This window comes from Pan troglodytes, chromosome 22 (genome assembly GCF_028858775.2).
Source record: "Pan troglodytes isolate AG18354 chromosome 22, NHGRI_mPanTro3-v2.0_pri, whole genome shotgun sequence".
NCBI classification, from domain to species: Eukaryota; Metazoa; Chordata; class Mammalia; order Primates; family Hominidae; genus Pan; species Pan troglodytes.
In genome coordinates this window covers 30,946,845-31,018,933 of record NC_072420.2, presented here as the reverse complement: position 1 = coordinate 31,018,933, position 72,089 = coordinate 30,946,845, and the positions used below count along the sequence as shown (strand labels likewise).

Below are 72,089 nucleotides of genomic sequence, written 5' to 3'. Positions count from 1 at the left end.
CCACCGTGCCCGGCCAATTGTACTTTTTTAGTTATATTTACATGTATAATAATTTATTGTTGGTGGTAGTCATTGTTGAGTTATTAAATACTAGATCTTATTCATTCTATCTAACTATATTTTTGTATACATTAACTATTTTCACTTCCCCTGTACCCTACTCTTCCCAGCTTCTGGTAACCATCATTCTACTGTCTATCTCCAGGAGTTCAACTGTTTTAAATTTTAGTTCCCATAAATTAGCAAGAGCATTCAAAGTTTGACTTTCTACACCTGGCATATTTCACTTAATCTAATCACCTCCAGTTCCATCCATGTTGTTGCAAATGACAAAATCTCATTCTTTTTTATGGCTAAATAGTGTTCTACTATTTATATGTACCACATTTTCTTTATCCATTCATCTGTTGATGAACACTCAGGTTGCTTCCAAATCTTGGTTATTATGAATACTACTGCAATAAAAATGGGAGTGCATATATTAGGTTGGTATAAAAGTAATTACAATTTTTGCCATTGAAAGCAATACCTCTTCGATATACTGATTTCCTTTCTTTTGGGTATATACCTAACAATAGGATTGCTGGATCACATGGTAATTATATTTTTGTTTTTTGAGGGACATCCATACTTTTCTCCATCTTGGCTGTACTAATTTACATTCACACCAAGAGTGTATGAGGGTTCCCTTTTCTCCTCATTCTCACCAGCATTTGTTATTGCCTGTCTTTTGTATAAAAGCCAGTTTAACTGGGGTGAGATGATACCTCCTTGTAGTTTTGATGTGCATTTCACCGATTATCAATAATGTTGAGAAACTTTTTATATACTCGTTTGCTATTTGTATGTCTTTTCTTGAGAAATGTCTATTCAGATATTTTGCCCATTTGTTAATTGAATTGTTAAATTATTTTTCTGTTCAGTGATTTGAGATCCTTATGTATTCTGGTTATTAATACCTTGTCAGACGGATAATTCCTTGTCAAGAGAAAGAGGTTTCTTTTTAAATAAATGATAGACATAGACATTTCTATATATACATATGTATGTACTAGTAGATAAATATGCATACAATTGCATATACATGTTTATGTACATATTTGTACACATATATCTTACTTTTTAGTCAAATATATAATCTCACAAGTATATAGGAATAAAGAAAATTGAGTGTTTAATGGAGTAGATACCATTCTGTCAAACAGACTGTAGGTAGTCTTGAAACTTACTTTATATCTATATATAGATATAGATATAGATATATATGTGTACATATATATGTACATATATATGTAGATAAGCCAAGAATAAAAGAGAATATTTTTTAGATGTGTAAAGGAATGAGGAATGATACATTTTGAAACAAAAGAAAAAAGTAATAAAGAACAAATTGAAAGATTTGAAAATACACGATTTTATACTTCTGGAATTAAATACAACTAAAATATGAGACAAATATCTAAATGTGAAGTGCTTATATTCGACATGATAAAGGTATAAAGAGGTTAATATCTTCAGTACATAAAAAGCTCACTCAAATGTATAAAGAATACTGTAACATTTTAACAGATGAATGGATAAATAATATGAATAAACATTTGCTCAAGGGGAAAAGAAAAAAACACTTGGGGAAATTTGTCCTCACAGGTATTCAAATAAATGAAAATGACAACAATTTGGCATTTCATTTTATACCTGTTAGAGAAATGAGAAAATTTTAAACGGATTAATATCATTCTAACTTTCTATTCAGTGCACATTTATTGCTGATAGAATTGCAAATTGACATACACATTTTGGATGAAGGTTTGAGAGAAAGTATTGAAATTCTAAGTGCCTGCCTTATTCTCTGCCCATTTCTAAGGAAATGATTCCTAACAGTTCTCTTTGCATCATTTGCCATGGTTCATAGGCATCTTCCAAATCCTCCCCGATTCCTGACTCACAATCAAAGATCCCAGGGATCAGTGAAAGTATAAAGAGTATTACACAGTGGACATGAAAGAAGCCAACAGCCTCTAACACATCGGTGAAAAACATTTCCCAATTTAGTATTTTATATTAGAGAGTAGCAAACTGACCAAATCAGATTATTTTTATTAGGAAGTACGAATGTTAATGTGATGGCTAATTTTATGTGTCAACTTGCCTAAGCCATAGTACCAGTTATTCGGCCGAATATCAGTCTAAATGTCTCCGTGGAAGAATTTTTTTAGATGAGATTCACATTTATATCAGTAGACTTGGAGTAAAGCAGATTATTCTCCGTAATGTGAGTGGATCTCATCCAATTCGTTGAAAGCCTTGAGACAAAAAGACTGGGGTCCCCTGAAGAAAGAGGGAATTCTTCCTCCAGACTGCTTTTGGACTAGCGCTGCAACATCAACTCTTCCCTGGGTCTCCAGCCTGCCAACCTGTTCTATGTGGATTTTGGACTTGCCAGTCCTCCCAATCATGTAAGACAATTCTTTAATATTCCTTAAAATAAATCTTGACTAATTCATCTAGGATGGATCACCTGAGACCAGGTTAATTATTGCTGTATCCTTCTTGTCTGTGATTCTATATAATTGAACAATCTTGAAAGCATAGGGTCACTGGAGTGGTTGATAGCAGAGATGAAAATAATCTGTGCTCCCAATTCCAATCTATTCTTATTACTAAGGTAGAAATCCATGTAATGATTATTCCCATGATCAGATAATATCAAACCTGAAAATTGTGACAATATCATGGTAGTGCTCATTAGCCATATATGCCATACCTGGAAATTCACTTAAAAAATAGTAATTAGGTGGGTTATTATCTCACTTTTTTTAAGGTCTTCCCTTAATTAGCCATATAAGCCACTCAGAAACTTGATGGTACCAAACTGATGCAAACCAGTAACTTCCTCAGTTCAGAGACAGAAGGTGTACTAGTCTATTTTCACACTGCCAGTAAAGACATACCCGAGACTGGGTAATTTACAAGGAAAAACAGTTTTAATGGACTCATAGTTCCATGTGACTGGAGAGGCCTCACAATCATGGAAGCAGGTGAAAGGCACTTCTCACATGGTGACAGACAAGAGAAGAGAGTTTGTGCAGGGAAACTCCCATTTATAAAATTATCAGATCTCGTGAGACTTATTCACAATCACAAGAATAGCATAGGAAAGACCTGCCCCCATAATTCAATTACCTCCCACCGGGTTCCTCCCACAACACGTGGGAATTGTGGGAATAACAATTCAAGATGAGATTTGGATGGGGACATAGCCAAATCATATTAGAAGGCTATTTCAGATTCAAGTCTAAGTCATTATTTGCTCAAACTTCTGTCTTCAAAGTACAAAGTCTCCATCAAGCATATATTAACATCCTATTACTATGATAATTTACTAATTCATAGATTCACACAGATACTATCTATTTTTGTTCATGGTCTGCAGTGCTGTCTCTTTTTTTCTATGAGTTTTTAATGGATATTCTCAGATTTCAGAAATAGATGCCTTCTATTTAATAGTGCTATTTTCCCCATGGTTACTTTCTCTTAGCTCAATATAAATCCTATCATCCTTCCTCTGTCATCTCTTCACTGTGAATCGCTATTGCGAATATTTCCAATCTGTACTTCATGGACTGCTGCTGTCTGACCATTTCTCCATGTTTTGCTTACTCATATGTAGATCCCAACATATCAGAGTCTCCGGCAGTCAATGAAAAATCTGTTCACTGATGATGAATTGGTGGACCAGTTGATATGAGTAATGTGTGATCTTAATTATGTGATTGTTACAGTAAAACTTGTATTACAATAAACCTTTTCAATCCTCAGTAAGTCACATATCAATGTACTGGCTTTCAAACGCAGAAGATATCTTTCTTGGGTAGCTTTGAACCACATTCCCATCTAATGAAATGCTCTCCATTGTAAAATGCATCCATTAAAGTTGAATGACTCAAGGGACAATTCTAATGAAAACAGACATTGTTTATAATTTTTTAAACTGGTAAATGTTTTATAATTTGAAAATAAAAATTAGTGACATTTAGTTTTAAAAAAAGTAACGTCATTGACTACAGAAAGCAAATGTCATTATTTCATTGCATTTCAGTAAAATAATAAAGTTTGCTGCTAAAAAAATGACTTCTAAGTGTGGTTTTTGTTATCATAGTTTGCATTTGTTCAGGGAATCAATGACAAGTTTAAATGGGCACTCTTTTCCTTAGCATCTTCTATACATTAAAACTTTTAATTGCTGAATTAAGTGCATAAGAGCTTGTGTCAGATGGGACACTATTAAAAAGCAAATTAAAGCCTAATTCTCATTTCTCCATATAGTCAGGGGAAGCCAAAACTAAGAGTTTCATTAAATCTAACAGACTTATTTTAGTCATTAGTTTCAACCTCTTCCCACTACCAAACATTTGGCCAGAGATGCTTAATTAACTAATTTGACTTTTTCCCCTTCCTTCCCTGAGCCCTCCTTCTGGGGATAATGAGTAGCCACACGTCTAGTCGATGGTCAGCAGGAGGGAGGCCATGGATAATAAGCCCCGTGAGGAGTAGATTATCTTTTACTGCGTTTCTCTTCCGTAGATTGATAAAATGGAGGAAAGATCTTCAAGTGGCAAAAACTTTAACAATTAATTCAGCAGTTGCAGGAAGACGCTACATTCCCAGAATTTTTAGTCTTGGAAAGTTTCTTAATGCATGCTGTTTCTTTACACACTCCTCTCTTTGTGCCGAGAAAATATCTATTTATTTCCACAATCCTACCTAACGCATTATCTAAGTGTCTTTCGGTATTAATTCATTCTCACACTGCTATGAAGAAATACCCGAGACTGGGAGATAGCACCAGTGGATGGCGCTAACCCATTCATGAGCACCAGCTAACCCGTTCAGTAGCGCCAGTGGATGGCGCTAACCCATTCATTAGCACCAGTGGATGGCGCTAACCCATTCATTAGCACCAGCTAACCCGTTCAGTAGCGCCGGTGGATGGCGCGAACCCATTCATGAGCACCAGCTAACCCGTTCAGTAGCGCCAGTGGATGGCGCTAACCCATTCATTAGCACCAGCTAACCCATTCAGTAGCGCCAGTGGATGGCGTGAACCCATTCATGAGCACTTCACCCCATGATTCAATCACCTCCCACCAGGCATCACCTCCAACACTGGGGGTTAGAATTCGACATAAAAGCTGCTGGGGACACAGATCAAAACCGTATCACTCCCAGACACCTCCATGCAGAGTTAACCCCACAATTCAGTGTCTCTATGTTCCTTGGCGCAGGTTTTTATTGGACAAGAACATACTGATTGCTCTTTGTGGAAGGAATTATAGCACTCACCACATTGTGGTTTTAATTATTTTAAGCAAATTTCTTTAAGCGAGTATTAGAGAATAAGAGAAAGGTGAAAATATGCACGCTACAGATTGGCGAATCATCAAAAGGAAAACACACTTGTGTAATCAGATCTTGTCAGCAACAGGACATTGTCAGCCCTCCAGAAACACCCTCTCAGTAACTATAGGTCTCTCCTTTCCAAAGGTAACCATGGCCATGCCTTTTACCATCAATTTTACCTATTTTTGTACTTCATATAGTGTATGTACTCATTGATGCCTATGTTTTGTTCAAAATTATGTTAGTAAGATTCATGCATGTAGTTTGATCATTTTCATTGCTGAATTATACATATTATTGTATGTATTAAGTTGATACAAAAGGAATTGCATTTTTGCCATTACTATTAATCGTAAAAACCACAATTACTTCTGCACCAACCTAATATAATCATTTTATTTATGCATTCTGGTATGATGGGCATTTAGGCGGTTTCCATTTTTTTTAACTATGACAAATAGTGCTGTTATGAACATTATTGTATATATCTTTAGGTACATATATGTTCACATTTCTGTTGAGTATATACTTAGGAGAATTTCTGAAATACTGGGCATGCTAACATTCAGCTTTAGTAAATACTGACATATACTTTTGCAGAGTGTGGTCAATTTATACACTCCTGGAAGTATAGGAGAGATCTAGTTGTTCACATCACATGCTCAGCAACACTTGCTCTTTTCACTATTTTTTAAATTTTTTTTAATTTTTAAATCTTTTTTGAGATGAGGAACTTCCTCTGCTTCCAGAGTATTTGGCACTACAGGTGTGTGCCACTAGACATGGCTTCTTCTTGCTTTAGTTTCAGTCATTCTGGTGTGTCTGTGGTAGGTCTACCTGGTTTTACTTTGCATTTCTATGATCACCAATGAGGTTGACTGCCTTTTTCTTTAGTATTTTGACTATTTTAGATATTCTCTTTTGTGAAGTGTTTGTTCAAGTTCCTGCTGATTTTTCGTGTGATTTTTTTTACTCTTATCATAATATATATGTTTATATATATATATTTATACATTGCAAATACTTTTGTAATCTGAGGTTTGCTTTTTCACTAATTTATTAGTATTTTTAAGTTCTCAATTATAAGATGGTCCATTTTTATTTTCTTACTTTATATTAATTCTTATTTTGGTCTTTTAAAAATTGCTGCTTACCTCTAAAGCCATGAAATTAATCTCTTTTGTATTCTAGAAGTTTTAGTGTTTTAGTGTCCTTAAATCTGGAGTACACCTGAACTTACTTTTATGCATAGTGTAATATAGGGAGACAAGTTCCAATTTTTTCCCTATGAATATGCACTTTGTACCAACATCATTTACTGAAAAACCATTCTTTCCCGACTACTCTGCAGTGAAACCTTTGTTATGAATCAAATATTCATACACGTTAGTTCCTTCTGGACTCATTTTTTATTGGTCAGTTTATCTACCATTATACCAATACCTTCATTACTCTAATTACTCCAGCTCTATAAAAAGTATTGATATCCTATATTTTAAGTATTCTGGCTTGATTCTTCTTCATGTTGTCTTAGTTATTTTTTGTCCTTTGAATTTGCATACAAATTTTAGAATCAACTTGACAGTCTCTAAAAAATATTTTTTATGCGATTTTGATTGAGATGGTACTGAATCTATAGATCAGTTGGGAAGAACCGACATTTTAACAGTATTGCATCTTCTAATCAACATACGAGGTAAATGCACGCTGCATTTATTCAGTTTTTTTAAATTAAATTCATAGTTATATATTTGCTTAAATATAATTGTAAAGACTTTTTTATTTCATTTTCTTAAACTTTATTGCTGATATAAAGGAAGACATTGATTTTGTGTTAATTGTATTCAGTAACCTTTTTTCTCTTTCTATTTTTTTTTTTTTCAACAGAGAGTCTCTCTCTGTGGCCCAGGCAAGAATGCAAAGACTTATTCAGAGCTCAGTGCAGCCCCAAACACTTGGGCTCAAGTGATCCTCCCACCTCAGCCTCTCAAGTAGCTGGGACTACAGGTACACACCACCATGCCAAGCTAATGTTTTAATTTTTCTGTAGAGACAGGGTCTTGCTATATTGCTCAGGCTGGTCAACTTCTGTTCTCAAGCAATCCTCCCATCTTGGCCTCCCAAAGCGCTGAGAGTTACTGAATACAGGCATGAACAACCATGCTTGCCCTGTATTCAGTAACTTCTTTGAGTTTATTTATTAGTTCTGATAGGTTAACAGGATGGTTTTTTTGGATTACTTTCATATATAGCCAGACTGCTTTGAATAATGTTTGTGTTATTTACTCCTGATAAGTTCTTATGCTCTTTTTTCTCCTTGAGTTATTACACTGGATAGAGCTGCTAGTACAAAATTAAATAGCAGAACTAATTTTAAACTTCTTAATTCTTTCTCAGACTAAAAAGCAAAGGATTTCTGTATATCACCATTGAGAAAAAGGTTTGCTGTGTTTTTCATAAATATCTTCTATCAGATTAAGATAATTCTCTGTTATTTTCAGCTTGCTATTTTTTGTTTGCTTTTTTTTGAAAATGAGGGTTAAATTTTACAAAATGTGCTTACTGTACCTATTCAGAATATCTTATGCTACTTCCTTTTTTCCTTCATGTAGAAAATATAATTATTTAAAAAAATATTTAAACAAAATTTGCATTCCTCAAATAAACACAATTTTTTTGTGATACATTAATTTTTCAAACATTGCAAGTTTTAATTTTCTAACATTTGGTTTAAAAATTTACATCTTCCTTATGATCGGGAGGTTGAGGATGCAGTGAGCCATGATTACGACACTTTGCTCCAGCCTGGGCAATACAGCGAGACTCTGTCTCAAAAAAATAAAAAATTTACATCTAAGCCAGCACAATGGTGCATTCCTGCACTCTCAGCTACTCAGGAGGCTGAGGCAGAAGGATCACTTGAGCTCAAGAGTTTTGGGGCCAGTCTGGGTCTCTAAAGACCTTGTCTCTAAATAACAGCAACAACAAATGTACATCTAAATTCATAAAAGAGAATGACATTTTTGCAATGGCATTGTCCAGTTTCCATATTACTGAATGGACCACCTGTGAGGGTTTCCATTATCTTTTCTTTTCTTTTTTTTCTTTGTCACATTTTTAATCCACTGACATTTGTGATTTAATGCAAAATTTTGTAGAGGGTTTTCATTGATGTTATTTTCTCTAGGTGATTCCTTTTAGTTTTTGGTAGGCAGGTAGATGAATATTATATGAATACTTCCTGTGTTTGAGCTGATTTAAGGGTGAGTTGCAGCCTTTGTAAGATCTCATATGTTCTGTCTTAACTTTTAGAATGTAGTTTTTCAGGAGCACCAGCTGAAAGCCTGGCTTGTTTACTGGAGACCCTCCACACTGAAATCCAATGCTTATCCAGTTCTGAGAACTGCCAACAGTTGTGTGTAGCTTTCCAGTCTCTTAGGAGCAGCTGTTGCACTAAGCTTCTCCAGCTCTTGGTTTGAACCACATCTGAATGAACTAATGCCTTGAGGGGAAATTGGCTCAACCATTGAGCTCACTTCTCTATGTTACTTTTCTTTTCAGGATCTTGGATTCTCAGTTACTAGCCACTTTGGTAATGCTGAATATGAATGAAGTCTCCAATCTCAATGACTGCCAAAATCTCTTCTCAGTATTTTTGCCTTTTAGCGTCAGCTTTAGCTTGACTTCTCTGCCTTTCCATCCACCTGCCTTACAAACTATCAAACGACTTGAGCAGAAATGTGTTGCAGAAGATTAAGCTCACTCTAGTGAGTGTCTCTTCTCTGTACGATATTAGCCACTCAAGTCCTAGCTGTCTTGGTTGCTCTCCTGTGCCTTCAAATGGGTTTTTGTTTTTGTTTTCCCTAATAGAGATGATAAAATTTTTCTTGATGGGAGGATTGTTCTGCTGCAAGCTAGTTTATCATAATCTGAATCAAACTTAACAATTAAGATTTGAAATGAGAATATTACTTCTGTGTCACTTACTAGCTTTCTTGCCTCTAAACCTTAGTTTTCATATTTATAAGCCTACATTAAGTTTTGAATAATCAGACACTTCTTTCAAACCTAAATTTCAATGGTCTTGGAGTCCTGCTCGACTCTAGAAGTTCCAGTCTATACCAAATCCCACTGCCCACTGTCTAGCTTCAGAAGAGAATTCAGATTTTCTTAAATACAGCTTCATCATCTTGGATCAACTTTCTTCAAACAGAAGCAAGCCCATGGAACTTGACACACCCTCCTCATAAACACAAGCAGTATTTTAATACCACCTCTACACAACTAAGAACAGAATGTGTTTGTGTGTGTTGGGATATCAGATAGAAATTGCAAAACAGTAAAACCAACAAACAATATAGCAAGTCCTAGAGTTACTATGCCCAGCCTCAAGAGGTCCTCTGAGCCTTCTTCTTTCCGCTCCAATCTAAGCTCTGTTGTAATAGCCAGCTCTTTCCCATAATGAGCTGACCCTGAGCATGCCTTTTCTATACAATGTAAAGCCTCAAATCCCCTTAAACCTTAGACATGAACAAAACAGCTTTTTGCAAGGTTAGCCAAGAGAAAAGATGAGAGAGAGACCCAAGGTCAGGCGAGTAAGTTTATTAACCTGCCGGGTTGCTCCGCCACAGTCAGAGGAGGCAGCCCTGAGCTTACAAAATGAGGGGTTTATACCAGGGAGAGAGACTCTGGAGTTGTTTGTTGGTTAACTTTACCACATATCATCTTGTGGCTGGCTTACAGTATATTGTGAAAACAGGAATTTACAAAAGGGTGTAACATAGGTTTACTCACATTTCTCATGACCTCCCCCATGCTGCCTGGAGGGCTTCAGCATAGCAAATCTGGTTACCTTGCTGTGGCACCTAGATAAGGGTTCAGGAATGCAGCTGCAGAGTATTCAGGGTAAGGGTCAGCTGCATTGAGGGAGTGGGGGGTTCCTGGGGCAGCTTGTCCCTAACACTTTTCTAAGAGGAAATAAACACAATATTGGAACACAGCCTCATTCATTTCAAAATTGATAATTTTTTACATTATTTTTAGAAGCAATTTTGCTCCTGTTTATGGAATCTCAATTTCACAATAGAGTCTTTACTTTTTTTTTAGTTGGAGTCTTACTCTGTTGCCCAGGCTGGAGTGCAGTGGTGCAATCTTGGCTTATTGCAACCTCTGCCTCCCAGGTTCAAGCAATTCTCCTGCCTCAGCCTCCCGAGTAGCTGGGATTACAGGGGCGCGCCACCACACCCGGCTAATTTTTGTGTTTTTAGAGACGGGGTTTCCCCATATTGGCCAGGCTGGTCTCGAACTTGGTGGCTTAGGCCTGTAATCCCAGCACTTTGGGAGGCCAAGGCGGCCGGATCCCAAGTTTTACTTTTACCTAACTAAATTCCCATTCAAGCTTTACTGCATCCTCACCCCACCACAATCTCTACAAAGAAAGGAGCTATTTACTCTCAACAGTTGACTCAAGTCAGCAATTTTAGGAAAACAGTTTAAATATTTAAGTCATATTTTTTGTCCTAGGAAATTGATAAGGCAATTTTCCCACTGCTGGCCATTGAAATGTCTATAAATACCAGCATCCGGCCTAAACCACGGCATCCCCATATATCACAGGTTTAATAAAAGGATGAAGGAAATAAAACAAATCTCACACAACGTACTAAGTGGCTGCTCAGGTGTTTTATTTTGTTTGAGGTTACCTTGTACCATCAGCACTCAATCCAGACAGATCTGAGTGCATAATGACTTCCTATTAAATGCTAAAAATAATCAATGCAAGATCTCAGACTAATACTGTAGACCTGTGCTCTTTCCACATCACTCAGTTATTAACCTTGGCCGCTTACCTGCAAAATGAATGTATTCAGAAAAACACAACCATTTAAAGACCCTAAAGGCTGAGTCATTTTTTAGGGGTCTTAATTGTTCATCTATTTTCATGAGCAATGTTGATTGATTCGATGCACCAAAATCACATTCCAGGTTAGAAAAAATTGTTTGATATTAATTATGTGTCAGGACGTGAAAGACCGCTCAGCAGGATTGGGAGCTCATGAATGGACGCTGTTTAACCGAGTTCTAAAATCAAGAGACAAATCTCTTGTAGCTATGTTGTTTTGATGTGAATTGACAAGAATAAGTAATTACAAGGCCATAATTAAGTACTTGGCTTAAAAAGGAAAAAGGAGAGACTCCTATGGGGGACTCGTGTTGACAAGTAGAAAAACAACATATTCCTGCTCATAAACTTATGTAGATACAGTCCTTGTTCCTTCAACGTGAAATGTTTTTGCTGTGGGCAAAACCAATTTTTTTTCAAGTGGGTAAGAACATGAGAAACGAAGTAAAATAATCATAGATTATAAATTAAGACCATATTTAGAATTCATCTGCCCTACTTTCCTCTATTTCTTATACAGCTTCAGAGTGTAATTTATCATTTTAAAAATATGATTTAACATAATATGCTCTAGAAACAAGCTGATAGAAGTGTAACTTGGCTAACTTAAGTTTTAACAACTATTAATTAAAAATGGGTTAATGCTCATGGCTTCTTTATTTGGTTTTAATATGCTTAAATGTGGCACATTAAGCAGGGTAGGTGTGCTAACCTTATGAGCTCTCTGTTCCTTAAAATGATCAGTTTTGCCTTGGTGGGTCAGTCCCCTGCCCTGTGGTTGAGGACATGAGGACCTATAAACAGATGGCTCCTTTTACCCTAGGAGGTGAGAATTGTAACTCTCTGTCCATTAAGCTCAATATTTTCTAAAATGTAAATTTGACAAAATGGATCAAACTAGACATAGGTTAAAGATAACAATCATCCGAATAACTAGTGGTCCCTGATATGTGTTTTCTATCAATATTTTTTATTATTCACCAATGCAAAGTGATTGGTATAGTAAAAAGAGAATAGAATGCCAACTACCTTTCTTCATTTATAAAAGTAGGATAATACATGAGCTGTCTTGAGGCATTGTTGCAAATGTTAGAGACAATAGTTGTGTGGCACACTTTACCTGCCACACAGTGGGAACTGAATAAATACCAACAGTTATGACAAGAAAATGCTTATACCAATGCCTTGAGGCATGGTGATGTTCAGAATCTTGAGGACAGCGTAAAGATTAAAAAACAGATTGGGGCCGGGTGCGGTGGCTCACGCCTGTAATTCTAGCACTTTGGGAGGCCGAGGCGGGCGGATTGCCTGAGCAACCCAGACCAGCCTGGGCAACACGGTGAAACCCCATCTCTACTAAAATATTAAAAAAATTAGCCGGGCATGGTGGTGCGTGCCTGTAGTCCCAGCTACTCGGGAGGCTGAGGCAGGAGAATTGCTTGAACCTGGGAGGCGGAGGTTGCAGTGAGCCAAGATTGCGCCACTGCACTCCAGCCTGGGGAACACAGCGAGACGCCAACTCTACAAAAACAAACAAACAAACAAACAAACAAACAAACAAACAGATTGGTTTCTTCATTAAATATAACTCAATCTTCTTTTCAGAGCTAAGCTCTGGAACTATTGTGCATACCTCAATAAATTCCCTATTTCATATCTACCTACTCCCAAATCATGGCCGTTCCTTGGTGAGCAGGTCTAGGCAAAACTACCTCTAAAGGCCAAGGAAGCTGAGAGGCAGAAAAAAAGAGGCTGGCAAATCCAGTATCTCAGAAAGAACAATTAATAGACACTTAGGAACAGAAGCCATGTTTCAGGCGGCTGAGAGACAAGATAGGGGATCCCTGCATTGTTACTCTCCACATTCAAGGCTTCTATACCATCCAGAATTTGCCTAGGGGCAAGATTTATGGTGAGTATGCGTTTATGATAACATCAAAGCTCTTGCTGGGTGCGGTGGCTCAGGCCTATAATCCCAACACTTTGGGAAGCTGAGGTGAGAGGACTGCTTGAGGCTGTAATGAGCCGTGATTGCACCACTGCCCTCCAGCCTGAGCAAATGAGCAAGACCTTATCTCAAGGGAAAAAAAAAAAAAAAAGCTTGTTTTGACGAAAGGTCAGGATTTGCTAAATAAATGAAAGTAGAAATCTTAGAGGCATTCCCAGAATTGGGGTTAAGGAGAAGTCCACATGGTCGATTAGCATTCAAGATGAAGTTGCTTTAGCCTTCTCAACAGCCCATAAGAGTTCTCCGGCAAGGACTGTAGCTATAAGGCACTTGTTCTACCTTTTCCCTATGGCTGGACTATTTCACCATGAATGGTAGTTCGCAGCTCTCTTAGCGTTTACAGTTTAAATCAGTGATGGCAAATAGATTTTAAAACACAAAGCCACTGATCCCTAGAGAATTGTTCTGAAAAGAATTCTAAGGCCAAATCTAGGAGTAGTAAACAAAAATCAATTGGCAATAAATTGTGCCAGTGGAGCAGGAAAGTGACAGCATGGCTGACAATATTTTCCATTCCAAATATATAGGGTTATTTGCAAACAAATATTTGGTGTCACTCAAAGAAGTACAGAATTTTTTAATATACCAGCAAACTGCAATTTTTTGAATATGACATATCCCAAGCATAATTTCAATATTTACTTATTTATATGTTATTTTTCATTTCCACTAAAAGGTCCAAGGGAGATAAAATTCATTACAATTTTAATGAAGGTAATAGACCACTTGTTAAGGACAGCTTTAGCAAAGTGAAAATAGTTAAGTAATTAATTATTGTGGCCTACTTGTTCCAGTTTTTAATTATTTACATAAAATAATACATATTATTGTTTCCAGTTTGGAAGAACGTGGGAAGTGCAGTGTAACAGTTGCATGTGTGAAAATTTCTAAATTTGCAGATGTATGCCAATCATTGACTTTTTTTCTTTTTAATGGGTTTACTCATCTGGAATCACTTAAGTGAAAATATCAATTTGTCTTCTTTGCAGGTAGCAGATAAGAGAATAAGCAAATGAATAAACTCTTAGTAGGATACCTATCAGGCATTGGAACTCTGAGAGTGTCTCCTATTGACATTATTTTTGTAACAAACTTGATTATCCTACTTAGTTAAACCAAATACACAGTCATTTTTCTAACAGTCTTCGCTTCTGTTTTTTTAGGGTATTTTTTTCTGTAAGTCATCTTTGTATGTTTTGGTTTGAAAAATGAATTGCTGTTCTGAAAAAAAACAGGATGAGGAATAGAATATATTTTTGAAGATTTGTCACGTAACACATAATAAAGCATGTATGGAGATAATTCTTAATGTGGCTTAAAATTAAACACCTTCATTAAGAAAAAATTTTTTAATAATTATGCAGGGCAAGCATCACTACTTAATTACAGGAAAAGTGGAAGGTATTATAGTAAACAGGAAGAGAATAATATAAATATTTAACCATCATCATAATTTCTCTGAAGCTATTTTCTGAACACATGTTTAGTATGTGATCTTGAAAAATGCACTTTCAAAACTAAGGCACCTCCTTTTTGTCTGTATACATTATTATTATTATATTAAGTACAACAAGATAATAAAGGTGTCCTTCACATAAATTTTGTATATATTAAATAAAGACATGGAAATATGCATGTAGCCTCAAGAAGTATAGAAGGAACTAGCTATTATTAAGGCAGTTAGTTTCACTATTTATCTTTGCAGTTAAGGGAGTTTTGATAAATTGAGCCTGATTAGGAGCACAGCAAATTTAAAAACTAGTGTTCTCAAAGAGTGCGTAATCATCTATCAGAATTCCTTCATAGCATCATCTCCACTTTCCCCATTTGAAACAGAATTTAAGCACCAAGAGGCTGCTAAATATTTGCATAACAGGATATTCAACCTCTACAATTTACTTAAAGATATGCATTAACTATGCATTTCATACTTTCTTATAATAAACTTTCATAGCCAGGTACACTTATTAAGCACTCATATACTGAGTGTAATAGAAAATCATGTGTTAAATAAAACTATTAGATGCAGTTTTGATTAAACAAAGTGATGCTAAGTGACTGCAAGTGATAAATAGAGGTTTGTCCAGAACTTATATCATAGATTTGAAGTTTGTTTCAGTTGAAGATGCCCCCCAAAACATGACTCTGTACTAGGAGTTAAAAGACCCCATTTTAAATCACGTCTTTCTAGATGTTTTAACTTGCATAGGCTACTTAACCTTAGTTAATTTTTCTTACCTTTTTGATGATTATTATACTCTTTAGATCTTGGTATAGGTGTGATAGTTAGTTGAACAAGTATTTGGAAAAGTTGTTATTATACAGTAGGGGCTTCATAATTTAATTCCATTCTTGGCAGAGACAAGATAATGAACAAACTGTATCTAAGAACAACATGTAGCTAAGATCAGCAATGGTCACATGATCAGAAAGCTATTTGTGTAAGTCACATGACTATTATTTGGTTGAGTAGCGCTTTCTTTAAAAAATTAAAAACTTGATCTGCTCCAGAACAAATATGGCCATTGTCACCATCACTTATATAAAAACAGGGAGACTTCTAGTCAGTGTTTATTACTAATCAAGTCAGAGCTGTAACTTTTATTTACTGGAGTCATTCTAGAGAAACTTGAGTGCATTCAGCTTAGGCCTGTCAGTTCAATCGAGAAGCACAGTGCTGACAGAGATTGTCATTTTTCATACCTGTAGTTTCAGAAAAGTCAATGTATTCTCATGAAGCAAACTAGAGTGAAAGCATTTACTGAAGTTTCAGATAAGTTTGTATTCAATTTACATATCTCTACTTTGTGTGGATGTTTTGTCTTGGTCAAAATTTTCTCTCTGCTCGGTTTCTTTAGAAATATAGTCACACAGGGCCGGGTGCGGTGGCTCATGCCTGTAATCCCAGCACTTTGGGAGGCCAAGGTGGGCAGATCACGAGGTCAGGAGATTGAGACCATCCTGGCTAACGTGGTGAAACCCCGTCTCTACTAAAAATACAAAAAAAAAAAAAAAAAAAAAATTAGCTGGGCGTGGTGGCGGGTGCCTGTAGTCCCAGCTACTCAGGAGGCTGAGGCAGGAGAATGGCATGAACCCAGGAGGCAGAACGGAGCTTGCAGTGAGCTGAGGTCAAGCCGCTGATCTTCAGCCTGGCCGACAGAGCGAGACTCTGTCTCAAAAAAAAAAAAAAAAGAAAAGAAAAGAAAAGAAAAAGAAATATAGTCATACAGATGCTTCACAATTTAGACATGCTCTTAGGTATGTATGCATTAAAGACTGAATTTTTCTAAAGTTGAAGGTTTGGGTTCACAAAATAGTTAAGCAGTTTTTCATAAGCCATAACTCCATTCAGCTTCTGGTAGTTCAGCAGTGGTAAATGAGTGAAACCTCCATTTGCCATCTGCTCTATCCAGTTGGGTCCTGAAAATCTGAACTTAATGAATAAACCAATGGTAAGTGTTCTTTTTTTTTTTACCTTTGAGTTTTTAATGCTGTCTCTTCAGATTCCTTTAATATTAGCTGGAAAGGTTAAATACTTTGGAGTCATTGGGAGTCTCAGAGACCACTGTAACATCAAAAAGTCCCTCATCTGAGAGAGATGCTTACAAGAAAAGCAAAACCGCTGAGAGCAGTCTGGCCTGTGAAGTATGTGAAATTTATTAAGCCCAGAGAGACATGAGGATGGGACCTCAGTCAGGTTTTTCTCCCTCGTCACCCATGCTCAGGGACAATCATTTAAAGTCATTTTGTTCCTGACTGGCTGCCCTGTCCGTTATTGTCATGTTCCTGGAATTTGTGAGATAAAGGACAATATATAGTCAATCAATAGCTTATGTTATTTTCATGTAAATTCTTGGTAAACAATTTAGGGGCTGGGCATGGTGGCTCACATCTGTAATCCTGGCACTTTGGGAGGCCGAGTCGGGCAGATCACGAGGTCAGGAGATCGAGACCATCCTGGCCAATGTGATGAAACCCCGTCTCTACTAAAAATACAAAAATTAGCCGGGCATGGTGGCATGCACCTGTAGTCCCAGCTACTCAGGAGGCTGAGGCAGGAGAATTGCTTGAACCTGGGAGGCAGAGTTTGTAGTGAGCCAAGCTCACACCACTGCACTTCAGCCTGGGCAACAGTGCAAGACCACGTCTCAAAAAAAATAAAAATAAAAATAAAAAACATTTAGGAACTGTCTCTTCTTTTCTTTTAAAAATGTACTTGGGCCAGGTGAGGTGGCTCACGCCTGTAATCCCTGCACTTTGGGAGGCCAAAGTTGGCGGATCACTTGAGGCCAGGAGTTCAAGACATGCCTGGCCAGCATGGTGAAAGTCTGTCTCTACTAAAAGTACAGACATTAGCCAGGTGAGGTGGTGCATGCCTGTAATCACAGCTACTTGCCTGGTTGAGGCAAGAGAATTGCTTGAACCTGGGAGGTTGCAGTGAGCCAAGATCGCACCACTGTGCCCTAGCCTGAGTGACAGAGCAAGACCCTGTCTCAAGAAAATACATAAATACAAAAATTTTTAAAACTCACTTTTAACTGTTTCTGATCAGAGTCTATATTCCAGGCAATTTGCATCTATCCTCTCAGGTTGCAGTCCTCAAACGTGGCCCAAATAAACTCTCTACTTATATTAATTTGGCCTCAGTTTTTCCTTTAGATTGACACATTAAGTCTTCCCAGAAATTTCCATGTCCTGGTTCACTGACTTTATTGAAAGAAAACCAAAGCTTCCTCCTCAACTAAAATCTTTTCCAGATTTTCCCTAAATTAGTTCTCAGCTTCCAGAGTGATAGCTCCCAAAAGCCAAGAAAGACATGTCCCTGAGAGATGGCAGGTGAATCCTTAGCCACACCTTCATTTGCAGTCATGAAATCTCCTAGAAATCCCATGTCTTATTTTGTTGTAATTCATGCAATATTTTTTCATTCTAACATGTTGTGTATTTGTTTCAATACTCTAATGAGTATAGCACCAGTTCCGTAATTTAGTTTTATTTCTCCTCAATTTTTGAGGAAGTTGGTAATTCAGAAAGGTATTTCCTGTCACTCCCCAGACACATATGTCCCTGATATGTCCCTGGCACCTCCCCTCATCCTTACTGTCAGCACACCACTGTACTGTATACTTCTGCTCATATGCAGAAGCTCATTTTGAAAAGTAAAACCATGAACCTTTGGTGTTTGATCACATAAACATGCAGAATATTTTTCACATCGATTACTTCCTCCATTTCATCAATGATCTTGATTTGCAAAGCTCAGATCATAATCACTCTTGACAAATGAGATGCAATGTAAAGTACATCATTCTTCTCTATGACTTTAATAAACATTTGAAATATACTTTTCTAAATACTGCTGTCATCATAGGGATCACACTGATGGCAACGACCTGATCATTTCCGTGTTTAAGACAAGTCTCAAATTCCTTTCTGAGGTGGTTAGTGCTCATTAGTTTATAAATACTAGCTAATCAGTTTGAAAGCGTTTCATGATTTAAAAATATCTCAGGAGGTCAGCAATCAGGGATTGAGACAGATGGGCATAGTTTTACTGGAAGACTATCTTGGGTAAACCTTGTGGATTGGCAAAAAAAAAAAAAATGTCTAAATTTGGAAGACTCAAGCTTTGCCAAATATTAGCTGTGTAATTTTAGACAGATTATATATCTTTGAGCTTCAATTACCCCATGATAAATTTTACATGATAAAACCTATCATATCCTCCTCAATAGCTATTATGAGGATGAAATGGGATATTTATATTTCTTTCCAAGATTAAAACATAGCTATGTGAAAAGACATCTATATATCTGTCTGTGTTTAATATGTGAAAGTTGGTTCAGGAGATTAGTCATTGATTAAGCAATAATACTTTGAATTACTTCTAAGTTACTGCTTCCTCTGGAAGAACAAAGTAGTCAATGAAAGGGATGATTCAGTGGGTTCAAATCATGTGCACCACTTACAAACTATGTAGCCTTGAGCAAGTTTCTTAAATTCACTAAGCTGCGGTTTCCTTATATGTAAGTGGAGCTAATAAAAAAAATACTTACCACCTGGAGGTGTGTTAGCCAATTATGGTAATGTACACTAATGGATTATAATGACTGTCACAAAGTAAGTTCTTAATAAACAGTAGCCATTGACATTGACTAGTGGTAACAGTAGTAATAGTAAAGTGCATCTAGGTTTTTATTAACAAAGAATCCTTTTTGTAGAGTGAATGAAAACATTATGTTTCTCCTAAAGGTAATTAATTACATACTATTCTCATAATCAAGAGCAGGGACCCAGGGAGAGAACTGAGCCATTGTATTGGATGAGGTATAGAAACATAGAGTTCAGAGTGATGGGGCTATATAACTGTACATTTTCAACCTACATCTATGGTATGTTAGAGAAAATTTTGTTTCTATAAAGCAAGTAGAGGTAACTCAACACATCTGTACTTGTAACAACGTCCAAGGCACTGAACAAAGTTCAAGGCACTGATGGCATAGAATCTGCTCTCCACCCTAATCAAATGGTGATTTGCTCTATTGCCTGCAATAAAACATGTTTATATCGAATACAGCTCTGTAAAGGATACCTAGAGGAACATTGAATCCTTCTTCATTTCCTCCTTCTCAAGGAACTGGCAAGAATTTAAACCTGGTAGAATTAAGCAAACTTTTTCCCTGCTAAATCTCATGCTGTTCTCATTTCACTTAATCACTTTGGGGTTTCTGCTGCTATCCTCAGGCTCCTCCTTGTTAAATTTTGGTCATGGCTTATGTATTTGCTCAAATCTTTATTAATTGAGAGATGGAAGATAAAAAATAACACTTCCCTGTAATATCTCTGAAAAACTCTCCCTTTTACCCATGAATTGCTGCAGCTCTTTGGCATTCTCTACTGGATCTAATGTTTCAACATTCTCTGCAGGAATCAATCAATAGCCATCTGCTTCCCATTAAGGAGAAAGGGGTTGAAATGGCTAAAGTGACTTGGCTGGAAAAAGTCTTCCTTCTGTTAGAAAGTAAGAATAACATCATCTTTATATTTGTACACAGAGTGATAACAACTTAAACATTACATTAATAACTATCTTCTTGGGAAAGGTGAGTTGAATTACAGCATTAAATCATACAATATGTAATACCGATTGGCTTAAATAAAAGTAACATTACAATTTAATATTGTGTCTAAGAAAATAGTGATGGAAAAAATTACATCACATACTAATGTGGCAACATAATGTCCTTTTCGTAGTCCTCAGCTTCTCCACCACTGACAGTCTCTCTTTTCATTTAAATGTATTCACACACCATCAAAGCCATAAAGCCAAATTCTGTGGCATATTAACTTTCTTTCAAGGCCTACTGACTTTTACAAGAAGTTTCTCTGTCAGATTAAAGATTGGAGTCTCACTTCTGCTCTATTTTTTTATGGGTTAACATTCCCAGAGGTAAAAGAGCTCCCACATTGGAAGCTGTTATTGAAATTATAGAACATAAAGGGACTTGGATGTCTTCAGCAAGATCTGGATTTCCCATGTGAGATCTATTTTATCTTCCATGCAGTGACTGAGAACCTGATACTACTTCTTTTTTCTTTGTAATTTTAACTTATATTTTAGATTCAGGGGGTACCTGTGCAGGTTTGTTACATCAGTATATTGTTTGATCCTGAGGTTTGGGGTACGATTGATCCTGCCATCTAGATAGTGAGCATAGTACCCAATGGTTTTTCAGTCCTTGCACCCCTCCCTCTCTCCTCTAGTAGTCCTCAGTGTCTATGATTGCCATCTTTATGTCCATGAGTACACAGTGTTTAGCCCCCTTTTATGAGTGAGAAAATGCAGCATTTAGTTTTCTGTTCCTGCTGAGGATAATGGTCTCTAGCTGCATCTGCGTTGCTGCAAAGAACATGATTTCATTTTTTTAATGGGTGCATCGTATTCCATGGTGTATATGTACCACATTTTATTTATCCAATCCACCATTAATGGGCACCTAGGTTGATTCCATGTCTTTGCTATTGTAGACAGTGCTTCAGTGAACTCTCCACAGTGGCTGAACTAATGTACATTCCCAACAACAGTGTGTAACCGTTCCCTTTTCTACACAGCCTCGCCAGCATCTGTTGTCTTCTGACTTTTTAATAGTAGCCATTCTAATTGTTGTGAGATGGTATCCCATTGTGGTTTTAATTTGCATTCATCTGGTGATTAGTGATGTGGAGCACTTTTTCATGTTTATTGGCTGCTTGCGTGTCTTCTTTTAAGAAGTGTCTGTTCATGGCTTTTCCCTACTTTTTAATGGAGTTATTTGTTTTTTGCTTGATGCATTAAGTTTCTGATAGATTCTGAATATTAAACTTTTGTCAGATGCATAGTTTGTGAATATTTTTCTCCTATTCTGTAGAATGTTTGTTTACTCTGTTGACAGTTTCTTTTGCTGTGCAGAATCTCTCTATTTTGGTTAAGTCCTACTTGTTGATTTTTGTTTTTATTGCAATTGCTTTTAGGTACTTAGTCGTAAATTCTTTCCCAAGGCTGATGTCTAGACTGGTGTTTCCTAAGTTTGCTTCCAGGATTCTTACAGTTTGACATCTTACATTTAAATCTTTAATCCATCTTGAGTTCATGATTGTATATGGTAAAAGGTAGGGGTCTAGTTTCATTCTTCTGCATATGGTGAAGCCAGTTATCTCAACACCATTTATTGAATAGGAGGTTCTTTCTGTGTTGCTTATTTTTGTCAGCATTGTCAAAGATCAAATGGTGGTAGGCATGTGACTTTATTTCTGGGTTCTCCATTCTGTTTTATTGGTCAATGTGTCTGTTTTTGTACCAGTACCATGCTGTTTTGGTTACTGTAGCCTTATAGTATAGTTTGAAGGGGAGTACTGTGATGCCTCCATGAAATTGCCACTTCTAAGAAACTTGTGGATTTTAACAAGGAGATACCTTTTTTTCACTTCTTTTTCCTAAAAGCACAGTGCCTTAGAAAACAACATACTGATTTCAACTTAAAGCACTTGTGCATTTTATGGGTATTTGCTTAGAATCTTTCTTTCGTAACTTTTTTTTTTTCTTTTGGAGATGGAGTCTCACTCTGTCACCCAGGCTGGAGTGCAGTGGTGCACTCTTGGCTCACTGTAACCTCCGCCTCCTGAGTTCAAGCAATTTTCTTGCCTCAGGCTCTTGAGTAGCTGGCACGTACCACCGTGCCCATCTAATTTTTGTATTTTTAGTAGAGACAAGGTTTCACCATGTTGGTCAGGCGGATCTCGAAGTCCTGACCTCTGGTGATCTGCCCACCTCTGCCTCTCAAAGTGCTGGAATGACAGGCATGAGCCACCATGCCTGGCCTTTTGTATCTTACTGGCTCTGCTGGGCTCTGCTGGGCTTACTGGCTCTGCTGGGACTGGCTCTGCTCAGTCCTTCAGCTCAATGCATTTCTCAGCTTTCCGTTTATTTTTCTTTCAATAGACCTATAATAATTATTGTTTACCTTAAATTTTGTAGCACATACTGCATTCATTTTATTTAATCATCTATTAGAGAATCTGTTTCCTTCTGCATATTTGTATTCCTTGTCATGTTGTGAAAAGTCATTTTTCTTACCTCCTCCGCCTCATATGACCCATATAGCTCTAAATCATTGTTTCTGCTTCTGACTGCACTTAGCTTTTCCCTACTACTTTAGCTGACTGTGCATTCAGATTGGTGACCCACTATCAGACATGTTCTTTTATGAAACTCTAGTCCCAGTAAAAACCATAAATTACTTTTGAAATCATCTTTAGAAACAAAATAAAGCAAAAGCTGTTATCAATGTTAAGGGTCAACCTGGAATCAGGAAGTTTTGTCATGCTGGCTTGACTTCATCAAGTTTCCTATGTGACTAGGTTTTGGATCTTGACGAATCCTAATGAATTTGTCTACTAATAGGATATGAATATTTTTATGTTCAAAGTAAACCCACTAACAAGAGTTTAAGGCTAAAGAATCCCTGTGAGATTAATCAGTTAACATTCCACAACTGAGTGAGAAACAAGCTCACAGCCCTATTCAATAATACTATATGAAAAATGGAAAGATCCCTCCTCTTTTTGTCCCAACCAACTCAACAATTTCCTTCTGTACTAGTCAACATTTTTTACTGAGACCTATGAATCCACTCTAGTTAGTGTCCACAGAAAAGTATTTCCAAACAAATATACAGTTCATAGTGTATTTCCTTCTGTATCAGTCAACTTTTTTTACTGAGACCTATGAATCCATTCTAGTTAGTGTCCACAGAAAAGTATTTCCAAACAAATATACAGTTCATAGAATTATTGGGGAAAGTGAACAAATAGACTAGCCTCAGCCTTCAGGAATAATCCCCAAAACCACAAGCAATACTGGACAACCCAGAAGGTATTGCTTCTACCATGATGTAAACGTTGAAGTATCTGGAAGCTTCTTTCCATGTCAGAGAACCATTATCAAAGCTGCTGGCTCCAGAAACATGGCTCCTCTGTCACCATCCAGGTCAACGAAATGAACGTGCTGAAACCATCCTCTCTTTCCATGTAACTCAGGGTCAAAACAAATTTCTTGCAAATTTAACTAATATTTGAAGTCAAAATAGTATCCAGAATAACCTGAAAGGCAGTGTGTGAAATATGTCACTCATGAGTCTCTGCAGTACAGAAGGACATGCTAGACAGGGCTGGAAGGTGTCAGATAAACTCTATACCTTCATTCTTCAGAACTACTATTGCCTCCCTATTTTTAGCCTCTATTTCTATCTCACTTTCTCTCTCCCATCTATATTTCTGTGGTTTCTATTTTCAGAGCTTCTAATTTTCCCCCCATTTATCTCAATGTTTTTATCTTGTTTATATTTTAGTCCACCAACCAATTTTTTCCCAGATTGCAGGTCTTGGTAATTCTAAGTACTGTTATTGAGTGATTCCCCAACCCTCACCCCTTCACTTTACGGTGAACCCTCCATACACCAAACGTGTTTGTCCCTCTGTCTCACGTACATCCCTCTCCTTATTTGTTTAAATGCCGGGGGAATAATCATGGCTCCTCATTTTTCATTTTGTAGCTTTTAGAAAAAGTAATGGCCACAATGGTAGTAGAGTTTTCTCAGGCCTATCCTTGGACTCCAAGAAGACACCCTAATTTTTCAGTAGATGGCAGCCTTTTCTCTAGAGCTTAGATGAATAAATTCTACAACTCAAAGTACTGGATACAAATCAAGGTGTTATTCAAACCTCAATTTTACATACAGACATAATTCAAATATTAACTGTCAATCACTTTAACAATATCCTGTATATGTATATATAATTACATATTTGATACATAGTATATATAATTATATATATACTATATATATATACTTATATATATACTATATATATATACACATATATACTATATATATACTTATATATATACTATATATATATACACATATATATATTAATCATGATAATAAATCTGGTATTTTAATGAGCTTGTAACCAAATAACTAAGTCTCTGTTTTGGAAATGAAGTAAGTCTGTATTACTTTTCCATTACTAGCAAGAAAGTCAGAAATGAATCTATGAAACACAATCTGCTTAATCCCATTGTACTCTTTTTATCTGTGTATTCTTATTGTCCCTTTGATGATCATCATGACTGTATGGCCACTATAAAATACATTGCTATTGTGAGAACAATTCTATTTGGAATAGACCAGATCCTAAGCGAGAGTATTATGTTTATCAATCTTACCATATTTTAAAATTTAATTGTGGGAGAAAATACCAGAAATTTCTTCTTATTAGTTTAGTTTCAAATTTGCCATGTGAATTTCTAATTATTTTAATGTTTGTACATTGATGGCAAGCTTAAACATAGTTCTTAAATCTTTTCCAAGACTGGGTACTTTGTACCTCCAGCTACGTGACAAATTCCAGCAAAAGAGCTTATGAGGTTTGGGTTTTTTTTTTTTTTTTTGCTATCTAGCTGAGTTTATTTACTTATTTACTTTTTAATTTTTTTTAGAGACAGGGTCTTGCTTTGTCATCCAGGCTGGAGTGCAGTGGTGCAACCATAGCTCACTACAGCATCGACTTCCCAGGCTCATGCGATCCACCCATTTCAGCCTCCTGAGTAGCTGGGACTATAGGTGCACACCCCCATGCCCCACTAAGTTTTCTATCTTTTGTAGAGATAGGGTTGCGCCATGTTGCCCAGGCTGGTCTCAGACTCCTGGGCCCAAGCAATTCTCCTGCTTTGGCCTCCCAAAGTGCTGGGATTATGGGTGGGAGCCGTTGCGTCCACCCTACTTATTTTTAATAGGTGATTGACATCATCCTGTTATCATAAGGTGAAAGTAGCCATATATAAGTTCTTATAGGGCAAATTTCTTCCCAGGGCTTGATATTTTTTAAACTTGGGGCAGAGCCATTATTTCTCAAGTTGGTATATACAAAGGAGCAATGCTGCAAAGTGCTCGTAATTGAAATGCTCAAGAATCCTGTGTTTGACTCAAAGGCCAACATCTTCTATTTACATTTATATTATAACTTGGGACATAGACAAAACTGTTTCCAATCAGGGCAGAGATCCCAGAAATCTGTTGTAACTACATATGTAGTTATTCAGATTTATCCCCAACTTGTTCATAGACCTTTAATGGGGGAAAGGCAGTCTTGATTAATTTACATCCCTGATACATAATATTTGAGAGGACACTTTTAAAAAATCACTGGTTTGAATTGTATTATTCATTCAACATATGCTAGGTTTTCTTTTCTGTTCAAGCCTGAGTAGTCTGGATCCCTTTAAAATGTGTCTGTCATGGGCAGTTGTGCAATATTCAAAGAAGCACACTGAAGATAAAGATGAGTCACAGGGCATATCTCCAGCTACTGGCCTGACCCACACTTGATATTGGCTTGCTTCCTAAGCGCTGGTAAAACCGGGGAAACAAGAGAAAGCATGCAATGTGCTGCCACAGGTCAATAGGGGTTTTGTCTGACTAACAGCCTTATTAAAATAGAATCTCTGTTATGGGAAAAGTGAATCTATGGAGACCAGTTTCGCTATGTCCACTTCCTTGTTTTGGGGGTTATTAAGCTGTGGGAAAATCAGGATGGGGGACTCATTCACTGTCATCTCTCCACCAGACAGGCTGTGTTCTGTTACAGAACGTGTGCATGTACCAGCTAATCTCCTTTTCTCATACTTAACTGCACTTCAAGTCCCCACAAAAATTTTATGAGTAGTTGGTAAATAATTAAGATTACCTTTTAAAATTAAGACGGTTTTAGAAATCAGATTTGCATTTTTCTGAAGAGACTTACAAACTCTTCTAGGTAATTTACAGATAAATTACAGATGTGTTAGGAAAGTTCTAGAAGTTGGTAGTGAATAGCTCTAACTGATTTCTCCACCACTGTATGTAACGTGCAGAACTGACCTGCCATGGTTTGGGTCAACCAGTACAACATAATATTACTGATTACAATGTTTACTTGCACAGTTCCTTTAACCAAGGAGATCTAAGTCCTTCACAGGGCCATTAATTCTTATAACATTCCATGGAAGCAGCAGGTTCTGCTCTCCTGTTGTTGACTGAAGATCTGAAACATGGCTGGGTTCAGTGCCCATTCAAATAAGGAGCTTTCCTGATGGCAATTGATATCTAGAGGTCACTGGTTTTTGACACACGGAAACTGGCCAACCTTGAGCCAAATCTGTCCCACATGTTTTGTTCAATCCCATACTAGTGGCAACATTAAACAAAGAAAGTTTAAAAAAAAAAATACAGATTTCTGACTTGTTAAGAATGGAAAGATCCAGTAACACTGGAGTCCACTCCCATGAGGCCAAAATCAACTGCATTTGTGTAGCTTTTGCTTCATTTAGAGGAACAAACACAATTTTTACCTGTCCTGCTTTACGTTTTTCTCTTTCCTCCCTAGTCCCTGCAGGCATTTATGTTTGGGACAGCTTGTCACAAATCTTGTGATTTTTATGCTCAACTGAAAGGCTGGTTCTAAATGGCAGTCGGGCCTGAAGCAACTGTTCTCCCCTGATTAGCCTGCAAGCTCCTTGAGGGAGGAACTGTGCCTTCTTCGTGGTTTGGTCTCCAGTACATTTTTTTTATTTTTTGAGATGGAGTCTCACTCTGTCGCCCAGGCTGGAGTGCAGTAGTGCGATGTGGACTCACTGCAACCTCCATCTCCCAGGTTCAAGCGATTCTCCTGCCTCAGCATCCTGAGTAGCTGGGACTACAGGCACACACCTCCACACACGGCTAATTTTTTTTTTTTTTAGTAGAGACAGAGTTTCACCATGTTGGCCAGGCTGGTCTCAACTTGAACTCCTGACCTCAGTGATCCGCCCACCTCGGCCTCCTAAAGTGCTGGGACTACAGGTGTGAGCCAGCGCCCGGCCCTGGTCTCCAGTACTTTGAACAGAGCCTGCCCTGTAGTTACTAAGTAATCAACATATGATGAATTAAAGAAGAGGTGAATTAATGAATCCTTCAAAATGACATTTGAGTCAAGCTGTTAATTACTGAACCTATTTATGCCAGAGAACTCTCTCTCTACATGGAAAATGCACTCGAGAGATTTTGAGAATTGAACTTGGTTAATTGATTTTACATTTTCTAAAATGACCAGTGTCTGAAAGAAAAGGCTCATAGTAGTTTGGATTTCAACCCTAGAGTCAAGATGGTAAAGTGTGGCTGTAGAAATAACAAACATGTAGATGAGTGAAGTTCAAGGTAGTTAGATTACAGACTGTGAGAACAGAGCTTGGAGGTATGGAAATGCAGCTGCTTGTTCTTCTAATCTGTTCTATTCTAGGTGTTCCTCCACTATAATTTCTGAGTGTCAACTATGAATGGCCCCAGGAAAAATTTCCTTGCACCAACTTCATTTTTAATGGCAGAGTCTATGCCAAAGGGGATTTTTCCATTGCCCAGTTGAAGAGTAACCTAATTTAGTTACAGTAATATATGTAACATTTCCTGCATGTGATAGAAGATTAGTAAATATTATTTAAATGGAATCTGGATCTCAAGTGTGAATGATAAGAACTATATTTGAATTTAGATAGATGTTATGTGCAAAATTGTACTATATGTTATTTATTTTTGTACTATGTGAACATAGTCTCATGTACTGAATTCTACCAACATAGCAGAATATGCAGCAAAACCTGAAAGCAATTTTTCATGACATCGTACCCCATAGGCTTCTTTTCACAAACACATAGACACATCTGGGTTACTATCCAGGGGATAGCTATTATCAAAAATTTGATATAATAAACATATATTTAAGTTAGCTTTTTCTGTTTTGCTTATTATAAAAATAGTTATTCAAGCTAGCATAAAATTTGAAACAATATTTGATTGAAAAGTAAGGGAAACACAGGAACAATGGTAATCCTGCAAATTTCTAATTATTTCCACCTTAAGTCACAAATTCAAGGTTTATACTTAAGTTAACTTCTTCTTTGGAAGCCAAAGAAGCCACCAATAATGTCTAGCTGATGAACTTACCGTTCACTTACTTGTAGTCGAAGTTCTCTCCCTTTTCCGAGTTTACATTAAATCACAAGGCAAATTGAGAAAGGTAGGCTGATACAGTTGAGACTGCTATTTAAGTAGCTTAATGCTTCTTCCAAATGAAATCCCATTCCTAGCAACATCATTAACTAATAGGAATTCTAATTTAGCGATGGTCAAAAAAACACTAAAATTCCCTAGGACATCAAACATCTCCTAAAAAGTAACAGCAAAATGAATCTTACTTCAATGAGAAAGTCAAAAAAACACTAAAATTCCCTAGGACATCAAACATCTCCTAAAAAGTAACAGCAAAATAAATCTTACTTCAATGAGAAAGTGCATAAAACATACATATAAGTTATTTGCATAAAATATACATATAAGTTCTTTCTAAAATGTAAAAGTATATGTGTATTAATTTTTATTAGTTATGTATTATTCTATATTGTATTTTTCTGTATTTGTGTTAATATACTTAGAGAAAAATAATTATAATTAATGATTCCTTGGTATAGTAAAATTATATATTAAACAAAAATGGTAGCCTAGGCTCTTAGTCCATCAATATTTGCCATGGTAATTGGAAGGATATTGGATTAATAATAACAAGCATTGGAAAAATGGGATTTGCATACTGAGAAGAGAGAAATGAGATAGAATAAATGAGAAAATGAAGGTCAGTTCACAGGGCATACTTAGGAAACTTAAAGAAAGCTGAAGTAAAATTCATGAACCCACTGGGACATAAGTTTACCTCTTAAGAAGGCATATTCAGAGGCGTAGTGATGGGCTGATACAGCCAAAGTTGAGTTTTATTTTAGGTTCTTCTCTGCTTAAGTATCAACCTGAAAAAATAAACTGAAAATATTATATAACTTATATATAGGAGAGTTTTTTTTTTTTTTTTTTTTTTTTACAATACTGGGTACATAGGTTATTTTTCTTAAGTTACATTCTTCTTTTATTTATGGAATATTTCCGGAGCTCTTACTATGAACCAGGTGATGTTTTAGTAGTTGGAGATACATTTATGAGCAAGACAAAATCATGTGGCTCATGACATTTATATTCTATATTGGGAGATTTTTTAAAAGACAAATACATAAATAAGCAATAGGCAGTTTACTTGTCTACGGTGTCATAGTGTCCGAGTTACCAAGCAAATATCAAGAACTGGGCACAGAGATTTCAGCGTGATTTGCGTGGTATTAGATAAATACTGAGTGCTCTCTATGTGCCAGGCACTACACAAGTACTTTACTTTGACACGAAGATGAATAGAACAGAGGTGGTTCCTGACTTCCTGGAGCTTTTGAGCCCCTCATGTACAGAATGAAGTGTACATCAGATGTTCTTTTAGATCTGTTTTGAGTCTAATATTCTCTCCTGTTGCCATGTACAAAAGTAACTTGTGCTTCCCTGTTCCAAGCTCGTGACCAGGAAGGAGGCCATGTGGGCTGGGACCAACCAGTTTGGTGACATAAGAATGAAATAGAATGTTGTTGTCCAGTGTGAGACATCAAAAGTCCAGTTGAAACTATGAGAAAGATGCCCAGAAGCCAGTCAGATAATCACATACAGCTCCCCATAGCAGCAATTCTAAAGATATCTGGAACGTAGGTCAGAGAAAAAGAAAGATAAGAACAAGAAATAGGAGCTGCATGAACCGGAAAGGTGTGTGAAAACGTGAGACAGCCAGCTTACCTCTGCTGAATGTTTATAGACTCCTGGCATTGCTTTTCATTGATTGTTTGATCTTGTTTAGAAAACATCAAAACCCTGGAAGCTGCTTTTTTTTTCAATGGAGTGAAGGGTGGCTGTTCTCACCTGTCTGTGTGGTTACTTGTATGCTTTTTCAAGGTGAAAAGAATAGTTGGTTAACAAGTTTAACCAATGACAGAGTTAATTGACTCAGCAGTTCTTTCTTCCACTAGCCCCTCAGTTTTGTGGATGTAAAATTACAAAGAAAAGAAACTATGCCTCATATTTCTTGGTTTCCAGAGTCTATCACAGGGCCTGGTACATAGTATACTTGTTGAACGGTTGGAAAATAAGTGTTCAGAAGATGTTTTATGAGACATCGTCTCGAAAATTTTACAGAAAGTACAAAATCTCTATAAATATTTGAGATGAGGAGTTGAATAACTTTTAGTTTTACTCATATTCTCATTGAAAAAATATTAGTGCATCCAGCATATTATTATATATTGTAATATTTTCTCTTAAAAAAATAACTGAAACCCAAGAATGCCATGCACTGCTTGTTCCAATAATATTCTCACCCAGTGCCATGTAAAGTTGGTTTTAAGTAAGGCACTTAATGTCTAGCCCTATTAAAATTTGCAAACACTGGTTGCCTAAGGCAGACAGAATCTTAATTTGAATTTTAAGTGGAAAGTTAATTGTTTTGTAAATTAATCAGTAATGTGGCTTAGCTCTATTTGCCCGGTTAATTACTTTTCCCTGTCCTGTTCCCTGTCCTGTTAACTTCAACTTTACAAGGGAAATTGTTTCTTGTGCTCCTATATTCATTGTTGACTTATAAGGACATTGTGTGTGTGTGTGTGTGTGTGTGTGCACACTTGTATGTGTTTTCCATTTGTGTGGACTTTTCCCTTATATCTTATGATTGCCCTCATATCTTATGATTTCTCATATTAAACAATGCATTTTGCTGCAGAAAATGGAAACACTTCATTTCTTCTTATAATGCTCAAAATCCTATTGAAAACTCACAATGTGAAGGACATTGTTTCAGAGAACTCCTTCTGATCTACCAAAACTTATATGCTTTATAAGAGATAAAACTACACAGTGATGCAAGCTTTCAATTAGGTTTACAGGTAGGTCTATAATGACTTGTAGCACATAGTGGGTCAAGAGTGTAGCCTCAGGTGTTTGACAGAATAGAGTTCCCATATTGGCTTTTTTACCAGTTTGTTGTGAGGATTTGGGTCAGTTATTTAAACTTTGTAAATTCCAGTTTCCTAGTAAAACTGACATAATAAAGGGCTTTTCTAATAAGGGCGTTGGGAGGCTGAAATCATATGGTTAACTAATATGATATCACTTAATCTTAATTGTTCATTTAACTTAGTAATTATTAAGCAGTTCTTTTGACTAGTATTAAGTAATGTTTATTAAAATATATTATTTTAAGCATAGTCATATTAAATATATTATCTATTATCCTATGTGCCTTTTCTCTTCTCTTCCTTTTTATAATTAACGTGACTTAAACTTGTGAATTGCTGTGGATTCAAAATAAAATTATGAAAAGTGCTCTGTTTTGGTCCTGTTCATTATCTGATGTTATCATTTTTAGTACTAATTACAGTCTCTGCCTGGCCAGAAACTTTTGTCATGGACCCTTTGTTCTCCTCATTCAATGCTTCATATGCTTTACATTTCAGTAGAAAGGATTATTACGGGAGATTAAGGGATTTTTTTAAAAAATTTGTTTTTCAAGCAATTCCAAAAATAACCATGTGGAAAACAGTTTTATGCAACTTAAAAATGTTTTATTTTTATTTTTTTTATTTTAGCGTTTGGAAAAGGTAAAAAGAAAAGTTGTTAGTGAGTCACCTGAAAAAGCAATTTTAATGGACTAGTGAAGGTAACCATAGAATCATTCCTCTGTTGGTCACTAAGAAGTCCCTATAAAATACAAAGGAAAGTTGCTCTGTATTATAATTAGCTGAGGGCACAGACACATGTAACTGTTCACTTTCATTGCATTGAAATAGTTTAATGCTTACTTTAGCCAAATACTTGTTCAGTGGTGGTTAGGTCATTCAGTATCACGACCTAGTCTGTAATTAAGGAATCACGAAGATGGGGACAAGCATGGGAAGCGGAGTAGAAAGGGGTGCCACTGGTACCTTCAGCACGGGGAACTCTCTTAAATTGTAAACAAGGAATAATTTTATTGAAATCGCCAATATTTCCCCAGTAGAAACTCCTTTGAATAGAGTATCTAAAGAGGTAGATTTCAAATTTCAGTGAAGCAGGTATGTTTTAAAAATTGCGAAGGTTGGCCATGCAAAATTTTTACAACAATGTGCTAAGCAAGGAAGAAAAATGTTTTGAACATATTTTATATCTTAATTAACTCTGACCATATATGCCAATGTAAGAAATTCTGGTTCCCTAGTTCTCTTTAAGGAGATGGTAGGCAATACAGAAAAGAATGTGGGCTTTAGGTCTGCTTCTGAATTCCATTTCTGTAGATTCAACCAGCAAAGTCTGTGTGGCCTTAAAAAAGACAGTCTCTCTTGAGTTTTAATTTATTCAATTATAAAAGGAGAGTAATGACCCCTGCTTTCTAAAAATGTTTTAAGTATAAGGTAGAGTGATAAAAAGAATGTGTTGTGTAGAGAACATTTAATACTCAGTAGCTGCTATTACTAGCAAATTCTTTCTTTTTAAAATTTTTCCTGAAATCATTAGAATTAGGGTATTTCACATTAATTCTCCATATATAAATTACTCATTAATTTATAGGAAAATTTCCACAGTATACAGTTTTGCTTTTTTCAGTTATCTCCCTGGATTTCCAGTACTTTAGTAGAGACATCAAATATATCACATGAAATACACAGACCTGTCTTTCAAAATATATCAGAATTCATCCTATACTCAGGTTTTAATTTTTTTAATGCAATGAAAAGCGAAAGAAAGGTAAAAACATGTCCATGACACTATTTCTATTATTGATTTTTTAATTCATGTTCACCATTCTTTTTTCATCTTGGAAAAATGAAATATTGATATGGGTGATATAATATGGGTGAAGTTCTTAAGCACCAGTAGACCCTTCAGAATTATGCAAATTTTATTGCTTGAATTTGTTAGTAGCTAGATGTTACAGACTGGATATTTGTGTACCCACTAAATTCATATGTTGAAATGTTAACCCCCAATGTGATGGGATTTGGAAGTGAGGTCTTTGAGAGTGAAACTTTGAGAGTTGTAGAGGAGGTCATGAAAGTGAAATCTTCATGACGGTATTAGTGTCTTTATAAGAAGAGAATGAGACTAGAGCTCACACTTTCTCCCTGCTATATGAAGTCACCTCATAATGACAGCTTTCTGTAAACTGAGAAGTGGGTCCTCACCGGAACCCAGTGACACTGGCACCCTGATCTGGGACTTCAGAAGAATGAGAAATAAATTTCCATTGTTCAAGCCACTAGGTCTGTGGTATTTTGTTAAAGCAGCTTGAATTGGCTAAGATACTAAGCAATTTCCATGCAGGAAGGAGTTCATTTTTAAGCAGAGCAACTGAAAATAGATCACACAGAGGTGGTGAAAAGAGCGGTTGGGCATAGTGACTCACACCTGTAATCCCAACACTTAGGGAGGCTGAGGTGGGCAGATCACTTTAGGTCAGGGGTTCGAGACCAGCCTGGCCAACATGGTGAAACCACACCTCTACTAAAAATACAAAAATTAACCAGCTGTGGTGGTGTGCACCTGTAATCCCAGCTACTCGGGAGGCTGAGGCAGGACAGTCGCCTGAACCTGGAAGGCAGAGGTTTCAGTGAGCTGAGATCAAGCCACTGGACTCTAGCCTGGGTGACAGAGTGAGACTCCATCTCAAAAAAAAAAAAAAGAAAAAGAAAAAAGAGAGACGTGGTAAAAAGAGAGTGCTGCTAATGGATAGAGAACTGGAAGCATAGCTGGCCATCATGAAAAACAAACAAGATGATGGTTCAAGAGAACATACAGCAACGCACAACAGTATTTTCGGAACAACACAGAGACCTATTGATATGTTCACTTATTCTCTCAGGACAAGATGGTTGGCCAAGTATGGTTAATTAACAGTGGAACATAGTTAAAAATAAACACCCTTGAAAAACTGTCATCACAACAGAAAACTACAAAGCAAATCCAGAAAACAAAAGAAATTGACCTTTGCTTGATAGGCAGAAGCAAAAATTATTTCAAACAGTGATAAGAATTAATAGAAATCCAAGACTGTGGAGTTGAATTAGGTTAAGGATTAATGGGCATAAGACAATCTGATAGTGATTTGTATGTTATCATTTAGGAAGAAAAAGCATTTGCCTGTGTTATGCTATTATCAGGGCTGAATGCAGTTTAGCAAATTTAATTGCTAAACTTAAATCATGCCTTATGATGATGTTGACAGACAGAAAAGCCCGAGGGAGGGTGGAGAGGGGGTTGACATGAGCTCTCATTTCTCTCTTGGGTTCTTGGTAGTACTGTGGTTCTTCATGGAAATGGAAGTACAAACTATTGAATAATCGATGTATTTTGCTCTGTAGTTCTAAATTAGAGTAAAAATGTTATTAATCTGTTATATCTCTGTTACTGCTATCTGAATTTTGGAGCCAAGTTAATCAATTCAGCAGGACAGAAAAGTAGATAACAGTTTCCTTTTGTCTTTGAATTTAGGCCCCTTTTGTCTTTAGCAAACTCAATATTACCATTTTTTTCTGTCTTTTTATTCCAGTGTCTTTTAGGACATGGTTATTTATAAATATTATGGAGTTAACTGTATCATTGTCTGATAAGGAACCTATTTGGAAACCCTGGGCCACTTCCTAGTAGGGAATTAACTGTACAATAATTCTAATGTGAACCTAGTGTTAATTTCCCACTCAGATCCTCATCTTTTGGCTAGAACAATTTCAATAGTAAAGTACCTAATATTTTTGAAATAAGGAAAATATTTTTATGTAATATAAGTTCCTGGTAAAATTCAAGCCTTAAGGGAAGAGAGGTTTGGTAATACACAAAGCCAAGAAATATGAATGTGTACCTGGGAAGCAGCTCCCACAAATGCTGAGGCACTCAGAGGCAGAGCTTTCTGCTTCTGTCTCATGCGTTCCTGTGTTGATGTGGATAGTCAGCAATATTTAAACAGAGCTCCTAAGAAACATGCCACACAGGAATTCGAAAAGAAATTTCAATGAAGCAATATATGCCTTGACATCCCTTAAAATGTAGCTTCACTTAGTCATTATCTCAACCAGTTATATTATTTCTTTTTCATTTTTCAGTTCTGTCAATCACTCCTTTTTCCCAGTTTGACAATTAAAGATGAAAAATGTCTTCTGTTTAAATGTCATTTTTCCTTTTGTGGATTGCACAAAAGGAAAATCTTTAAGCTTTACTTCATTTTCTTTTCTTCTTCACATCATAAAAATGATCCTTTCTTTGAAATTTTACTTTCTCTCTGCTTCATCGGTCTACCTTAAATCCAAATATGGGAGAAAATGTTTTCTGCTCACTTCTTAAACTTTGAAAGTTTAAAATCTCAACTTTTAAAATCTTATTTTCCCAAGATTAATCTAAGTCTCCCTCCACCACAAATCTGTAACTGATAGAAACTTGATGAAGAAAATGCCATATATTTTCTTTTCTTTTTTTTTTTTTTTTGAGACAGTCTTGCTCTGTCACCCAGGCTGGAGTGCAGTGGCGCGATCTCCGCTCACTGCAAGATCTGCCTCCTGGGTTCGTGCCATTCTCCTGCCTCAGCCTCCCGAGTAGCTGGGACTGCAGGCGCCCGCCACCATGCCCGGCTAATTTTTTGTATTTTTAGTAGAGACGGGGTTTCACCGTGTTAGCCAGGATGGTCTCGATCTCTTGACCTCGTGATCTGCCCGTCTCGGCCTCCCAAAGTGCTGGGATTACAGGCGTGAGCCACCGCCCCGGCCAAATGCTGCATATTTTCTGCGTCAGCCTAAGGGACACCCTGAAGTTTAGCACCTCGCAGGTCAACAAATGAGAATGTTTCTGTAAATATTAAGTTTTAACTTTTTATAACGTTTATAACGTCTGTTTAACAAAATTATAACAACTCATACTGCTATGCGTCTGTCCTACCTCTTTTTTAGAAGACAGTCTACTTTATCCTCTTTTTGCCCTTTCTACCATATAGTTTTTGTTTTAATAATATCCACAAATGACTCCGATTTTTTGAACCATGAAACTCTCAAAGTTTAATCAGTGAGCTGAAACGATTTTCTCCCATATTTGGATTTCAGGTAGTCCAATGAAACAGAGAGAAAGTAAAACTGTAAAGAGAAGATCATTTTTTATGATGTTAAGAAGAAAAGAAAATGAAGTGGCAGCTTAAACTTTGGAAAGATCAGACAGAGAGCTTAAGGTGATCTCCAGAAGAAAATTGCTAGTCGAATTTTCTCAGATAAACATTTATGCTTAGTATAGCACTACTGTTAGAGCATCATTATTTTGAGAAGAAAGTTCAAATTGTCTTGCGTTTAGGGGTTTCTATGTCCTACTGCAGACGTAATATTAAAAGGTAGGAAAACATATTTGGTTAATACCTAATATAATACAGTTTGGTAAATATAGTTCTCTTGTCTTGTAAATATTTTATTTTGAAATATCAGCCATTTGTATAGGCCCAAGGGTCTTGTGTCGTCTTCAGAATTCTAGTTCCTTCAGCCCAGGAATTCAAAGCAGCAAGAATAACACCACAAAATAAGCTCATAAGCTTATTTTAATGCTATAGTGCTGGCTACATAAGATAATCATCTGGTGATTTTTATTTTGGCAAAAAATGTTTTTATAAGTGAAGATTATCAGAAAAGTGTCAAGGAGTATTTTTTCTGGCTTAAAGAACCCCAATATGTTTTCAGTGCCAAGGAGAAGGACAGCCTTGTGTATTTAATTACTTTAGCTTATTTTGTCCTCTAGCATGATCTGTTCCCTGATTTCACCACAGTAGAGCTTGCTTTGAAGTTGCAGAAAAATTAAATCAATCACTTGGATCACATGTGTCCCAAAGAATGTGGCTTCCCAGGTAAAAGCAATCTTTCAATCCCCTACTCTCGTTTCACTTTGGCATTTCAACAGCGTTGCAAAATTCTTCGGCAGATATTTTATTTTATCCCTTGGTCCCAGCAGCTCTTATTAAGAGTTTCAGAATTGCCTGTACAAGGTGCACCTTTCACATTACAAGGGATTGGCTCATTTCTTGATGCTTATGCAACCACTTATAACTATGCCTACAGGTAAACATACTGCTGTCTTCTTGGAAGACCGAGAAGTATAAAGAATGTTTATGTGCAGGTCTAGCTGTTCCAAGTACCCAAGTGTTGGTTTAGACACACCTGGATTACCATCCACCTTTTATTGGCTGAGAAAGTTGCCACACCTGATTTGTAAGTTTACCTGTTGCAGCCAATAGCAGGGCCATCTCAGCCAGCCAGCACTGGATACTATCTGGCCAGAAGTAGCAAAGCAGCTCTTATTTGAAAAACCACTGGGTTCCCAGTTCATTACTACAGGAAAAACTGTTCTCTTCTGTGGCACAGAGAACCCTGCTTCAAAGCAGAAGAAGCAGTTCCGGGGTCCAGCTGGCTAAAACCCATCCCAGAGGATAATGGCAACCCATGCCTTAGAAATCGCTGGGCTGTTTCTTGGTGGTGTTGGAATGGTGGGCACAGTGGCTGTCACTGTCATGCCTCAGTGGAGAGTGTCGGCCTTCATTGAAAACAACATCGTGGTTTTTGAAAACTTCTGGGAAGGACTGTGGATGAATTGCGTGAGGCAGGCTAACATCAGGATGCAGTGCAAAATCTATGATTCCCTGCTGGCTCTTTCTCCGGACCTACAGGCAGCCAGAGGACTGATGTGTGCTGCTTCCGTGATGTCCTTCTTGGCTTTCATGATGGCCATCCTTGGCATGAAATGCACCAGGTGCACGGGGGACAATGAGAAGGTGAAGGCTCACATTCTGCTGACGGCTGGAATCATCTTCATCATCACGGGCATGGTGGTGCTCATCCCTGTGAGCTGGGTTGCCAATGCCATCATCAGAGATTTCTATAACCCAATAGTGAATGTTGCCCAAAAACGTGAGCTTGGAGAAGCTCTCTACTTAGGATGGACCACGGCACTGGTGCTGATTGTTGGAGGAGCTCTGTTCTGCTGCGTTTTTTGTTGCAACGAAAAGAGCAGTAGCTACAGATACTCGATACCTTCCCATCGCACAACCCAAAAAAGTTATCACACCGGAAAGAAGTCACCGAGCGTCTACTCCAGAAGTCAGTATGTGTAGTTGTGTATGTTTTTTTAACTTTACTATAAAGCCATGCAAACGACAAAAATCTCTATTACTTTCTCAAAATGGACCCCAAAGAAACTTTGATTTACTGTTCTTAACTGCCTAATCTTAATTACAGGAACTGTGCATCAGCTATTTATGATTCTATAAGCTATTTCAGCAGAATGAGATATTAAACCCAATGCTTTGATTGTTCTAGGAAGTATAGTAATTTGTTTTCTAAGATGGTTCAAGCATCTACTCTTTTTATCATTTACTTCAAAATGACATTGCTAAAGACTGCATTATTTTACCATTGTAATTTCTCCACGACATAGCATTATGTACATAGATGAGTGTAACATTTATATCTCACATAGAGACATGCTTATATGGTTTTATTTAAAATGAAATGCCAATCCATTACACTGAATAAATAGAACTCAACTATTGCTTTTCAGGGAAATCATGGATAGGATTGAAGAAGGTTACTATTAATTGTTTAAAAACAGCTTAGGGATTAAAGTCCTCCATTTATAATGAAGGTTAAAATGAAGGCTTTAATCAGGATTGTAAAGGAAATTGAATGGCTTTCTGATATGCTGTTTTTTAGCCTAGGAGTTAGAAATCCTAACTTCTTTTTCCTCTTCTCCCAGAGGCTTTTTTTTTTTTCTTGTGTATTAAATTAACATTTTTAAAAAGCAGATATTTTGTCAAGGGGCTTTGCATTCAAACTGCTTTTCCAGGGCTATACTCAGAAGAAAGATAAAAGTGTGATCTAAGAAAAAGTGATGGTTTTAGGAAAGTGAAAATATTTTTGTTTTTGTATTTGAAGAAGAATGATGCATTTTGACAAGAAATCATATATGTATGGATATATTTTAATAAGGATTTGAGTACAGACTTTGAGGTTTCATCAATATAAATAAAAGAGCAGAAAAATATGTCTTGGTTTTCATTTGCTTACCAAAACAACAACAACAAAAAAAAGTTGTCCTTTGAGAACTTCACCTGCTCCTATGTAGGTACCTGAGTCAAAATTGTCATTTTTGTTCTGTGAAAAATAAATTTCCTTCTTGTACCATTTCTGTTTAGTTTTACTAAAATCTGTAAATACTGTATTTTTCTGTTTATTCCAAATTTGATGAAACTGACAATCCAATTTGAAAGTTTGTGTCGACATCTGTCTAGCTTAAATGAATTTGTTCTATTTGCTTTATACATTTATATTAATAAATTGTACATTTTTCTAATTATTTGACATTCTTTCACAAGTCTCCTTTTATTTCTGTTTTATTAACTTGTAGAAGAGTGTTGAAAAGCCTGATATTTTTTATTCTCCAAATTGAGAAAGAATGTCAAGATTTGCTTTGTAAAGATAAACAGAGCATTAATTTTTGAAAATATAAATTACTCTGTTATTTATGTTATTTAACAACAATATACCTTATAATCATTGGATCCCTATACCAATATTCAATGCAGATAATATATTTATAATTTAAGATAGTACTATAAATTCAAGCAAATCTATAGGTTATAAATATTATGTATATAACAGCCAGGTTTGAAAAATTTTGTGTATCTAAATATATATTTCTACTTCTGAGAAATAATAAATAATATTGTCTAATGTTCTGGGGGCATGTATTACATGCTAGGACCTCTACTGCTTATATGAATTGTTATTAAATCTTTTATGAGACTGATAATGTTATTAGTTCAATTCAAAGATGAGGCTATCTCAGAACAATTCATTGATTACTCAATAGAATCAGGAGATTTATAAAAGGGCTGCCTGGACTCATAGCTCAATACTCTTTCTCTCAAGGAAAGTGAATTTCTTTTTTCAGCAATGTCTAGTTTAAACACGAATTTTTATATGTTAAAATGACACACTTAACTACCATGAGTTGGGAAAACTTATAGTTGTCTTTTTTTTTTTGTAAATTTTTTTAGTTGAGACAGGGTCTCACTCTGTCACCCAGGCCAGACTGCAGTGGTGCAATCTTGGCTCACTGCAACCTCCACTGCCCGGGTTCAAGCGATTCTCCTGCCTCAGCCTCCTGTGTAGCTGGGATTACAGGCATGTGCCACCACCCCCAGCAATTTCTTTTTTCCATATTGGTGATTCTCTTATACCCAAGTGCTCATTCATCCTAGGCAATTTTGCTTTTTCAGGTCAAAACATTCGTAAAAGGAAAAATACAGCAAAAATAACTGAGCACCTTGGAGAAGAAATCCATAGGCCGCATCTTCTAAATACCAGTCTCTAATCAACTATTTTTTCTTTTACCTAGAAAGCCCTTTAAATGTCCCAAACTCAATTTATTATTTCTCTCCTCTTTTCTCTAAAACAGAATAACACATCTAGTTTTTATTATGGCATCACTTCGAGTATCTGAAATCTTTCTACAACTTTCCACCTTTACTATCTGCTCATCTCTTATCTACATAATTGGAAAAGACTTCTAGACTTGTGTCATTGTCTGCAGAGTCTTTTCCCAACAGCTGTCATCTATACTTTTATCTTAGTTGTTTCTAAAACGCAAGTCAAGTCCCATCACGGCCTGCCCATAAGCTCGGTAAGGACATCCCATTGCCTTTAAGGAAAGTCTAAATGCCTTCGCATATGCTAACTGATGGGAAGGAAAAATTATCTTACAATTTTCAAGGCAAATTTTATCAGACAGTTTAACATCAGTGTATTACCAGTATAATAACAATTATAAAGTTAATGTCCCCAAATTAGCATAATTAACATGGCACAGGCCTCTTTAATATTCTGAAAGAGATACATTGACAACTACAAAATGATTCAATTGGTGGCAAATTGCATGCAATAGAAAGTTTTATAATGTATTTCCATGGAAAAAAAATCATGTGATGGAAAGGACAGGGGAGGCAGAGGAGGTGATGTTAAGTATTCACATTGTAGCTAGTTGGTTTTATGACTTGAAGCAAATTTTAGAACCCAATGTATCTCACTGTAATTATCTATTATTTTCCAATTGTCAGAATAATAGGCCATAAGGTCCGACGGGATTATAATAGGGTATAATATTCATTGTGTTAGTGAATTTGGAACGTTAAATGTGTTGCACCAATGAAAGGCAATATATATAGTAAAAAGAGGACCAATTTTGAAAGAGTCAAATGAGAGAACCATTTCATACACACCCCCAAGCAGTGAATTTAGAAAAGTTCATTAGCCCCTGAGACTCAGTCTCTTCTCATTCGTATAATGAAGGTAGGATTACTGCAGGAAAGAAGTATATAAAGTAACTAGCCCAATGCTAGAGTGAAGAAATAGTGGATCACTTCTCTTTGTATAATATTCCTCCTTAAAATTCCTTGGAGTTGTATGTAAAATATGCACATCAATAAAATAAGCAAAAATACAGAATAAAATATTAAAATAATAATTTTTCCACATCAGGTATTCATTGTGAATCTTACCAACAGGTTATTTTATGATTAATTATATAGCCCTGGGAAATGGATCTTCAACTGAATTAAGGAAAAGAGGTAATTTCACAATTTTACCATTAATACAGAAAGGAAAAACATTAGTATGCTTATATCTTTTTTTCTTAGTAAGATTTAGATAACTGTTTTAGGATATGCATTTAAAATATTTTCAATTTATTTTTCTAATCCATTGGTCCAAACTTTAATTACTAATGTTATTTACACCACACAAAATTCTCAGATGTTTTGAAAATGTTGTGTTCTAGAGGGCTTCTAAATACTTATCTCGTTGACTGCTCAAAAATAACAGTATGCCTTCGTATGTAGAAGATTCCATTTAAGAAATAAAAAATAAAAAATGTGATGATTCCTTAAGCTATTAGCTTTTGATAATTGTTTCCTCTCATATAGGAACATTAGTTAAGTACCCATTACATTTTCCAAAATGTTTTAACCTTGCCAAAACATTTATGTCTTGGATAAGCATAATACCATTTCATTTCATCCAGAAACAGTATGTTGTAGAGATTTGGAGCCCAGGAATGAAGGAAGGCAGCTGTGTTCAAATCCCAGCTGTGTCACTTATTCCTGTGTGGTCTTAGGCAAATTACTTAACCTCCTAATGTCTCGTGGTCCTCATCTGTAAAATGGGAGTCAAAATCGTGCCTGAGTTCTAGGGTTGCTGTCAAGATTCACTGAGTTGATATACATCAAGTCCTTAGCACAATACTGGGCAAATAATGAATTAGATATCAATCTTGCCTATTCTAGCTACTTTTCAAACCAAATAGAATAATAATATTTTCTTCTTTTTCATACTATACCACTTGTTGCTCTCACCATTACCCCCCTTCTGCTAATTCTGTATCCAAAATGACAGTGTCATGCATTGTGAAACAGTTATTAAGCTACAGTACTGTAAGTGCTAGAGAATCCAGGATGGACAAGACAGTTTTTGCTTTCAAGGCATTTACAACTAACAAGAAGAGACAAGAGTGAGGAATGTAGCTGAACTGCATGCCCACCCATGTGTTTGGTGTTTTTCTTTCTTTACCTCATTGATCCTTTAAAAATTCTGTGAATTAGATATTAAATTATAAGAACACAGAGTCTCAATGAAGTAACATACATATATAAATACACACACATATCTTATATTATCTCATTGACATTAAGTACCTTGAATTAGAATTAGGCAGACTATACATATATATATATATGTACCTTGAATTAGAATTAGGGAGACTATATATGTATATATATGTACCTTGAATTAGAATTAGGGAGACTATATATATATATATATATATATATATATATATATATATATATACACCTTGAATTAGAATTAGGGAGACTATATATATATACTCTGTGATTAATATGTGTATAATATATGTCTCAAGTCTTCCCTGTGATTCACTGGTCACAGCATTTTTTCTCCCTGAACACTAAAGTGACCTCCTCATCCATCTTTGTTACATTTTAACTCCCTTCTCCTTCCCCTCTTAACCTCTAGATGATTTACTGCTTTTAGTGCCTGACATCTATTACCTTCTCCTGTGGGATAACATTCTATTTTTTGGACTCCAATTGTAGACCTTGTATTTCCATTCACCAGGCCTCCTTCCTTGTCCTGAGAAGGACTTCCCTGTCAGTATCCCTGCAACCCCCTCCTCTCAACTGTGATCCAACTGCTGAAACAAAGCCAAATTGCTGCTGAGGCCCAGCAGGCAGAGGCTGGAAGCTTTCTGAGACATTTCAGGCGCTGCCACCTTCCGGGAAGAAAGAGAAGCATTGTGTCCAATGGTGAGTCTAAGAAGAAGGAAGGGATTCCTGGTGTAGAGGCTCAAGGCCAGGCCTGAATCTCTGCTAGGAGTGAGAGGGTGGGAGAGAAACTCAGGCCCTCCTTGCTTAACAAGTAGCCCTGGAAGGAGGGAAGGCTTTGTTCACCTGTCTTAGGGGGATAACCTTGGGGCCAGAAAAACCTTGGGAGACTTATTCATAGGCTGGGTTCCTACTTAGCCTGGGGTCTTGGAGACTGTAAGACCAGAGAGTGAGGACACTGGACAGCTGGGAGTGCGGAGGCTGCTTACCAGGTTCCCAGCAGTCAGATAGCAACTTTAAGGTCACTAGGTCACCACGTACAGCAAGAATTCCTGCCACTCCAGGATTGGCTATTGCTGATGGTAGCAACTTGACTTCCACAGGGGAAAAGATCCTGAAATTATGTAAGGGAACACCAAATAGGACCCAACAAGTAAAAAAGTGAAGGAAACTACTTCCAATATGGCAAAGTTGATCCTCAAATTCAGAACTATTCCTTCCCAGCCCTGCAGACAAGTTCAACATCTTAAGCATGGGAAAACAAACCAGATAAACAAAACCACAAAACATCGAATGGCCTAGCCTTCTTTTTTCTTCTGGTCTTCTGTCATGGGCCCTGTGATGCCCATATTCTGGTCTGGTCAGACCCCATGTCACTTCTTTGCCATTCAGAAATTCTGTCCTTCAGGCACTTGATCACCGGCAATGCCCTCGTCATCCTTTATTGTCGGGGTGGTTGAATCCCAGCCTCTGCTTGACCTCTTTCTTCCTGGCTGCACCCATGCATCTTCCCCTGTGCCACACCACGCTGTGTTAGCTCAGTCCTGCTGTGAGACAGAAGTGTGTCAACCACCCCACGCTCCTTCTGGGAAAGAGATTTACCCTACACTATTGCTCTCTGAGCTTCCTTCCTGTTCTTCAAATCACCATGTATTGTATATCCCCCCCACACCTACTTATATACGCCTATGGGTAGATATCTCTTCATAGCTATATGGGGATCCTCTTTGAAGAGCAACTCTAGTTTATTAGATGCTCATTGCACATTGCTAAACCCACTCCCTGCCCCTTTCCTAACTGCCTGCCTCCTTCTTTTCTTTCTTTCTCTTTCTTTCTTTCTCTCTTTCCTTCCTTCTTTCTTTCTTTCCCTCCCTCCCTCCCTCCCTCCCTCCCTCTCTTCATTCCTTCCTTCCTTCCTTCCTTCCTTCCTCCCTCTTTCTTTCCCCCAGGTTGGAGGGCAGTTGGTGCAATCATAGCTCACTGCATCCCCAACCTCTCGGGCTCAAGCAACCCTTCCACCTCAGCCTCCCAAGTGTCTGGGACTATAGGCTGGAGCCACCACGCCCAGCTATTTTTAATTTTTTTTTTTAGAGATGAGGTCTCCCTATGCTGCCCAGGCTAATCTCAAAAGCAATCGTCCTGCCTCGGCCTCCCAATCTGCTGGGATTACCAGTATGAGCCACAGTGCCTGGCTGATTCCTTTTCAAATGCCAATGAAGTACATATGAAAATGCTGAAAACGAAAAGAACCTTTTAGAAAAATTAAAAATATCAGAGTTGAGCATTTTCCTGATTCAGGGAAGAATTTATATAACCTTTCTTACCCAGTGGGCTAAAATAAAATAATAATTGGCATTTGTTATTTAACTTTTTTTAAAAGATAGAATAAATTTTATTAACACAGGCATTAAGCAAACAACCCCAATCCATCTCCATACTCAGCTTTTTCCCTCTTGCTTGGTTTTTCTGATACCCATCCCCCTCCTCCCCACCAGTCTCTATGGTTATTAAATTGGTTGTCTAGGGTTGCCTCTCTCTTTACTGATCTCTCTATTTTGCACTTGAATTGTTGAAACCCTCCTGAGACGGAAGGCGGTCTGTGATTGAAGATCTTTTTCCTTTGTTTTTAATCTGCAACCTGGTAGAAATATATTTGTGTGAGCATCACAAATGAATCTTTTCCCCTATTTTTTTTCTGAATTGGGCTATTTTTTTATGTTGCTTTTTAAATTTTTGATTTGAAAGTAGATATTTTTTCATGGCTACATGGAGATCCTCTTTGAAAAAGAAACTATTTTATTAGATATTAAAGTTAAAAAAATACTTTGGAAATCAAACTGCTCTCCAGCTTTAAAGCTGAGAAACCCTCAGAGGAAAAGGAAGCCTATCCTCCTAGTTCAACTGCAGCCCGCCCTGAATCTTAATACAATGCTCTTTTACTTTTATTAAAGGAAGAAAAAAGAGAAAAAAACATGACTCAGCATTGGGCCCTGCTCTGACTATGATACTGTATTCACAGGGTTAACAAGAACTACATGTCAGGTTCTGAACAGAAATACAGTTATAATTAAGCATTCATCAGTCTGCCCTTTGGCCCACTTCCTTGTAACTAAAAGCCACATAGCACCAGATACGGAAGATTTGCGTGCCCACTGTTTCCATAGATAGGATTTCCAAAGTTAGAATCATGAGGCTTTTGTTTAAGAATTGTTCAAGATGTTCTTCAGATCCTGGATGCCAGCAGAAGGCTGACGCTACCAGTTTGAAGAGCCCCAGAGAAGAATGAAATCAGGATGATAATGCAGTTTCTTCCTCTCCCCGCCCCAAGACTTCATTCTGCACTCTGCCACCAATCACGGATCCCACATTTCTGCCCACTCCTAGCTCCTTAAAACCTCCAGCCCCATACTCCTTGGAGAGGAGGATTTGAGGTTTCCTCCCTTCTCATACGATTATTACACTCTGTCTGCCGCAATCTCTGGTATCTTACTCAGTGTATTAACTTGCTGTGCATTGAGCCAATGAACCCACAATGGCTGAAATCTTTACTTGCTATATAACACAAAATCTCAAAACTTGGTGACTCAAAACAAGGACTATTTTTAGATATTATTTCCTGGGATAGGAATTTAGGCAGGGCTCAGCTGGCCTGTAGCATCCTCTTCAGTTAGTAGCTAGTGTATAAAGTGTCAACAATTTTCCTCACTGCCTGGTGCCTTGGCAATGATTCCCCTATATGTGGTCTTATGGCCTCTCCACCTTGTCTTTTCACCAAGGGAGTTTGTCAGCAGAATAGCTGAGGGCTTTAAGAATCCAAGGGGGAAAAATACGAGTCACTTTCACCATATGCAATTGGTCGCAGACAGTCCGAGGTCAAGGAGAAGAAAAACAGGCCCCTCTTCTCAATGGAAAGACCACCAACGATTTTGGAACCATCTTTGGTCCATTCCAGCCTCACAGTAGAGTTGTTAAGAACTTAAAGGGAACACAAGGAAGGGGAACATCACACACTGGGGCCTGTGGTGGGGTGGGGGGAGGGGGGAGGGATAGCATTAGGAGATATACCTAATGTTAAATGACGAGTTAATGGGTGCCGCACACCAACATGGCACATGTATACATATGTAACAAACCTGCACGTTGTGCACATGTACCCTAAAACTTAAAGTATTAAACAACAACAACAACAACAACAAAAACAACTTAAAGGGAAATTTTTCTTTCACATACACTTATTCCTTGAAACATAGACATGATATAAAAGGTGTGTTTTGGGCCAGGCATGGTGGCTCACACCTGTAATCCCAGCACTTTGGGAGGTCGAGATGGGTGGATCACCTGAGGTCAGGAGTTCGAGACCAGCCTGGCCAAGATGGTGAAACCCCATCTCTACTAAAAATAGAAAAATTAGCTGGGCACGTTGGGGCGCGCCTGTAGCACCAGCAACTAGGAGGCTGAGGCAGGAGAATCGTGTGAACCTGGGAGGCGGAGGCTGCAGTGAGCCGAGATTGCGCTACTGCACTCCAGCCTGGCGACAGAGCAAGACTCTGTCTCAAGAAAAAAAAAAAAAAAGATGTGTTTTGTATTTTAAATGAGATAAAAGAGAACATGTGTATCCTATTAAGTAAAGGCAAATGTAGGGAACTTAAAATTTTTCCGCTTGAGGAAAGAAAGTTTTATCTGAGGAATGTGAGCTCTTTTAAATTAGCAGACTCAGAGAGGCATTAAAGTGAGACCTCAGTCATGTCCTATTTCCCTCCCTTGAGCTATGTATTCATCTCTTGAAACTGCTTACTATTGCCACAAATAGCTATAAATTATTCTAACAATGCCACACCAGAAACTATAACCCACGCCCTATAGCTCAACGATGTATAACCAATTACTAATCAATGTTATTTCTGTAAACCAGTGAGAGTTCTTGACAAACAACTTTGTATCAGCCCACTCCCTGCCCTTCCCTTTCTTTTCCTTTTTTTTGCCTTTCAAAGCCTGCTTATAACAAAGGCTGAACAGAGCTCATGGGTCTGAGTCTTCCAGGCAGCCTTCCTCACTTTGGCTCAGGTAAACTCTTTAAATCATGATTTGTGCCTCAGCCCCTTCCTTTTAAGTAGACATCCTGAAGTTTTGGTAATTTCAGTTTATAAAACAAACTGATAATAGACTAACAGGAAAAAAAGGCACACAAGTTTATTAATAATGTGCATATGTGTGCATGGGAGTCATAGTCATACAAAATATGAAAACTCCAAGAGAGGGCCAGATGATTGAAGCTTTTTTTTTTTTTTTTGAGACAGAGTCTCACTCTGTGGACCGAACTGGAGTGCAGTGGCGCGATCTTGGCTCACTGTAACCTCCGCCTCCCAGGTTCAAGCAATTCTCCTGCCTCAGCCTCCTGAGTAGCTGGGTTTACAGGCGCCCACCACCATGCCCGGCTAATTTTTTTTTGGTATTTTTAATAGAGATGGGGTTTCGCCATGTTGGCCAGGCTGGTCTCGAACTCCTGACCTCAGGTGATCTGCCAGCCTCAGCCTTCCGAAATGCTGGGATTACAGGCATGAGCCACCGCGCCCGGCAGTTGAGGCTTTTACACCAGGCTGCACCTACAGAAAGAATCAGGGCTTGAGGGTGCCAGACAGGTTAGGGAAGGACAGAGAAAGAAAGGCATGGGACAAGGAAGTGTTAGTCTGCAGATGTCTCCCAGACAGCAGCTCTCGGCAAAAACCAGACAGTAGCTGTGGTAACAGTTTCTCTGTCAGACCTTCAAGGGTGTCAGACACAGTCCTCTCTCTGGTGAGTGAATCTTTCCTAGACCCAAACAAGGGGGCTTCAAAGAAAGCCTGTTTGCGTGTGCCATTTACTTCACTTTATTTCCTGGGCATCCAAATTCCTTCCATAAAAGGCAACTTTGCTGAGCTATTCTGTCTGCAGGACCTATAAATAGCCATTTAAAAATATGTCAGATATATTTTGGTGAAAAATTGTTTTTGGTATTCTTCACAGGTGAAAGGACAAATAAAAATTTAAATTAAGAGAGTTAGGCCAGGTGCGGTGGCTTGCACCTGTAATCCTAGCACTTTGGGATGCCTAGGCAGGTGGATCACCTGAGGTCAGGACTTTGAGACCAGCCTGGCCAACATGGCAAAACCACATCTCTACTAAAAATACAAACAAACAAACAAACAAAAATTAGCTGGGCGTGGTGGTACATGCCTGTAATCCCAGTAGTCGGGAGGCTAAGGCAGGAAAATTACTCGAACCCGGAAGCAGAGGTTGCAGTGAGCCAAGATCGTGCCATTGCACTACAGCCTGGGTGACAGAGCGAGACTCCATCTCAAAGAAAAAAAAAAGAGAGAGTTAATTCTCCCTGTTAAAAATAAGAGGTTTCTGCTTTTTCTTAGAGCATTAATTTTAATTGTAGCTATGAGTGCTTTGCATTCTCATTGAAATGTATATAAATCCTTTTAAAAGTTAGATAGGCCTGGCCCAGCGTGGTGGCTCATGCCTGTAATCCCAGCACTTTGGGAGGTAGTGGAGGGTGGATCATCTGAGGTCAGGAGTTCAAGACCAGCCTGGCCAACATGGTGAAACCCTGTCTCTACTAAAAATACAAAAATTAGCTGGATGTGGTGGCAGGTGCCTGTAGTCCCAGCTACTCGGGAGGCTGAAGGAGGAGAATCATTTGAACCCGGGAGGCAGAGGTTGCAGTGAGCTGAGATCATGTCACTGCATTCCAGCGTGGTGACAGAGAGAGACTCCTTATAAAAAAAAAAAAAAAAGAAAAAGACAGACCTTTCGTCAGTTTTATGACCCAGGAATATCTTTCTCAAGGACCTGGGCCATCTCTTCCTAATGTAAATGTGAAGGGAGACAGCATCCCTAACCCTATCTCCCGGTTTCTGGGGAAGGCTAGGAGCCTAACTTCAGTGGACATCTGCTCCAATTTGCAAAATAACTCATGTCATAAAGACATAGAAAATTTGTTTCTCCTCTGGATGAAGCTAATTAGCTGACACAGGTGGTCACTCCAATTACCAGGTGAATTTAGGATGGACTTTGTGTGACAAATGGTGCCAAGTTCTCTTACTTGAGAACTAGGTATTGTTTATCTTGAACACATGTATATAACGGTTGCTTCTGCATGGCTATGCAAAAGGTAAGGTTTGTTTCTGTCTTTTCAATCTCTGAGCAGATTGCTTGTGGTGTGCACCACATTCTAGTTTAATGCTTATTCAAAAATAAGGCCAGGCGCGGTGGCTCACGCCTGTAATCCCAGCACTTTGGGAGAACAAGGCGGGAGGATCACTTGAGGTCAGGAGTTCCAGACCAGTCTGTCCAACATGGTGATACTCTGTCTCTACTAAAAATACAAAAATTAGCTGGGTGCAGTGGCGGATGCCTGTAATCCCAGCTACTCGGGAGGCTGAGGCAGGAGAATCGCATGAGCCTGGGAGTCTGAGGTTGCGATGAGCTGAGCTTGCACCATTGCACTCCAGCCTAGGCGAGACAGAGTGAGACTCTGTTTCAAAAAAAATAAAATTAAAAAAAATAACGTAAATAAGATTGTTTTCTTTCTCTGTGACCTTTGTGGAGAGGTGTTTGGAGTTGGCAGATTTTGTTTTTAGTTACATTTTCCCCAAGGGAAGACAAAAATTTTTTTAAAAGGCATGTGAGATAAAATGTTGTAATCTAGAAATTTATGCTTAGTAATAATCAGAGATGTTCACAAATGTTTGGTAAATGCCTATTAATCTCAGCACTATTTATAATGATGGAAAGTTGGAAATAGTCTATGTGTTCCACAGGGAGAAAGGTTCAATTAACGATGGTTCATCCATCCATTCAATGCATATTTCCCTGCTACTGAGGAGTCAGTATATAATGTTATGCTATAATGTTATGAAAATAGGACAAAAACAGTTCTAAAGTGCATAATTACCATTATCATGATTTAAACTCCCTCTCTCCTCTCTCTCTCTCTCCTTCTGTCTCTCTCACACATACACAAACAATGCACTTGCATATGTATACATGAAAGGAATGGCTGAAAAGAAAAAGATGAAAATGTAAAAGTAAGTGTGATTACTATTTTGTTAATTTTTTTTACTCTCATTTTTTAGTGACTGAATATTTTAATAGTGAGGAAAATCAATAAATGTATACAGTGTATTTTATTTTTAATTATTAAGAGATGAGCCTTCCCATGTTGCTCCGGCTGGACTTCTGGGCTCAAGTGATCCTCCTGTTTCAGCCTCTCGAGCAGCTGGGATTACAGAGGCATGCCGCCATGCCTGGCTAAATGAGTATATTTTAAGGATATAAATATATAAAAAACAAGATGGTCATGGTGGCTCATGCCTGTAATCCCAGCATTTTGGGAGATTGAGGTAAGTTGAGAGGTAGAGATAGAAGAATCCTTTAAGGCCACGAATTCAAGACCAGCCTGGGCCACATAGTGAGATCTTATCTCTACAAACAACAACAGCAACAAAAAACAGTAGATATTTAACTTGGCAGAAAATCAAAACAGGACTGTGGAGGAAAAGGATGAGGAAAGACCATTAAACTCTGAGGAAAGTAATCAAACAATGAGAAAAGCTGATGAGAAATTGATGAGAAGTTATAAAGGGGGATAAAAAATGACAGGTGAGCAAGAGAAAAAAGGAAGAATCAAAAAATATTTTTGTATCTTTTCCTTTTTTTTGAGAGTCTTGAGGGGTCTTGTTCTGTTGCCCAGGCTGGAGTGCAGCGACTTGATCATAGCTTGCCACCGTATCCTCCAACTCCTGAGTTCAAGACTCAGCCTCCCAAGTAGTTGGGACTACAGGCATGCACCACCACACTCAGCTAATTTTTATTTTTATTTTTGTAGAGAAGAGGTCTCACTATGTTGCCCAGGCTGGTCTCAAACTCCTGGCTACAAGTGATCTTGCCACCTCAGCCTCCCAAAGTGTTGGGATTACAGGCATGAGTCCCTGCACACAGCCAGCAATATTTTCTAGATCTGTGAAAATATTTATGATTGAAAGACAGCTGTTTTACCATGCTTCAAGAAAAATTACTCATCTTAAGTGAAGACTGAGAGCTAGTTTGATAAAGGCTTCATATTTTAAATTTAACTAAAGGGTTTTGGAAATATCCAAGTGGGAAAAAAAATAACTTGACATTTCATATAAACAAATATCAGTTTCACTTTGATTTCTATCCTTAAACCACAACACAATACATTCAGTTTCTGGTTTTATTTCACTCTTTGATTTTTACATTTCAACCAGTAAGCCATCTTATTTCACAGAGAGAATTTACTTTTTTAACGTGGTAAAAGGTGAATATAAATTTTTAATTTCCTAAGTAGTAAAATTTTCATCTCCATTTGTTAAATAATCCATTCCCTGTAGTTTACTGATGCATTATTTATCAAGTAAAAATGCATACATAACTCACTGTCTGTTTCTGAGCTATTTATTCTGCTTCATTGATCTCTGGATTTTTTTAAAAGTAGATAGTCACTAATTGATCTAAAGGCTACTGGTTTCATCAAGTTTTGGGATATCTGTCTTGAATATACTTTACATTCTTACTCTACTGACTTTGTAGTGGAAATAATTTCACAGAGTGCTTGCCCAACTCACTGTAGAAGGTGAGCTGAGGAGAAAATATTGCATTAATAGTGAGGAGGCTCAGATCAAATCTTTTCTTTCTTCTTTTGTAGCAAATGTGGCAGGCATACTCCAGTAGTATCTCTGTCCCATCTATTCTTATAAATTTCAAAATTAGCTGTGACATAAAGGCAGTCTCTTAGCATTTAGAACACAGCTGGCATTATTCCATTGGAGAATGCTTTTATAAATCAAGATTTAATCAGAAAGCTCTCCTCCCAAATCTATCAAGCCTAGTGTTGATTGAAGAAGACTAGGACCTCACTCAGGAAGCCAGTATTTCAATTTTCCTTAACTAACTGCATATCCTTGAGCAATGTATGTAACTAATTCCTGAGTCAGTTTCCTCATTGCTAAATCACAGACTTTTGAGGGGGACTAGGTAGCACATTAAAACCCAATGTATTTCCCAAAACTATGAATTTTGGGGGAGAACGTATAAATGTAAAAAATAAGGATCTCCTATTCAACATAGTATTGGAAGTTCCGGCCAGGGCAATCAGGCAGGAGAAAGAAATAAAGGGTATTCGAATTGGAAAAGAGGAAGTCAAATTGTCTCTGTTTGCAGATGACATGATTGTATATTTAGAAAACCCCATCATCTCAGCCCAAAATCTCCTTCAGCTGATAAGCAACTTCAGCAAAGTCTCAGGATACAAAATCAATGTGCAAAAATCAAGCATTCCTATACATCAATAACAGATAAACAGAGAGCCAAATCATGAGTGAACTCCCCTTCACAATTGCTACAAAGAGAATAAAATACCCAGGAATACAACTGACAAGGGATGTGAAACACCTCTTCAAGGAGAACTACAAACCTCTGCTCTAGGAAATAAGGGAGGACACAAATAAATGGAAAAACGTTCCATTCCCATGGATAGGAAGAATCAATATCGTGAAAATGGCCATACTGCCCAAAATAATTGATAGATTCAATGCTATCCCCAACAAGCTACCATTGACTTTCGTCACAGAACTGGAAAAAACTGCTTTAAATTTCATATGGCACCAATAAAGAGCCTGTATAGCCAAGACAATTCTAAACAAAAAGAACAAAGCTGGAGGCATCACACTACCTGACTTCAAACTATACTACAAGGCTACAGTAACAAAAACAGCATGATACTGATACCAAAACAGATATATAGACCAATGGAATAGAACAGAGGCCTCAGAAATAACACCACACGTCTACAACCATCTTATCTTTGACAAACCTGACAAAAACAAGCAATGGGGAAATGATTCCCTATTTAATAAAGGTGTTGGGAAAACTGGCTAGCCATATGCAGAAAACTGAAACTGAACCCCTTCCTTACAACTTATTAAAAATTAACTCAAAGTGGATTAAAGACTTAAACATAAGATCTAAAACCATAAAAACCCTAGAAGAAAACTTAGGCAATACCATTGAGGACATAGGCATGGGCAAAGACTTAATGACTAAAACACCAAAAGCAATGGCAACAAAAGCCAAAATTGACAAGTGGGATCTAATTAAACTAAAGAGCTTCTGCACAGCAAAAGAAACTGTCATCAGAGTGAACACGCAAACTACAGAATGGGAGAAAATTTTTGCCATCTATCCATCTGACAAAGGGCTGATACCCAGAATCTACAAAGACCTTAAACAAATTTACAAGAAAACAAACAAATCTATCAAAAAGTGGGCAATGGACATGAACAGACGCTTCTCAAAAGAAGACATTTATGCAGCCAACAAACATATGAAAAAAAATCTCATCATCACTGCTCATTGGACAAATGCAAATCAAAACCACAATGAGATACCATCTCATGCCAGTTAAAATGGCAATCATTAAAAAGTCAGGAAACAGCAGATGCTGGAGAGGATGTGAAGAAATAGGAATGCTTTTACACTGTTGGCAGGAGTGTAAATTAGTTCAACCATTGTGGAAGACAGCATGGCAATTCCTCAAGGATCTAGAACCAGAAATACCATTTGACCTACCAATCCAGTTACTGGGTATATACACAAAGGATTATAAATCATTCTACTATAAAGACACATGCACACATATGTTTATCATGGCACTGTTCACAATAGCAAAGACTTGGAACCAACCCAAATGCCCACTAATGATAGACTGAATAAAGAAAATGTGGCAAATATACACCATGGAATATATGCAGCCATAAAAAAGAATGAGTTGATGTCCTTTGCAGGGACATAGGTGAAGCTAGAAACCATCATTCTCAGCAAACTAACACAAGAACAGAAAACGAAACACCTCATGTTCTCACTCATAAGTGGCAGTTGAACAATGAGAACAGATGGACACAGGGAGGGGAACATCACACACTGGGGCCTGTCAGGGGGTGGGGGGATGGTGGAGGGATAGCATTAGGAGAAATACCTAATGTAGATCATCGGTTGATGGGTGCAGCAAACCACCAAGGCACGTGTATACCTATGTAACAAAACTGAACGTTCTGCACGTGTATCCCAGAACTTAAAGTATAGTAAAAATAATCACAATGTATACCATAAATATGTACAATGATATGTAAATTAAAAGTAAAAAGCAAAAAAGAGACTATTGCTTATGTAATATGTTTTCAATAAACACTTGTTTGTTGCTTCTAGGGTTTACTGCTTCACTCCTTGACCTGTATGAACAAAATCCAGCAATTTTTACTATTATTTGTGAACTTGACTCTTATGTAAATATTCTCCACAGACTTGAAAATATTCTGTAGGTACTTGAGAAAGAAAAACAATCAGAAAAGTTTATTACTGGTTGCCAGAGGTACGTGTGTTCTCAAGTATGTAGTTTGGCCTGTCTGTTAGCCTTGGGGAATCTAGAGTAAACTTCTTAAGTCTCCAGATTATCATTGTGGGAAGGCATACATGAGAACAAACTGCATAGAAAATTTCTAGTTCTAAAACAGCATTAATGTCCTTTGGTTTAAAGCTGTTGGCAAAATAAAATGAAATTCTTATTATTATTTTTTTGCCTTCAGAAGGTGTTTATTTTTTATTTTATTTTATTTTAATTAATTATTTATCTATTATACTTTAAGTTCTGGGGATACATGTGCAGGACGTGCAGGTTTGTTATATAGGTATACACGAGCCATGATGATTTGCTGCACCCATCAACCTCTCATCTACATTAGGTATTTCTCCTAATGCTATCCTTCCCCTAGCCCCCTGAGCCCACGACAGGCCCCCTTGTATGTGATGTTCCCCTCCCTGTGTCCATGAGTTCTCATTGTTCAACTCCCACTTATGAGTGAGAACATGCCGTGTTTGGTTACTGTAGCCTTGTAGTATAGTTTGAAGTCAGGTAGCGTGATGCCTCCAGCTTTGTATTTTTGCTTAGGATTGTCTTGGCTATACGGCTCTTTTTTGGTTCCGTATGAAATTTAATGTAGTTTTTTTCCAATTCTGTGAAGAAAGTCAATGGTAGCTTGATGGGGATAGTATTGAATCTATCAATTACTTTGGGCAGTATGGCCATTTTCACGATATTGATTCTTCCTATCCATGAGCATGGAATGTTCTTCCATTTGTTTGTGTCCTTTTTTATTTCATTGAGCAATGGTTTGTAGTTCTCCTTGAAGAGGTCCTTCACATTCCTTGTCAGTTGCATTCCTAGGTATTTCATTCTCTTTGTAGCAATTGTGAAGGGGAGTTCACTCATGATTTGGCTCCCTGTTGTCTGTTATTGGTGTATAGGAATGCTTGTGATTTTTGCACATTGATTTTGTATCCTGAGACTTTGCTGAAGTTGCTTATCAGCTGAAGGAGATTTTGGGCTGAGACGATGGGGTTTTCTAAATATACAATCATGTCATCTGCAAACAGAGACAATTTGACTTCCTCTTTTCCAATTCGAATACCCTTTATTTCTTTCTCCTGCCTGATTGCCCTGGCCAGAACTTCTAATACTATGTTGAAGAGAGTGGTGAGAGAGGGCATCCTTGTTTGTGCCAGTTTTCATAGGGAATGTTTTCAGTTTTTGCCCATTCAGTATGATATTGGCTGTGGGTTTGTCATAAATAGCTCTAATTATTTTGAGACACATTCCATCAATACCTAGTTCATTGAGAGTTTTTAGCATAAAGGGCTGTTGAATTTTCTCGAAGGCCTTTTCTGCATCTATTGAGATAATCATGTGGTTTTTTGTCATTGGTTCTGTTTATGTGATGGATTACATTTATTGATTTGCATATGTTGAACCAGCCTTGCATCCCAGAGATGAACCTGACTTCATCGTGCTGGATAAGCTTTTTGATGTGCTGCTGGATTTGGTTTGCCAGTATTTTATTGAGGATTTTTGCATCGATGTTCATCAGGGATATTGGCCTCAAATTTTCTTTTTTTGTTGTGTCTCTGCCAGGTTTTGGTATCAGGATGATGCTGGTCTCATAAAATGAGTTAGGGAGGATTCCCTCTTTTTCTGTTGTTTGGAGTAGTTTCATAAGGAATGGTATCAGCTCCTCTTTGTACCTCTGGTAGAATTCAGCTGTGAATCCGCCTGGTCCTGGATGTTTTTTGGTTGGTAAGCTATTAAGGATATGAACAGACACTTCTCAAAAGACATTTATGTGAGAAAAAAGCTCAAACCCTACTTCTGGCTACCCACTTCCACCCTACCCCCAGTTTCTAGTAACCATTATTCTACTCTCTACTTCTATGAGATTAATGTTTTTAGCTTCCGCATAAGTGAGAACATGCTGTATTTGGTTTAATTCACTTAACATAATAACCTCCGGGCTCATCTATGTTGCCACGAATAATAGGATTTTGTTCCTTTTTTATGGCTGAATCATAAACACCAGATTTTAAAAATCCATTCATCTGTTGATGAACACTTCGGTTGATTCCATATTTTAGTATTATGTATAGTCCTGCAATTGACATGGGAGGGCAGATATCTCTTCAACCTACAGATATCCTTTCCTTTTGTTACATATCCACTAGTGGGATTAAGAAATAGTCTTTTAACAGTAAGCCTTTGGAGAACCTAATGAACTGAGCAACTATCCAGAAGCATCAATATGTGACTATCATGTCTTCAAAACACCCCCCAAATACCCAGAGTACTATGAATTCTCTCTGAAGCACTATGAAGCACCAAGAGGGAATGAATCTTGTTCATCAACTCAAATGTGGATAATCCTGGTGCATGACATAACAAACTGCTTAATAAAGGAGGGTTGTGCCTTGGATTAACCCAGAACAAAATTTTTCACTGAGGCATCTTTGATCTACAGACTGATATCAACCCAACTTTATTTTAATTGTTTCATAATCAAAATTGATTTGTTAATTAGCTCTGTTTCCAATTATATGTTTGTATAATATACAAAATCTTATGGAATACTTTTCACTTAAAAATAAAATTACATACAAAAGTAAAAGTCATCTAAAACCCCTGCCTCAAAGAGATAAGCAATATTAACATGTCAATATTTGATTTTAAATGATCACTCTTCCCAAACATAGTCAATAATCAGAAAGGAAAATATGAACATATTATCAATCATGGTAGCCGTGGTAACCAATCTTTTCATAAGGCATACACTCTGTGATTGGACTTTACAAAAATAGCCCACAATCCTCACATAAACAATGAAAAGAAGCTCTTTTACCTGAGGAAAGTTATGTTCAGAAAGGCTAAGGAACATATCCCAAATTACATGGGCAGTAAGTGGAGAAGCAGTGCGCAAATGCAGATACATCCAAATCTAAAGCCCTTTCAGTACCCTGTGCCTCTCAAACACCAGTGTCTCTTCCATTTCTGAAACAGACAAGGCTGGTTTGTATTCTGGGCCGTCGATAATTTTGGCATATTAAACTAATATCTTTTAAATATTCATTCAATAGTTATATAATGGAAACAGAAAAAACTGATTTTTTTTGTGAATGTGTATATTCAGAAACAAATTCACTTACTGATTCACTTCCAAGAACAAATGCAAAGCTAACATTCTTTAAAAATTTAGTAAAATATTCTCTAACTCTCAGTGTTTTCTTCTTTCTCTTTGAGATGTTTTTGTTGTTTTCCAACCTAGGTCACTTCTTAGGAGGCAAATTAAAGGGTTTTAACTCGAGATGTGAAAATTATTACTTATTCCCAGTAAACAGTATCACTCAATGCATTAATGTGTTTCAGAATTTCAGCAGAATTGGACTTCATTTACAAGTGGTAAAAAATATGAAGCCAAGATGGGTATTTGCCAGCAAAAAATATTTTTGCAAAAGCATTTTGCAAAACCCAGTGTCTCTTACTTTGGGGTTTAAAAAGGATAAATGATGGTTTTGTAATTCTCCATTCTTTTGGGGTTTAAAAAGAATAAATGGTGATTTTGTAATTTAACTAGTTTTTTTTCCTGTTTTTTGGGATCAGAGAGATGATCTTTAGAGACTGTCTATATTTGAACTGGGAGAGGAATCCTATATATTGCTGCTTAAAAGGAGAAAAAAGTATAGCATAAGAGGACAGAATTATGAAGAACACACTCCCTAAACAGCGGTGGAAGTTTTTCTTCAAGCATCCACAATCCAGTTCAGTCTGAGAGGTCCTTCCAATCCTCTACTATTTCTCAAGTCTTGGTGTTGATAGGCCCTCCTAACCTTAGCATCAATGTCCTAAAATTTCATTTCTCTAAAAATTATCCAGCTTGGCAATTTAGAAGATCTAGTCCTTCATTCAGCAAGTATTCTGGATGGTCTGCACTAAGCTCCGAGTCAGAGATTCACCAGTCTTCCTGGGCCAGTCTGGAGAGCTCCAGCATCACTCCCCAAGTCAGTTCTGCAAAAACCTCTTCACTTGTCTCTTCATGAGGAAATTCACAAATTTAAATGTTAGACACTTACATGCAAAGTCAAAAAACTAGTAAATAATAAAATCTCTGTTCTGGATGAAATGGATTAAGGAATCTAACCTGAGTTATCCAGAGCTCAGACAAATAGAGATGATTTTTAGCTTTTAGTCATGAAATCTCATCACACACACACACACACACACACACACACACAATTTCTTGAGTTTTACAGATCACTCTGAATTTACGGGTATATTCTTCATTTACGTATAATTCATTCATTCAAAAAATAATTAATGAGCACCTACTGTCTACAACATTCTAGATCTTGACTTTTAAGATCCCTGGATTACCTTGAAGGAATTTTACACTTAAAATACTTTATATTTTTTAAATTTTCAGATGGATACTTGCTGTATGCTATAATGTTCAAAAAAGCATCTGGCAGGAAGCATATGAGAAAAGCTAAAATAAGACAATAGATGACGAAGGGAGTTAGACTGAAATTGCCGGGTTCTTTGGACTTAAATACTTCATCTGTCTCATGATTGTGTTTAGGATCAGAAGTGTCTGTTAGTATTAGAACTTTGGTTCTAATTAAAAGGACCACATGGTCATTTTTAGAAAGTAAGGGATCCATACAGATGTTGTTGTGGTGGGGAGGACTGGTTTATTTTTGAAGACAAGAGTGTGAACAACTCAAAATAAAACATGTAAGAATGAGACTATATAGTAGACTAGGTAAGCTCTCTAGTTCATAAAGTTATATAGAACTGGCTGCAAATCCCACCTTTGCAAACCACTAGTTGTGAAAACCTAGGAGTTATGAAGCTTCTGAGAGTGTCAGTTTTATTATTTGAAATAAAATTTGAAATATATTTATTATTTGAAATAATAACAGAACCTCAAAAGTTAGTTTGTGAAGATTCAATATAATGATGCCTGCAAAACACTTACCACAGCTCAGAACAGTGTAGGTGTTCTCAATAATTTTGAATTACAAAGAGCCCTTCTTGAAATGTAAGGGGATAACTGTATATCACTTAAAGACTATGCATAAATGTTTAGATATTTCGGGTGAAGATGGTAACATTTAGGGAAAACCATTCGGAATTCTGAGCTCAGATGAGAATTAATAGATCAATGATGCCCTAAAATCAAGATGGTTATAACACAACTAATGGATCCAGAATTCAGTATTAAGTGCCAGACATTACAACAACAAACTTCTCTCATATTAACACTTCATGCAAACATAGAAACCCTAGTATACTGAAGAGGGTAGTGATGTCATCCAAACACCAGGGGGTGCTCTAGTCTACTTTGTGCAGAAGAAACAAGCATGGATCATCCTTGTAAATAGAGAAGATGAAAGGTATATGTCAAAACATGATAAACGGTAGGACATAGACCTTTGGAACAACTCATCATTGTGGATTATATTTAGAATTGACCATAGCTTTATTTTTCCCTATTACTTTGGCTTTCAAACGTGAGCCATAACAGAGGGAAAGCAATGCAAATCTATTTCTAGTTATTAAGCCAATATTACACAGTATAGCTTGTATCACATGGTTTTTTTAAACTCTCTTTAGAGACTCCATAGTTTGAAAGGTCATTTCCAAGTCATTTGCAGGCAAGAGAGCCTACACAAACAAACAAAATCTACTCAAACAAAATTACTGAATCTTGGCTTCTCAGATTAAGTAATTCAGTCTATTTGATGTGGCATATCTTTCATGTAACCACTCAAGAAAATAGGCATGACCATATATGGCCCCCTTTTACTCAAATATTTATTGATCATGGACTATTGCAAGGCACTGGGAATAAGAAAATTCACAAACATGAATCTTGGTTCGTAACATAATAAATCACCTGACACTGTCTTTGTCCCAAGATTTACATGTGAGTAGGAAGAGACAACTATTATACATCTAAAAGAACAAATATATGAGAAACTGGACATATAAGTGGACAATGGTCAAGTCATGTTCGAAAACAGAACTCTGACCAACAACCTACAGGAACTTGCCCAGAATACCAATCCTTTATTTACAATAAACACCCCAGAAAGCCAGACTGCTATAAGTCAGACTTGTAGGGAGTCAGACTGCTATTGCTAGTACTGATACCATAAGCTAAACAATAATTTCTATAACAATCAGCCCCAAATGGCCAGAACTTCATTAATAACTGACAGTTTCTCACATTTTTGTCACTGCTTTCAATATAGGACCAACCAGAAAAAGCCAAAAATGCACCCCTAAACAATCACATGGAATATCCAGCTATCATTACCCCACCTGCAGCTTCTCCATGTTAAAGTCTCCAATTAGAGGGTACCTGAGGTCTTCCCGCTTCTTCAATTAAGGTGTGCCTGAGGTCTTCCCTTTTCTGCATGGTGAAGCTTTTCCACTCCTCTGCCTGCCTTTGAGACTTTGCCAAAATGCAAACATTGGTGGCTGACTCCCTGGCCATGGCAAGTTCTGAATAAACAGCCTTTGCTTTCCTCATTTGGTTCATCTTTGTTTATTTCCATATAAATAATATGACAAGTTGAAAGAAGTATTATTGAAAACAACAGATGAGGGTCAAGGAATAGAAATACCTGTGTAGGAGAAAGGCAAAACTTTTCAAGCAAAGACCTAAAGAAAGCGAGAAACTGAGCCATGGGAATATCCAAGGAATGTCATTCCTATGTGGAGAAAAGAGAGTGCAGCCTTGAAGAGGAAGACTGCTTATGCAGTTTAAGTAACTGCCAGGATTTCAGCTTCTCTTGGGCAATACAGGCAAGGAAAACAATTGCCAGAGATGAGTTCAGAGAGGTAGTGAGGTAGTGAGACATTGTAAGGGGTTCGACTCTTACTCTGAGTAAGAGGAGATGCCTTTTCAGGCTTAAGCAGAGGAATGACATAATCTGACTTCATTTTTAAAAGACTATCCTGGTTGCTGTATTGAAAATAGATTGTAGGGGTGCAAGGGCTAGGAGACCAGACTGCTGAATGAAGACAAAAAATGATGGTGGCTTGGATCAGCTGATAGTGGTGGAGGTGGTGAGAAGTGATTTGATTCTGGACATATTTGCAGGCAAAACTGACATGCTGATCAGTGGAACCTGAAGACAGAAATACAAAGATGCTATGAGGGTAACACCGATGTTTTTGGATGAATAAACTCTGCAGGAGAGAATTGCCACTGAGATGGGATATGCAGTTTGGGGTGGTTATTTGTAACAATTGGCAATTTGGTCTTTGTCATTCTAGATTTGAGATGCCTGTGGAGATTTTCAAGGAAAATAGCAGAGTTGACATTTGCATGTATCTCTGCATTTCAGGGGAGTGCTCCAAGCTAGGGATAAAAATTTGGAAGCTGTCAGCACATACACAGAAATCAGAGCATTTATATTGTCACTCTGGAACACGTAGTGTTTAGAGGTTGGCAAAATGAGAAAAATCTCACCAAAGAGAATGTGAAAAATTCACCAGAGAGGTAAGAAAATAACCAGAAGAAAGAGTGACATCCCTAGAACTTAACACTGAACAAATAAGGAAGTTGTCAATGGACCACCTTCTTCTCATCTGTTAAGTAAGATGAGAACTAAGAATTCATAGCAAAATTTAACAATGTGGAAATTATCAATGGCTTTAAAAAGAGTTTTTTATGGGAGTTATAAAGAACAAAGTCCGCTTGAAAATAATTGAAAAGAGAATGGGAGGAAATATATCAAAGAAAACAGAAGAGGCAATTCTATCAATTTTTATTTTTAAAAGAGCTTAGAAATAGCAGTAGGAAGGGGTTGTCATTCAAGGTAAAGTATTCATTTGTTTGATTTTAAAGACTGGCTGTATTGCATGGTTTGAATGCTTATGTAATAATAGGTAAAATCATGACCCACCTAAGATGTCCACATTTTAATCCCCAGACCCTGTGAATATGTTATCTTACATGGCAAAAATCCTTACATGTGATGAAAAATCTTGAAAGGAAGAGATTATGTGATTTTAAAAAACTCTTGAAATGAAGAGATTATGTAATGAAAAATCTTGAAATGAAAACGTGATAAAAAATCTTCAAGAGATTATGTGGGAATATCTAGGTACGCCCAGTGAAATCACTAGTTCTGATAAGGGAAAGAAGAAAGCGGAAGAGTTAGAAGAGATGTGAGAGGAGAAAGAGAGAGAGAGAGAGGAGAGAGGAGAGAGAAAATGCTACACTGATGAATGCGAAGATGGAAGAAGGAGCCATGAGCCAAGGATGAAGGAAGCCACTAGCTGAAAAAAGACAAAGAAATGGACTTTCCCCTAGTGCTGCTAGAAGGAATATAGCCCTGCCTATCTATTTTGGACTTCCGACTCCAAGAAGAGTAACATAATAAGTTGGTGCTCTTTATGCCACTAAATGTTTGTAATTTGTTACAGTAGCAATAGGAAAGCGGTAAAATGCTCTATTAGATTGGAGTAATCCCGTTTGGAGTTGTCCCACTTTCCTGGGCCAGACCAGTACACATCTTACACATATTGATTGATGTCTCTCATGTCTCCCTCAAATGTGTTAAAGCAAGCTGTACTCCGACCACCTCGGACCCTTCCTTAATCTTGGCAAAACACACGTTCTAAATTGATTGAGACTTGTCTCAGATATTTTGGGTTCACTTATTATTGAGAATAATAAGGGGTGAAATTATTGAGAATAAAAATGTCTAGGCAGTCATTCTCTTGGGCTACATATAAGCCCCACCTGGCGAATTTAAATCAAAACAATTAAATCAACATCTGGGAGGATAGAGCCCAGATGTTAGTATTTTCTTAAATTTCTCCTATATAATTCTAATATTCAGTTAAGATTTGTGTGCCTTTCAAGTAGCTGGCTGAGCTGAAGTAGAAAGTAGGATCATTGGAGATGATGGTGGGGAATGGAGAGGCCCAGGACATCAGCCGGATTATCATAATGTATCATGAATTCATTTTCAATAAAGACAAAAATATTGGTAGAGAAAGCGACAGAAAGGCAAAAGCTAAAATGTTCAAAGAATGAGAGAAAGTGATGCAGGAGTCTTTAAGTGACTATATCAAGTGTGAAGAAGAGGGATAGAAGTATATAATATAATCTGATAGCAAGATCTTTAGATTTGGAGGTTTTAGGACAATGGGAGAGGTATTGATTTAAAGTTGGCAATGACGCTGAATAAGAGGGGAATGCCTCTTTGCTTCCAAGGCTGAAATCAAATTTAGTTGAAGCATTTGGGTCAGTAAAATAGCCTTCCCCTTTCTCTAGATCACTGCAGGCAAAAATACATTTTCAGGGAGGGTGTAGGTGGCCAGGTTTTCCTGGAGCGCACAAACGATGGAAATATTCATAACGGAGGCTGGAAGACGCGATTTGACTGATTAGGGAACACATGATCCAGAAGGAACAGGAAATGACACTTACATTGTAAAGATGAATGAGATAACGTGTGAGGTGGAATTGACTTTTTTAAGGAAAAGCAATAAGGAAATCTCAGCTGTTTACTGATACAGTTCTTGGAAACTCTCATTATTATCATAGATTAGGCTTTTGTCCCTCTTAGCACAAGGACAATTGAATTAATTATTTTTCTAAGGAATCTTGGGTAGAGTGTTGCCTGGGTGTTATTAAAGATATAAGAAAGAAATAGGTGAGTTTCTCTCCACCCGCCTCTACCATTACATATGGGAAATGTTTATAGAACTGTAATTTCAAATATTTGACAAATATATGGATCTAAACTACAAATTGTATGTAACAGTAGTTCTGTTTAAAGACTTACTGCTATACCCAGAGATCCGTCCCAAGAATTACTGGACACTTAATTACCCTTGAGTAAGATACTCTTATGCATATGTATAATTCTGTGACAGACACTGATAGTTGGCTGCCCAGTATCCATTTTTCTTTCTTATTTTCTAAGAGAACACTGACATTTTTCAGAGCATAAACGTGCCCTGTTAAAAATATTCTCCTCTCAATATTTTCTTGACCTAGAGATTACCACGTCACCCATGTCTGGCCTGTGAGACCTAAGTGAGAATCTCCTAGGTCAGTCTCCCTAGAAAGTTTTGTATTTTCTGATAGAGACAGTCTCAGGAGCATGGACACACTTGCCTTTCCTTTGCCTGCAGGTGACAGCCATTCTGAGACTCTCAGGACAAATGGCACATGCTTGGTTGCTAGAATCAGGCCTCCAGACAGAGTTTCTGTCCTTGAGGACTTAACAGAGCAGCTGCACCAGCTCTGAGCTGCCAAACTCTAGAATTTTTTTTTTAAGAGAGAAAAATAAACATCTTATTTGTATAAGCAGCATGAGTGTGTATTACATAAAGCCAAGCGTAATTGCAAGCAAATATAATTTACTTCCGAAAAAAAGTTCAAAAATACATTATTTTATTCCCTACTATAAGTAAAAAAGACATTTAATCAGTAGATTACATAAATTATGCTTATGCATATTCACACAATGAAACACAGTATCATCATAAACATGATGAGGTAGACAAATATGTAATGACATAAAAAATGTTCATGATAGAGTATTAGGTGGAGGGAAAAACAGCCAACCAAACAGCATCTCTACTATGTCTTGACTAGATTTATTTTCCTCTGAATCTTATCTTTTTTTAATTTTAATTTTTTTCACTTTCATTTCAGGTTCAAGGGTAAATGTGCAGGTTTGCCATATAGATAAATTGTGTGTTGAGGGAATTTTGTGTCAAGATTATTTCATCACCCACATAATCAGCATAGTACCCGATAGGTAGTTTTCTTTTTTTCAGGTTTGGCTGTGGTGAGTCAGGGTCATAGTCAAGTTCACAGATAGAGCCAAATGGGAATACCAAAAAGACACCAGTTTGTTCAGTCTGGAGTGGCTGGCTGCATCACAGTATAAGAAACATATGATTATCTCTTCTATGTCACTGTAAATGGTGGCAAATTCTCAAATTTCTCCCAAAGCCAATTAAAAAAAGTTTTAAAAATTGTATTATTCATTTTTCTTTTATCCTGATTAAGTATATTGGCTAATTTTTTGCCACGATATAGCTTATAACTGCTTCAAGAAAAACCTTTTACCCGTGATTTTGGGGAAATCAATATTATGCAACTATTAAATTTATTAAATAATATTTAGATTTGGGGGTAACTTTTTAGAATTCAGAGGACCTTATGTCTCTAATTATTGTTAATGTTGAACTCATTTATTTGCAGGCAAAAATTGCGTTATAATCTGGCTTCTAAATTCACATGTGATATGCTCCAGGGAATACTGTGTTTTCATGTTTTTTAAAAAAAATGTTCTTTAAATGCTATATGTTTAATTATAGAAAAAAGTAAAGTCTAAAACTACTCTGACTCATAGGCTATTCGTGTGAGCAATTGCACGCCTAAATAATTAGCACTTCTATTTACAAACACAAACTTAATACCAGCAAAATATCCACTGTAAAGTCTAAGATGTTTTAATGAAGCATTTTACATACACTCGACACACAAGTGCTTGGGAAACCTAACAGGCTTATTCTATAACCCTTCACATCATCTGGACAAGAATTATGATTACTGTCGAAAATATATCCACCACGTTTACACCGTTTTTTCCCCCCAAATCACTGATTAGTACATTTACAGCCAGCTAAGAGATGCATGGTTTGGTTTTTCTGTTTTTTTGTGTGTGTTATGTTTACGGCTGGTAGCTTTTGAATATTCTTTGAAAATGCTATACTCTAGAGATCACCGCCTGATTGAATTTTGCAGGCTTTGCCACTCAGGTGAGTGAATGTTTGGCATTTTATCGCCTTAGACACGGATCACACACACTAAGCAAAACAACAACAACAAGAAACCCAAAGCTATTTCAATTTATCAAGGGGGCCACACCTAAAATATTAAATAAGGTGAAACCTTTCGTGATCAGTAATTCTCTTAAGCCTTAGGTGCTTTTTTTCTACGCAGTTTTTTACATTTCTCTAATGATTATATGAAAAAGTACAGCTGATTTATGTGGCTGTCTGCTATCTTCTAGGCATAACACAGGATTGCCTGGGAGAATAACACCCACCTGTTGTTTTGAGAGGACAAAACTTGAAATGCCTTAGGAGTAGAGTCGACTGTCTCTGATAGATGACAAAACATGTTTTGACTATGGATGTAATTGTGTATGACTGGTAAATTTAGGCATAACCTTTTAGAAAGATCATTTAACATGCCTTAGATATAACAACAGAGGAATAAAGTGATAACCCACTGGATTTCTATTAAAACAGTCATCACATTTCGTATTGGTGTTAGTTTCAAAATAAAATTAATCTGACATATTCTTATTTTTATTTTATTTTATTTTTTGTTTTATTTTACTTTAAGTTCTGGGATACATGTGCTGAATGTGCAGGTTTGTTACAGAGGTATACATATGCCATGGTGGTTTGCTGCACCTATATTCTTATTGGTCACAGAGTATTTAAAATTTGTTCAGTGTTGTGGAAAGAACCAACATCAAATGAATAATTGAGAAACGCCCTTGAAGATGATTGAGTCCAGGAACAAAAGAAAGGTGGCACAGATTGGTACATGACTGTTACTTGAAGGGGCAGACTGTCATATAGAAAGACAAAGTGCTACTGGTTTTTACTGAAAAGAGAAAAAATAGATCACATCTTGGGGTGAGTACAGGAGAAACACAGTAAGGTTTTCATGTATGAGATGGAAATTTAGATGAAATTTTGATGGTAAAGAGTTGGAGATTCAATTGGATGGGGAGGAGTTAGAAATGTTCAGATAACGTTGAATGAGAAGAGCTTTGACCAAAATGTAGAGCTGGAAAAAGATAAGGTGAGTTTAATTTGGTTGAGAGCAAATAAAAGGAAATAAGAGCAAATTAGATCAGAAAGGTGGTTTCAAGACATAATATGGGTCCAAGGCCATAAATGCCAAGTGAAGTCACTTCACTAAACCGCAATGGTAACACAGGAAAATTTGGAGGGAGGCAATTACATGATCAGAGCTGCCCAATGCTGACACTGAGCCACAGGCAAGCTCTAGCTTCTCAATCTCTATTGTTCTTGACTTGCATCCTATGCCCCAATGAAAAGGAGCCATGCTTGGTTCCCTGAAGATGCCAGTGGGTTCACACCTCTGTGGGCTGGCTAACACCGCCTTCATTCTGCAAACAATGCCACATGTCCATTCCTTACTAGGGGCTCCTTTGCTACAAGAGACACAGACACAGACCCCAGGACGGCAGGATTTCTGCCATTGTGAGAACAGTAACAAAAAGCATAAGGTGGCCCTGAGTCTGATGATGCCCAATGTGCTTTCAAAGCCTATGGAGGGAACACCTCATTTAGACCTCAGGCTTGGGGAGCAGGGAAGGCATGTCAAGTTGGGAGAGGTTACTGGTGAGCTTGTTTGCCTGGAAAGCAGACAGATTTCCAAAGCTGGCTCAAGTCTCATTTCTCTATAACAATGTTTCTGTCCCTTTATTCTCTACTTCATAGAATTCTCCGTGCTATTTTCTGAGCCATACATGTACATTATAATACTTATTTCTTATCATACATGAATGTTCTATAGCACATGATCCTTCAGAAAGAATATAAACTAATGTAGATTAGTTTCCTATTGGTGCTGAACAAAGTACCACAAACTTTAAACAATATAAACATATTCTTTTACAGTTCTGGAGGCCGGAAATCCAAAATGAGTTTTACAGGGCAAGATCAAGGTGTGGTGTTGGCAGGGCTGCACCTCTACTGAGGGCTCCACTCCAGGGAACAACCTGCTTCCTTGCTTTTTCCAGTTTCCATAGGATACCAGCATTCCTTGACTCATGGTTCCTTTCTCCATCTTCAAATTGCATCACTCCAGCCTCTGCTGCTATTGTCATCCTCCTTTTCCTAATGTTGACTTTCTTGTCTCCCTCTTACGTGAATCCTTGTAATTACATTGGGCCCATTCAGATAATCCAAGATGATAGCCCTATGTCAAGGTCCTTGAGTTAATCACATCTGCAAAGTCTCTTTTTCTATATTAAGGGGATTCGGATGTAGACATCATTGGGAATGGGGAGAGAACATTGTTCTGTCTAGAATATCCTCTAAGGCTAGGGCTATGTTTTATTTACTTCTGAAATCAGAGCAGGTAGCTCGTTCAGTAACACTGCTTAGTAAGTAACAACCACGACATTTATATTTGTTGCATATATTTGGGGTTTGGAGAAGTGGAGATTAGCAAGACAAATTAGGAAAATATTTCTCTGCTCTAGAAGAGAAGCTCTCTGTATCCGTCCCTCCAAATGCTATATTCCTGCATTTCTCTTAGAGGCAAAAATCTCTCCCTATTTTTAAACATAATATTCCACTGCCTTCTGGCTAAATTTTTGCTGTTGAATAGGCAGCTATAATTCTAGTTGTAGTTCCTTTGTAAGCAAACTGTCTTTCTTTCCCTCAACTTGTATTAACATTTTTCTGTCTTGTCATTGATGTTCTGTAGTTTGTCACAACACATCTGGCAAAGAATATATTTTTCTCTGCTTAGAATTAAACATGCTTCCTAATTCTGACAACTTGGGAATTCTAATTTCAGAATCTGACTTTCTGAAAAAATTATCATTCATGTTGAATATGACCTTCCCCATCGTATATATTAATTCCAGTTAAATATAACTCCACTTTGGCTGATGCTGGACATTCTCTATCCTCCAGAACACTCAAACTTTTTCTTACCATTCAACTTTATTTTCCATTGTTATGTGTGAATAATTCTTTAAATGTATTTTCCAAATAACTAATTCTTTTTTATCTCTTGTAAAAACAATTTTTCAGTTTTTTATTTTAATATTTCTTAAATTGCTACCTGCTTTGTTTTGTTTCAAATACTCCTGCTTATTTGATAAACTCTTGCTACTTGAGTCTATATTTCATTTCATTGTACAGATTTTACTTTACTTACTGTACCCAACAATTTTAATATCAAGTTTTTAGAGGTCTTATTCTGCTGTTTTTTTGCTTGTGTAGTTCACACATATCTTGATATTTCCTTATATATTTTGGGATTTGTGATTCTGAATCCTGTCTAGTGGTGATCTATCTGTGAGAATTCATTGATTCCCTCAGAGAAATGTTTCGTTTGTTTTTGTTACTTACCTTTGGGCACTATCAACCCAAATTCATTTTAGATTAAAATTCCCAGCCTGCATTTTGTGAGTCATGCAAATAGGATTAATCTAGGCCCAAATCTCTATAGGGACAGAATGTCTCAGGCTACCTAATATTAGGCTGAGATAAACAAATTTTCTTTTTTGTCTGATTTAATGGTGAAATTTTTATTCTAGTTTAATATTTCTCCTTAAGATGTCCTTCCCTGAGAATCTTAACTTTATTCTGAGATCTTTAATCTGAATCCAGGCTTACGTCCCAATCCCTGAGCACCAAATACTCTAACTGCAACTGTAGCCCACCAGGGAATGGAAGGTTCTCTGAGGGCATTCATAGATGCTTCTTCTGCTGGTCTCCCCAAAATTATATTTCTTCTTCATTCTTATTCTAGAAAAAGTTACCTTATTTTCTCAAAAACTTCCAAGGCATTAGATAGTATATTTTTTCCTCCAAGAATTTTCAATTTTTTTTTTTTTGAGACAGTTTCACTCTTATCACCCAAGCTGGAGTATAGCCATGTGATCTTGGCTCACTGCAACCTCCGCCTCCCAGGTTCAAGCAATTCTCCTGCCTCAGCCTCCCAAGTAGCTGGAATTACAGGCGCTTGCCACCACACCCAGCTATTTTTTGTAGTTTTTAGTAGAGATGGGGTTTCACCATGTTGGCCAGGCTGGTCCTGAACTTCTGACCTCAGGTGATCCACACACCTCAGCCTCCCAAAGTGCCAGGATTACAGGCGTGAGCCACTGCACCCAGCCCAAGAATTTTCAATTTTTACATGAAGGAATTTAAAAACTTTTAGGAGGGAATGTTAAATCTTTATATGAGGGAATTTTAGGATATTAGCCTGCCATATCAAGAGAAAGTTGTGAATATCATTTGAAGTGCTGAATTGATATTTTATGCTTAATAGCACGGAAGATTCTCTAACTAAAATCAAATAGCAATTGACTCAAATTTAA

At 37.2% G+C, this 72,089-nt stretch overlaps 1 protein-coding gene and 1 long non-coding RNA gene across 3 annotated transcripts; both read left to right on the top strand.

The window, feature by feature from the left end:
* The first annotated feature begins 30,380 nt into the window (after positions 1-30,380).
* Positions 30,381-40,182, top strand: CLDN8 (claudin 8). Of its 2 annotated transcripts, XM_054675151.2 has the most exons (3): positions 30,423-30,550; positions 31,557-31,719; positions 36,895-40,182. In XM_054675151.2, the coding sequence occupies exon 3, from the start codon at positions 38,259-38,261 to the stop codon at positions 38,934-38,936; it is 678 nt and encodes a 225-aa protein (XP_054531126.1). In that variant the 5' UTR covers positions 30,423-30,550; positions 31,557-31,719; positions 36,895-38,258; the 3' UTR covers positions 38,937-40,182. The 2 variants fall into 2 exon arrangements, with proteins under 2 accessions (XP_531532.1, XP_054531126.1); XM_531532.9 differs by lacking the exon at positions 31,557-31,719 and having other exon boundaries at positions 30,381-30,550.
* A 770-nt stretch (positions 40,183-40,952) lies between these two features.
* LOC104006577 (uncharacterized) lies at positions 40,953-44,788 on the top strand. The gene is made up of 3 exons (XR_680344.4): positions 40,953-42,449; positions 44,014-44,201; positions 44,603-44,788. It is a non-coding gene; the product is annotated as an uncharacterized LOC104006577 (long non-coding RNA).
* The last annotated feature ends 27,301 nt before the right edge of the window (positions 44,789-72,089 follow it).

What these genes read in the sequence shown, in the direction of transcription:
- CLDN8 (XM_531532.9), top strand. Translation starts at nt 38,259, where the DNA reads ATGGCAACCCATGCCTTAGAAATCGCTGGGCTGTTTCTTGGTGGTGTT.